This window comes from Melozone crissalis, unplaced genomic scaffold (assembly GCF_028551555.1).
Source record: "Melozone crissalis strain CALT ecotype California unplaced genomic scaffold, PUWL_Pcris_2 ptg000139l_1, whole genome shotgun sequence".
Classification (NCBI taxonomy): Eukaryota; Metazoa; Chordata; class Aves; order Passeriformes; family Passerellidae; genus Melozone; species Melozone crissalis.
Window position 1 is genome coordinate 4,596,613 of NW_026535912.1, and position 71,663 is coordinate 4,668,275.

General features: G+C 48.0%; 1 protein-coding gene across 1 annotated transcript; it reads right to left on the reverse strand.

Moving 5' to 3' along the window:
• Positions 1-15,386: 15,386 nt before the first annotated feature.
• On the reverse strand, positions 15,387-53,374 carry LOC128948604 (serine/threonine-protein kinase pim-1-like; the record flags this gene model as incomplete). Its single annotated transcript, XM_054293374.1, has 5 exons — positions 53,132-53,374; positions 16,880-16,960; positions 16,706-16,756; positions 16,142-16,508; positions 15,387-15,499 (listed from the first exon to the last, which is right to left on the reverse strand). Coding segments are annotated over exons 1-5 (855 nt in total), but the record flags the coding sequence as incomplete, so codon positions are not given.
• Positions 53,375-71,663: the final 18,289 nt, after the last annotated feature.

Here is a 71,663-nt window from a genome sequence, read left to right on the forward strand (position 1 = left end):
GGAATGTCTTCATCAGGTCTCTGTGACCCTCTGGCACCATCCAAGGTCCCCTGCTTAGTGATTGATTGACATCAAGCCCAGGTGCTAACCATTGTTCTACTGGTTTCAAGATGTTCTTATAACAGTTCACTTCCTCCACTTCCCTCTAGAAAGAAGCTCCTAATGGTAAACAATAGAACAATCAGCTCCAGCTTAAGCATCTCATAATCATTAACCTATGGTCTGCCTATCTAACCTACATCCTGATCAATGGGAATTGCTTCTAACCCTCAGCTGAAATCTGAACTCTTTAAAATCATGCTTCAGCTATGCCCAGGGAGAAGGGGGCTGAATGAGCTGGGTAAGAACTGTAGGAGAGCTAAGCAGATGTCAGCAATCTGTGCTCTGCTTTAAACTGGGAAGCCAAGAGACAAAGGGCGTTTCCAGGCACCAGTGCAGAGAGCTGCTGGATCAGCCTTTGGCAGGGGCTGGAGGGGTCTGGCTGTGCCTTCAGAGGGAGCTGGCACAGTCAACACCTTATGATGGCAAAGCTCAGGTTTGGCTGGTCCTGGAGGTCCCCTTCCACCCATGCCCTCACTTGGGATGTTCCCAACCTATGTGGGTTGAGGAGAATTCACGGAAATGGCCTCAGGGTCAAGGAATGAAGTGCAGGGCCAGTCAGGACTAGGGAGCCCAAGGTTCTGGTGGGACTCTCAGCCATGTTTTCTGTTTTGTCTGCAGAAGGGAGCTGAAGGAGCCAGCTCAAAAGCTTGAGCAGGAGGAGGCAAAAGCCTTAGAGGAGGAAGAGAGGAGGAAGGAGGAAGAGAGGCAGAAGAAGGGAAAGAAGAGTGTCTCTGTTGGCAAGCAACCTCCAATACCAGCAAAGGGGAAAACCAAGACCCGAGACAATAAGGAAACCAAAATCCCAAAAAAGGAAACCAAAATCCCAGAGAGGAAGGAAATCAAAATCCCAGAGAAGAAGGAAAGCAAAGCATCAGAGAAGAAGAACACCAAAGCATCAGAGAGGAAGGAAACCAAAATCTCAGAGAAGAAGGAAGACAAAGACCCAAAGAAGGCGGAACCCAAAGCTCCAAAGAAGGGAGAACCCAAAGCTGTCAAGAAGGGGGGAACTGAAATCCCAAAGGACTAAGCTAAGATGGAGAAGAACTCTTTATTCTTTATTCATACAACTCATTTTACACAGTTTAACAGACCTTGTGTGCACCTTTAGTTCGTTCAAAGATTTCTTATCAGTTAGTTGATTATTGGTTAATAAAATAGATTTTACTTGTGCATCAAATCTCTCTATTGTATTGTTTACCTCTTCACTGATTCTCATGGGACAAATTACTTGTTATTGCAGGTGCATTTGTTTTTCACCCTCAGAATAGAATGGTCACAAAGTCTCATTCTCAAAATAGCTTCACATGGGAACTTGTAATTGCTTAGTTGCACACAGAAGAGATAATAGGCCAGCTATTGATATGGCTGAACAAGGCTTCATTTCAAAAGGCTTTTCTTTTATCATTATTCTACCTGTCTATGACATCTCCCGTGGTGTCCTTGGACCCACATTGTCACAACTGACCCACGTTCCATGAGGTTCTCCGGTGTCACCATGGTCACTGTCAGAGGCTGGATGAGATCAATGTCCTGAGACACCCTGGGATGAGCTGTCAATCAGTCACACAGTGGGTACAGTGCTAACCCAGCCCTGATTGCCTGTGTGATCAGAAATCCCACCTGGGGGAGGCTCACAAGGGCCCGGGGGCTTAAAAACAGAGCACAAGGTGAGCCCCTGGTATGGACTCTGCCTTCTCCTGGAGTTTGTGTCGCACCCACACTGGAACCCTAGGAGCTGTTAGTCATATGTGTGTCTTTCTAAAGAGCTTCTGTCTTTCGGTCTCTCTCTCTTTCTTCTCCTTCTAATGCTCTTTATATGGAACATTTTTGGATACCCTAACAGCTTGCATGTTTTAATGTTTCCAGGATAAATGGGCTAAGTTAATGAAGTTACTGCTATGATAAGTGTTTTATGTGTAATTTGATGTTGCGTTAAATCCTCTTCCAAAGTTCTTGATTTTTTGCACTTTGCCAGTAGAATTTTGTGTCATTTTGACCTCTTACGAATATCTGCTTGGTGTTTTTCCTGTGCACCAAACTCGAGTAAAGGTGGCAGATGAATTGGTGAATTGGCACGCAAACCCCGAACGGAGCTCCGGGCGCGTGGAGGATCGGGGCAGTGTGAGTCGCGCACAATCCCTGGAGTGCGGGGACACGGGTCCCTACCAGGGTTTGGGGTGCCCCGAGTACAGCAGCAGCACTGAGTAGAGCCAAGAGGGCCCCAGTGCCCAGAGTGGAACGGCGGTGCTGGGGGTTCAGTGTGCCGCGGTTCAGGTAGAAACCATAAACCCACTGGAGGGCCCTTGGGGTCACAGGGCAGGGAAGGGCTGTGCTTACAGGGCAGGGCAAGGCTGGACCTGCCCCTTCCTCCCCCACATACACAAAATGTTTAGAGCAGACGATCTCCTCCAGTCTGTCACAACAGGCAGTGTTGGAGGTGAAATCCCAATTGTGGCCATGGGCACCTGGCTGAGAAGGACAGTTCTTTTCCATGGGAAGGAAAGCACAGAGCCTCAAGGTTTGGAAGGCAGGTGAGAGCCTCAGCAGGCCAAGGCCAGCTAGACTTGTCAGTAATTGCAGAGTTTGGATTTAGGGAATTTTGGAGGTGGAAACCCAATCTCAGCCATGGGCACCTGGAGAAGCAGGACAGTTCTTTCCTTAGGAAGGAGAGCATGGAGCCTTTCCCAATGTTTTGGGGACAGATGAGAGGTGACCCTTGTGAAACCACTGCCTGCCAGACTTGTCCTGGCAATATTCCTATTGGAAGAATCCCTGGATATAAGGACCTTTGGAGGTGAAATCCCAATTCTGGCCATGGGCGCCTGGAGCAGAAGGACAGTTCTTTTCCATTGGGAAGGAAAGCACAGAGCCTCAGTGTTTCAGCAGCAGATGAGAAGTGACCCTCAACATGCAAAGGTCACTTGGACCAGTCAGGCAGTCTATGGGAGGCCAAAGCAGCCAGACTTGTTCTGTTTTCCCTTTGTTTTGTGGGGCTCCATATTGTCACAATGGTTCCTTGGATCCATGGGGCCCCGCAGTGTCATAATGGTGACTTGATTCCATGGGTTCCAGCAGTGTCACACTGGCCCCTAGGTTCCATTGGGTCCCACAATGTCACAGTGGCCCCTAGGTGTCATAAGGTCCTGCAGTGTCACAATGGTCCCATAGATTCCATGAGCCCTTGCAGTGTCACAATGGTCTCTGTGGCTCCCCAGGCCCCACAATGTCACAGGACTCCTCTGTTCCATGAGGTCTGGAATGTCACCATGGACCTTTGGACCCTGGGGTTTTGCTGTGTCACAATGGTCTCCTTTGGCTCCACAGTGTCACTATGGACCACTGATGACAGGAGGCCACTCTGTGTCACCCTAGAGCTTTGGTTCCATGCAGCCCTGCAGTGTCACAATGGTCTCCTTTGGTTGCCCAGTGTCACAATGGACCACTGATGACATGAGACCATGCAGTGTCACAATGGACCTTTGGTTCCATGCAGCCCTGCAGTGTCACAAAGGCGTCTTGGTTTCACGCGGCCCCACAATATCACAATGCTCCTCCCACGGTCACAATGGTCTCACTGGTTCCATGAGGCTTCACAGTGTCACAATGCTTTGCTTATTCCATGGGGCCTCATAGTGTCACAATGGTCTCCATGAGTCCCCTGAGTGTCACAATGGTCTCTGTGATTCCATGGGCCCCTCAGTGTCACAATAGCCCTTTGGTTCCATGAGGCTGTAAAGTGTCTTAATTGTCTTTTCATGGTTCCACGAGGCCTTGCAATGTCACAGTGAACCTTTGGTTCCATGGAGTCCCACAGTGTCACAATGGCTGCCTGGTTCCATGACACCACAAAGTGTCATAATGGTCTCCATGGTTCCATGAGGCCCGGTGGTGTCACAATGGACCCTTGGCCCGATGCGGCCTCTCAATGTCATGATGATCCCTACATTCCATGGAGTCACACAGCGTCAGTACAGTCCCCTTGATTCCATGAGGCCCAGCAATGTCAAAGTGGTCTCCATGACACCATGAGGCCTCACATTGCCAAAATGGTCCCTTGGTCTCACAGGGCCTCACAGTGTCACAATGGTCCCTTGGTCTCACAGGGCCCCCCATTGCCAAAATGGTCCCTTGGTCTCACAGGGCCCCACAGTGTCACAATGGTCCCTTGGTCTCACAGGACCCCACAGTGTCACAATGGTCCCTTGGTTCCATGGCCCTGTGCTGCTGCGTTCCCCCCTCCACTTCTCAGGCCGCCCTGCCAGCTGAGAAATGCTCCTTGGGCCTCGGCCTTGGCCAACAGCCCCTGGGCTCAGCTCCTCTGCAGCTCATCACAAACACTGCTCCAGCCACTGCTGCTGCCCAACCAGCTCCTGGTTTCTGTAGGAGCAGCCCTGGGAACTGTTTTTGTTCCCTCCGTGGCACAACATCCCTGTTCTCACACTGCCAAAGAAAGCTGTTGATTCCAAGTGCGGCCAGAATGAACCATTGCTGGGACTGAAGCCCCTCTCTTGGGGCCCTGCGCACAGCACCCCAAAAGGAGCCCTTGGAGCTCTCCTGGGCCAGCGACTCCCTCTGGGTGGGGCCTTTCCCAGCCAGGAACTCTCCTGTTTGCTGCACTTGGGGATCCTGAACAACCACAGAGCCTGGGCCGATCCCCCCACTCCTCCAGGCTCAACCCTTTGCCCACTGGGGAGATGCCAAAGGATCCACAGTGAGCATTTCCTGCCCTCAGGGGAATTGCTCACAGGTGCCTTGCACTGACTCTTGGTGTCTGTGTGCACACACGAGTGCCTGTGCTGGGGAAATGTGGCAGTAATGCTGCTCTCTGAGGGGTTGTTGTGCCTTGGATAGCTGAGTCAGTCAGGCCTGCAGGGAAGGTTAAATCACGAGGCCTAAGTTAAATTAAATGCTGCTGAGAGTTTTTCTTTTGCTAAGTGGTTACCTTTAATATAAATTTTATGTTAAGTTCAATATTGTTAAATGTTATACCTCTGTTAAATTGCGAAGTCATAGGTTTAAGTTAGGTTACATGCTGTTACACTCTGCTCTTTTGCTAAATTGTGAGGTTGAAACTATCAGTTAAGGTTCATGTATAAGTAATGTCCGGTTAAGTTTGAGCTCTGTTAAGCTTTCAGGCCGTGTTCCTTTTATCCTTGCCCTTGCTGTCCTTGTGTCACACACACACACACAGAGGGACAGTTCTCAGTTAATTTCTGATTTGATTGCCTGGGTTCTGTTTGGTTTTGTTGTTGCTTTGTTTCCCTGGTGTGCCTGAAGAGTCCAGTCAGGAGCAGAGTGACTCTTGCCAAGGAACTTTGTGCTGCTGTTGGTTAATATTAAATCTGGTTTTTGCTGCTCCCTTGCTGGGGATTTTTTCAGCGCTCTCAAGCCCTCATTCGTAACAGGGTGAAGGAGCTCTGGCCCAGGCTCTGGCTCTGGGGGACACAGGGACCCTGCCGGGAGGTCCCTGTCCCCCTGTGCCACCCCCAGGGCTCCGACCCCCATCCCCGTGTCAGGCTCTGGGGTCGATCTCGTGGAACATCCTCTGGGGGACGCTGCGGGGCCAGGGGTGGGGGGACCCGGGAGGACAGGGGACCCCGCTGTGCACGAGCAGGGTTGGACTGCTCTGGGGGGAGCTGTGAGGAGAGCCGGGGCAGAGTGACCTTCCCAGTGACCTCACACAGCTCCCGTGATGTCACACAGCCCCCGTGATGTCACACTGCCCCTGTGATGTCACAGAGCCCCTGTTATGTCACACAGCCTTCTCTGTGATGTGACACTGCCCCTTTGATGTCACAGAGCCAACTCGATGTCACCTTGTGATGTCATACAGCAGTGCTGTGATGCCACAGAAGACTGATGTCACAAAGTCACCCTCTGATGTCACAATCTGTTCTGTGATGTCACAGCCTGCTCTATGATGTTCCACAGCCACCAGGTGATGTCACAACCCACTCTCTGATGCCACAGAGCCACCCTCTATGATGGCAGACTGTGTTCTATGGCCTCAGACCCTACTCTGTGATGTCACAGCCAGTTCTGGGATGTCACAGAACCTTCAAGAACCCTCAAGAACTCAGTTCTATTGAAACACTGAAGTTTCTTGTACTTTGAAGAGATCCCTGTAAAGGACACGACAGGGAAAGTGTCCCCAGGCCTCAGGCAGAGCAGAGAACTGCAGGCACTGATGGCAGCTGCGGACAAAGAGAAGCCAAGTCTTGGTGCCCTGGGGCACAGCAGGTTCTGTGCCACCAAGGGCTGTGAGGAGACACCTTGTCCTGAGGCCCTGGGGCCTCCTGGCACAGCCCCAGCCAGGCTGGGCACTGTCACCCCCTCGTCCTGTCCTCAGCATCTCCCCCTAGCCCACATCCCAGTGGCCTCAAGGATCTGCTGGAAGGAGTCCCTGGGGAGCCTTGCTCAGCAATGGCCCTGGGGGCTCCTGAATGCTCCCTGCAGGGACTGCAGGTTTTTCAAAGGACTTGGAGTTTTGCTTTTGCTTTGGAGTCTCTGAGAGCTTTGTGCAGTCATGGCCTCCAATTATGTGTTGTAGTTAGTTCTTAGAGAGGCTTTGTCAGTAACACCACTCAGTGGGGCTCATTAATGCTTCAAAGTACTTCAGTTCTTTCAAGGTACTTGGTGTTTCCCTTTGGATAGACTCTGGGAGATATTTGTCCAATCATGGCCCCAATTATCTGCGTTAATTAGTCCCTGGAGAGCTTTGTACTGACACTCAGTGGGGCTCATTAATGCTTTGAGACACTCAAGGTGCTGAAGGTGCTTTGGATTTTCCTTTCCACACTGAGTGTCTGAGAGGTTTTTGTGCCATCCTGGTCACCAATTCTCTCCTGCAAGGAGTGCATGAGGAGCCTGTGTTGGAGAGGGACCTCAGTGGGAGCCATGAATGCCTGGAGAAACTTGGGGTGTTTCCTCTGCCTTTGACTCCTGGCAAGGTTTGTGCAATCTCCTCCCAGGCCCTGATGTTCAAGGGCTCAGCTCCAAATGCACAGTGAGGCTCATGAGGATCAAGCAAGTCCTGACAAACCCTGGCTCTGCCTTGATTTCCCTCTGCTCCAGTGCAGTTCATTAGGACGGTTTCCTTTGACAGTTATGGAGAAATAGTTCAAAGAGCTTCCAGGAAATATGTAGTCCTATTTTAAAGGGTGTCTTTTATTGCTGTTCCTATTACACAAGAGGTGATTGCAGCATTCAGTGACTGATATTGATCCAGGGACTCTCCTAAGGAGCCCTGGCCTGCTCAGAGAAGCTGTGCCTTGAGCTCTGAGCCAGTGTAGACAACCTTGCTCCACATTCCCCAAGCCCATTGTGTCTCTCCTCACTCACCTGGAACCTGCTTTGCTTGAAGAACTGGCTGCACACAGCCAAAGAGGGATTTTCCTTCTTTGATTTTTGAAGCAATCTAAAACTCCAGAGTTTCCCCATTGCAAACAGACATCCTCCTCAAGTGTGTGCCAAGCCCAAGATGCCACCAGGAGCACTCCAGACCTGCCCTGGGCCAGCTGTGAGGGTGGATCACCATCCCAACATGCAGTGGTGCCATTGCAAGGGACTGTTGCCATGGACACTGCAATGACCCCACTGCTGGGTTTGGGTGCCATGGCAACCCCCATCAGTTCAGGTTTCCTTGGAAACCAGCCCAAGGAGCCATTTCTGCAGCCAGGTTCCATGGCCACTTGCCTGCAGAGCTGTTGCTGTCCTCAGCGGCCATGGCAACCCTGGGACAAAGCAGTGCCAGGGCTGTTCCAGGTACAATTGCAGTGACACTCGTTGGTGCCACCAGATGCCATGGCAATGGCCACTGGGACCCATTCCTTGGTTTGGTGTCATGGCAGCCAATGCCCGCAGCCCTTGTGATGGTTGGTGGCCATGGAAAGCTGCCCTGGGCCCTTGCTCAGGGCTGGTGTCAGTGCCCAGAGCCAGAGGGGATCCCTTGCTGGGGGCTGTGCCATGGCCACCTGTCCTGTGCCACACTGGCCGCTCAGGCACCGGGAACCAGCAGCCAACGGCACTGCCAGGGCCAAAGGCCAGGTCAGCCAGACAGAAAGGGGCAGGGCTGGGCACTGTTTCCATGGCAACCGGCACTGCAGGGACACCTGGGTCACCTGGCCTGGCAGTTGCCATGGAAACCCCTGGCAGGGACTGAGGGCACAGCCCCTGGCACTGAGACACTGCTGGGCCGGGTGCTGAGCACAGGGCTGAGCACGCAGAGATGGTTTTGTTCTTGCTGAGCTGCAGCACAGCCAAGGCCTGTCCTGCCCCTCGTCCAGCCATGCTGCGGAGGGGCTGGGGCTGCGGGGGAGCTGGGCAGGGACACAGCCAGGACAGGGGACCCCAACTGACCCCGGGCATACCCCAGACCAGAGCACATCATGCTCAGGGTATGAAGGGGGGAACAGGGAGGAAGGGGGGAATTTTGGAGGGAGGGCTTTTGCCTTCCCAGGGAACACTTAGGCAACAGGGGGCCCTGTTTCTCCAGTGGGCAGGGTCACTACCAAAGACACAGACACCAACTGAAGGAATTGTGTCATTTATATCATGCACAGCTGCAAAGATTTACAAAAGGATAAGCTCAGCAAAGCACATCATCATTAGCAATGAATTACAAAAGAAGCTCAGCAATCCATCATAACCCATCATTACATTTTGATGACCAATCCCTTGGTGAAACACCAGAGGTGTTTGTGGCAGACAAAGATTCTGGCTGACTATCAAGGTACACCTTACAGACATCAGCAGTACTTTAGTGACACCGTTCTTCATTCTTTTTTCTCAATCTCATTCCAATTAGGAACAAGAATTCTGTTGTGCATGGAGCTGGCACCTTTTTAATTCCAGAATAATGCCCCGAGGCCCTTTGCTGTTCAGCTTTACCATGCTGTCTGTGGCTAACAAGGCTTGGGGGGCCCTTTCCCCTCTGGCTGGAAGGGGCCAGGTCCCAGTCCCTGAGGGGCACCCAGGCTCCTGGATGGAATTGCTGTGCAAGTCCCTCAGTGTCACAGCAGCCTTCACATGGAGCCCTGTGGATCAGAGCATTTTCCAAAGGGGCCCTTGGGGCATACAGGGAGATCTGGTCTGGCAGGATGTGTAAAACCATATCCTGTCAGATCTCCTTGTTCTCACACAGAATCCTTGGATGCAGGGACACATTCCCATTGTTCCTGCCCAGGTTTCAGGACTCAGAGTTGTCTTTCCCAGGAGTTGCTCCTTCAGCTGCCTTGGGAGGGCCTTTTGGCCTTGGGACCCACACTCTGGCTCCATTATTAGGACTGCTGCACCCAAACCCTTTATTTGCACAAACAGTAGTGATTGGAGGTGGATCTCCTTTTTTCACAATCATTCCTAAAAATGCAGTATCAATAATTGTACTACCCTGTCACAGGGTTGACTAATCCAATCCTGGTCACTATTGTTTACAGAATTACTGTAATTTCTCCTTGATATTCTGCATCATTTCCTCCTGCCATGACAGGAACACTTTGCAAGGCCAAGCTCCAAGGGAGCAGTTACCAAAGCAAAGTGTCCTGGAGGAATCTGAATTCCTGTTTCAGAATTGATAGCTGTCATTGGCTTTGAATTTCTCCTAATGAATTCCAGTGCATGAAGGCCCAGCCCTGCAGCCTCTGGGCTGACCCTGCCAGGGGCCATCACAGCCAGAACAATTTCCCAGGCAGCCCAAGTCTCACTGCCCATGGCTGGATTTGCAAATTGGGGGCAGCCGTGCACAGCCTGGGGGTTCCATTTCCCCAGTGGGCCATTGTGAAGGGCATGGAGCACATCTGGGAGATGGGTTCTCCATGGACAAAGGTTCCCATTTCCTTATTTTTCCAACTGCTCTTTTAACAACCCCTTCACCCGTGCACCCAATCCTGCAGCTTGTGCATAATCTGGTACATGAAAAACCCTGCAGGCAAAATCACAGTATTTTTCACAGGAACAGACAAAGCACCCTGCACCACAGTATCAGCAACCCCTGCAAAAATAGCCAATTTTCTCCCTTTCTCCCTTTTTCATTGTATACAATCTCAAAAAGTTGACCACTGACATGAGGGTCCTGGCCAGTCCTGTTCTGTAGGGTATTTAGTGTTACATCCCTGAGCAGCCAAAGCTACCAAATTAGTATTGTCAGCACTATTTCACATTATTATATAATTTCATAGATGGATAGTGATATAGAAATATAGATAGATACAGACATAAATAAATTTATCTAAATAGATATATTGAGGTCTTATTATACTATAAATACATATATAATTATTATGTATATAGATATTTCACTTGCACAAATGCATATCAGTTCAAGATTAAAACCTTCTTCTCTTGCTCCATGTGGGAGCATTCCAACAATCATTGTTCCTTCTGAAGGTGCTGTTTCCTATGTACTCTCAACAAATTCATCTTTGTCTGCCCAAACCCACACGGTCTTTTCCTTTTCCATGTGCAATTTTTGGATGCATTTGAAGACATCCAGGGGTGCAGCTTCTTTTACCCAACTGCCCCACTGCACCCACGGGGCTCCAACCTCAGCCCACTCCAGAGCCAGGGAACTCCAGGAAAGGGCTTCCCAGCTGGGAATTTCTGATGGGCTCGATTCCTCCCATTTACCCTGAACAAGAGACATTTTGTTGGCATCTGGCCAGACTGTGCCAGTTTTGTTTTGCCAGTGGGCAGGGTCAGCACCAAAGCCACAGACTCCAGCTGAAGGAATCAGTGTCATTTCCTGCAGTTCAGAGCAGCAAAGAATCGCAACAGGAGCAGCTCAGCAATGCACCCAACCATCCCCACCAAAGATTGCAGCAGTGATTAAGAAAGATCCAGCAGCATTTACCCTCAACCTTTACCATCCCCCAGACCCACACAGCAGCTGGGGAAGCTGTCACAGCCAAGGGCTGCAGAGCCACTCCTGGGCACTGGGCATTCCTGCAGGTGCCTCCAGCCCCAGGTGAGGCTCCAACCCCGCTGGGAGAGGGCCCAGCTCTGACAGTGCTGAATGAACAAACTGACAGCACTGCTAGTGTGGCAACATCTGCTTTCATCCTCCTCTTGGGTTCCTCCCAAAGCCTGGCCAGGGCTCAAGGAGGAACCAAGGGAGCTGACTTTGACCATACAGCCCCAAACAAGGCCAGATGTCAGATTTCATGGCCTTGTCTGGCTTCTAAATACACAAAGGTCAATCCGTGTTTCCCTAATGAGTGGCTACATCTATCTCAGTGCTAATGACCATGCATATTTCATCAGGGAGCAGATACAAAGATAACCTTTGCTTGGAAGGTTCATCCAGGGGCCATCTTTGGCTCAGGGCCTGCTGTTCAGGCCTCACTCAGGGCTGGTGTCCAGACCTTGGCACTTCAGGGACGTGGTTTAGTGCTGGGCTTGGCACTGCTGGCTGAGTGGCTGCACTGGGTGAGCTCAGAGGGCTTTTCCAACAGAAAGGATTCTGTGGTTCCATGCTAATATCCACTGCATTCAGCTGGGGCTATTTTAGCAGCATTACTTTGCTCAGAAAGTCTCCTCTTGCCCAGCTCTTGTGGCCTGAGGCTTCAGCTCCTTCAGCTCCTGGTGCTGAGCTGCTCATGCTGAACGAGACGAATCGGAGAGAAGAGCACAGTCCATGCAATTCCTTCTGGGACACGGAGAGGGGAGGCTGTGCAAACAGGAGCATTGTTTGCTGTGGCCTCCTCTCTGCCCTTCACGTCTTTCAGCGCTTTGAACCAGCCAAGAGCTTTCTCCAAGAGTGCAATGGAGCAGCTGTTCCTGCTCCCAGGCCTGGCTCTCTCCAGTCTCTGCCCTTGCCTGGTTCTGTCCCTCGTGCTGTGCCCTCTGTTTCCCCAGGGCTCGCTGGCTGCTGCCCAGGACTGTGGCACTGGCACAGATCCAGTGCTCCAGAGCCTCCTTTCTGTGCCCTTGGAGCTGCCTGGGCACAGCAGCCTTTTCCATCTGGAAGCTCCCCATGGACAGGGAGTGCCCAGCTCTGTTCCTTGCACAGCCTCCAGGAGCCCAGGGCTGCCATCTCCAGTCCCTGCTGGCACTGGGGGCTCCCAGGTGCCTCAGGCTGCTGTGACACCGCTGCACACGGGAGGGAAGAGGGGCAGGGGCTGTGCTCAAAGTCAGCTCCATGTGCTGCTGTGGCTGCTGCTGCTGCTGCTACTGCTGCTACTGCTGCTGCTGCTGCCGTGGGGTCATTTGTGCAGCCCTGGCCCAGAGTCAGGGATCAGATCCTGCCAGTCTCTTCCAGCCCTGGCTGCTCAGAGTTTGGGCCTTGGAGCCTCAGGTGGCCAAAGGCAGCTGCTGCTGGTCCCTCTGTGTGCCCGTGTTCAGCAGTGCTGCTCCATCAGTCTGTGCCCAGCAACGGGGAAAAGCCTCAGCCCTGCAGGGCCAGGAGCTGCCGGGCTCTGCCAGAGCAGCTCAGCCAGCAGGAAGGGAGCTGCTCCACACGGGAACCAGGAGCAAAGGACATTTCTTCTGTAGGACATGTTTTCTATTTAGAAGGAAAAAAAGGAAAAAGGAAAAAACTAGGTAAATTGTAAAAGATAAGAATAAAATCCAAGTGTTAGTGAAAAAACATAACACAATGTTAGTGAAAAAAACAAAACATAAAGGCAAAGACACATTCTTTGCATTAAGAGGTAAATGATCTTTTTCAAAAGAGAACTCAGTTCTTTACATTGTAAATGTGCTGATGGCATGGATCCATCTTACTGACCTCAGCAGCCTCTTAAAAGATTTTGGGCTTTGTTCCCAACACTGGTATTTGAAATTGTGCTCGAAGCAAGAGGAAATTGCTTTGTGCCCTTCCAGCTCCAAGCAGGACTGGGAATGGAAACTCTGTCAAACCCCAAATCCTTTAGAAGATCACCTTCCTTCTCACCCTGCAAATGAGCTGCACATTCCTGTTGTAACTGCCAGGAGTTTCTTAGAGACACGAACTCCCACTGACAGCTTTTTGCTCTGGTTTGGCAGTGCAGAAGGGCAATTCTCCATCCATCAGCTCCAGACTGCAGTACCTCAGGAACACGGCCCACTCGCCAGCTTTGGCCCACTCGTGGCACTTCTAGAGGAGGAAGAAAGTGCAATTGCACAATTCCAGCCAATCAAGAAGGAAGAACGGGACACACAAAACACCCTGTATAGATCCAGGCATTCAGCTGGGACTGTGGAGAATTTGGGTCCTTGCCAGTTGCATGTGTGTCCCCAGCTGCAATCTCTGGGCCTGCAGCAGAGTCTCACTCACCTGCCAAAGCAGAAAGCTCAGGCACTGTGCTCGCAATGGGCTCGTCTGATGCAGAGCTGTCAGAGCAATGTGAGGGCAGAGCCAGCCCAGCTGGGCCCAGGGCTGAGCCCAGCAGAGCCCTGGCAGAGCCCAGAGCAGCCTCAGCACCCGCAGAGCCCGGCTGCAAGGAGAGAAACCAGAAAGTGCCCATCAGCTGAGGGCTCCTGTGCCCTTGTGCCAAGGCCTGCGGTGCCCAGGCCATGCTGGCTGCACCCAGAGCTGTGCCCAGAGCTGCCCATCCCTGCTGCCAAAGGCACAGAGCAGGAGGGCAGCACATGTGCCCAGCCTGCAGCCAGCCACGGCACTTCCAGCCCTCAGCAGCTGCCCGGAGCAGGATGCTCCTGTGCTCGCTGCCATCTCCCAAAAGCTCTGATCCCACCCTGCCAAGCACACAGGGAACCCACCTCACACCACCCATGGCTGGAAGAAAAGCTGCTCCCAAACCATGGCCTCAGCCTTCTCCAGGGGCACGGCCCATCCACACCACAGCTGCTCCCAAGCACTTCCCCATCCACACTGGACCACCTGGAACGCTTCCTCTGGAATAACAAACAACACATTATTGAAAAGAGTTTAGAGACAAAATGGGAAAACAAGAAAATTGGTAAAAAGTCTTATCTCTGTCAGGGTCTTGAGGAAGGCCCAACCCCTGCATGCCAGGGAAAAACCCAGCCATGGCTGTGGGAAACCCACACTTTCTCTCTTCCCCTCTGCACTGCCCCCCAAAATCACGGTGACCCCAAAGCAAACAAGGGCAGTGGAGCAGCCCAAGCCCTTCCTTGCCTGCACAGCAAAGCAGCTCTGCACAGGTTCTGGAGTCCCACCTCTGCTCCCAACATGGGGCTTTGTTTGTGTCGGGCTGGCTGCCCCAGCCCCAGCCCCAGCCCGGGGCACGGTGGGTGCTGGGGGCTGTTGGCAGGGCCAGGAGCCCAATCCCATTTCGTACCCACCCCAGCCCATGCCCCACCCTGCCAAAAGCAGCTGGGCAGCCACTGAAGAATGAGTTGCATCTGCCCCAGCAAAGGGGGAGCCTTTGGTTCCCCGCCACGCTGGGTTATGCCCAGATCTGGCAGAATTTCCCGGGTGGGACTCATCTGCAAATTCCCTGTGGAGTTTGGCTTTGAAGAAGGTGCCAGAATTAAAGTGCACCACCTTCAGCCTCCAGTGGCCAGGCTGAGGAAGAGCTTGTCATCCTTGATGTCACCCTCGCTGTCTCCAGCAGCAGCAGCAGCAGCAGCAGCAGCAGCAGCAGCAGCAGCATCCCCACCCGGTACAGCTTCTCCAGGGGCTCCTTCTCCTTCCCTGGGGGCAGACCAGCCTCTCAGGGCTCTGCCCAGGGCCCCAGCTGTCAGGGAACCAGGACAAGCAAAACCAGCTGGGATGGCGGCCACCAGTGCTGGGCAGAGCAGCTCAGCTCCAGCACAAGGGCTGCGTGCTCCCATCCCATGACCCTGGTGCAGTGACACAGGCAGCACAAAAAGCTCTCGGTTCCTTTGCTTCTCATTGCCAAGGCATATGTGGAGCAGGAACTTACCAGGGCCATGGATCAAAGTGTGCCTGTGGCTCTCTCCCTTCTTTTATGGCAGAGGAATATCCCACATCCAAGGATCACAGAACAGGTCTTCCAGTGTGGGTCTGTCCAAGGAGTTCACGGATAAACACCACCTGATCAGGTCTTTGCACTCTGGGAAGAGAAAGCAGAAACTGCCGGTCAGCCAGAGAAGGCTCCTGTCTGCTTTGCCCCCCTATTCCCACGCCCAGGCCATGCTGGATGTGCTCAGAGCTGGGCCTAAACTTTCCCATCAATTCCCTGTTTTGGAGGAGAGCAGGACATGTGCCACCTCCTCAGCAGCTGCCAGAGCAGGATGCCCACTAGCCCGCTGCTGGCTCCCAGCACTGGGATTCCCCCCATGCCCAGAGAAGAGGATCCACCTTGAGAGAGCCCTTGTGGCAGTGGGAGCTGGCCCCAGCTGAGGTTCTGGCCCCTTCTGAAAGGGTGCTCCCCGCAGACCATCTGGTGCAGTAGGATGCCCAGGGACCAGACTGTTGCTGCCTCGCCATGGTACCAGCCAAAGTCGTTCCATTCCGGGGGGCTGTAGGACAGTGTTCCTATGGAATACAGATGGAGTTCATCAGGGGGATGCTGCTGCTCCCAGAGCCTGGCCCCAGCATCCCTGGGTGTGCGGGGGCTGCATCAGGGGCACACAGCGTGACCACTGCCCTCTCGCCAGCATCTGGGACTTGTGCACAAAGTTAGGGTTGGAAAAGAAGCCTCTGGTGTTGGAAGAGGGCAGCCCTGGCTAGGCCCGACCATGACATGCAAAGGAAAAACCCACTCCATGCTGGGGAAAAAACATGCCCTTATCCTCCCTGCCTGCATTTCCCCAAAAATAATATGAAGCCAAGGGAAACAGGGCGAGTGAAGCAGCCCAAGCCCTTCCTGTCATCTGCATACCAAAGTGGCTGGGGCAAAGGTTCCGCCCTCCCTCTCTGCTACCCCAACCCACGGGGCTTTTGGTTGGGCTGGCTGCCCCGGCCCAGCCCTAGTCCTGGGCAGAGTGGCTGGCAAAGGCTGCCAGCAGGGCTGGAAGATGGCTGCCCACCCAGCCCTGCTCTAAAGCAACCCAGCTGAAGATTCAGTGTCCTGACTGGCAGCAAAAGGGAGAATCCCCGCTGCCACAGCCAGCTTGGGCTGGGAGATGTTGGGCCATGAGATGTCAGCAGCGAGAGCACAGCCCTCTGCAGGCTCACCTGCAAAGTGAGTGTAGACTGTGTCCTGCAGGTAGGTGCCACAGCCAAAGTCAATCAGTTTGGCCTGCCCGGTGTCCAGGTCAACCAGGATGTTCTCTGGTTTGATGTCGCGGTGCAGGACCCCGCAGCTGGTGCAGTGCCGCACGGCCTCCAGCACCTGGCGGAACAGCTCCCGTGCCACCTCCTCAGGCAGGAACCGCCGTGCCCGAATGAAATGATGCAGGTCCTGACACTGCTCTGGCCGCTCCAGCACCATCACGATGCAGTTGGGGAGCTCGAGCCACTCCAGCAGCTGGACCACACCGGGGAAGCCAGTGGACACCCTGGCCAGCAGAACAATCTCCAGCGGGGCACTGGTGCCGTCGGGCTGCGGGAGGAGCACGATGCCGTCAGTGGGGCCGGTGCCGTGCCAGGCCTGGGGAAGCCCTCAGCCAGCCCGGGATGCTCTGCGCCCTGCGCTGGCCCCACGCCCGCTCTCTCTGGGGGCGTCCTGGTGGCTCCCACCGTGCCGGGCGCCGGCTCATCCCCGGCCGGCAGCCCCGGCTGCTGGCCCCGCTCACTCACCAGCTCGCCCCAGTGCCGGACGCGGTTCCGTGGCACCCTTTTGATGGCCACCTGCAAGCCAAGGGCAGCAGCGGGGTGAGCTCGCCGCCCGCACTGCGAGCCCCATCCTCCGCCCTCCGCCCTCCTCCTCCTCCATCCCCTCCTCCTGCGCCCGCCGCCGGCCCCGCCGCTCACCGGGGCGCCGTCCGAGAGCCGCGTGGCCGCGAAGACTCTGCCGAAGCCGCCGCGCCCCAGCAGCGATCCCAGCCTGTACCGCTCCTGCAGGGCCTCCTGCGCCGTCCCTGCGGGCGGGACGCGGCTGTCAGCGCTCGGCCCGGGGCCAGCAACGGCCCCCGAGCGCTCCTCACCCGCCCCGGGCCGGCCATGCCCAGGCGTTCCATCTTCGGAACGCGGCACGGGAGGCTCGGGGCTGGCGGCCGCGCTGCCGAGCGGCGGAGCTCGGGCCGGGGAAGCCGCAGCGGAGGCGGCGGGAGCGGCCGCGCCGCCTGTGTCCTCCGCGGGCCGCGGGAGGAGCCGGGGCCGGGGCCGGGGCCGGGGCCGGGGCCGGGGCCGGGGCCGGGGGCGGGGCCGGGGGCGGGGGCGGGGGCGGGGCTGGGGCTGGGGCCGGGGCCGGGGTCGGGACTTGACCCTGCGTCGGGTCCGGGGCCGGGCTCGGGCCAGGCGGAGGCAAAGGGCGGCGATGCCGCCCCGGCCCCAGGCACTGATGCCCGCCCAGCAGCGCCACCGCCAGTACAGCCTGAGCCGGGCGGAGGCGAGACCGCGGCGGGACGGCCGGGGCCGGGCACGGGGCAGCCCCGCCCGGGGCCAGGGGCGGGCCGGGGCCATGGCCGAGCCCGGCAGGGGAGAGGGAGGCGGGGAGAGGAGAGGGACGCTGGGCAAGGGACCCCGAGAGTAGGGTGCCCAACAGCGGGAAAGGGAGAGAAAGAGAGAGAGAGAGAGAGAGAGAGAGAGAGAGAAAGACTATTCAAAATTATCTGTTTTGCTGCTGCTGCCGCTACTGCTGCCGCCGCTGCTGCTGCCGCCGCTGCTGCCGCTGCTGCAACTGAAGCACCGGGGCCGTTCGTCCCCGTGTCTGTTCCCCATTCGCCCCACGAGCCCCACGTTCGAGCCCCGCGCGCCCCGGGGACAGCCCCTCCGTCTGTCCAAACACGGGAACTTTGCAGCGCTGAGCCCAGATGCAGAGCCCTGACTCCTGCACACTGGCACAGCGATCCCCTCGCTTGCTGCTGAGCATTGTCCTTGCTGAGGGTCAGACACTGTCGGGGCACCTTCCCTTGGGGTAGGATTCCTACCTGACCCAAACACTGCACTTACACCTCCAGTGTTGCTTTCCTGTGTGGAAAGGAAAACTGTGTGTAGCTCATGGGATTTTAGAGTGTCTAAAACTTGCCAAGTCACAGATTTTAGAGGTGAGGTGCATTTGGAATGAATGGGATGGAGAAGCAGTGCAACATGGAAAAGAGGAGCATAGAATAAATAGAGGAAAACATCTTGGATTGTTTCTTTCATTTTCATTTCCCTTCTGGAAAGCTGTTTCAGTTTTCCAGGAATCATCTTCTGTCTGCTCTTCTCAAGAATCTCTCATGGAGAACAAGGTTGAGCCTCTGTCACAAGATTTGCCACCAGCTGCAGCTTCTCTTAGCTTTCCACAGTGCACAGTGTGTGCAGCAGGACTTTTGCAGCAAAGCAGAACAAATGTTAGGAGAACTTTACATGTCCGTTCTTTTCCTGCTGGGCTGGGGAGTTGTGCCACTGGTGAAGTTTTCATTGTGACTGTTTGTGCTGGTTTCAGGCAAATTTTGGAAGGAAACCTCCAAAAGGGGTCAGTCTAGAAAGCAAGTTCCAGTGGCCCCTCCCCCTTCTAGCTGAGGAAAAGACTTCCCTCCAGAGCGGGTTTAAACAATTCCAAGAAAAAGGAAAGTCACAGTCCGAGGAACTTCTCTGCCCCAGCTAGCTAAAACCAAATTGCTAGACCTGGGCTGTGAAGGCATCAGGAAATTTCCAAGTCTGGGCACTGGCGGTCCCAGCAAACACCAGATCTGGATGATGCTGGTGCCAGAACCTGGAAATACCCAAAGTTTGGCTTTCTGTGCCAGCAAATCCCTGGACTTGGGCTGTGCCAGCACCAGGAAGTTTTCAGATCTGGGTGCTGGCGCTGCCAGCAAACACTAGATCTGGGTGGTGTCATTGCCAGTGACAGAAATCTGCCAGATTTGGGCTCTGCTGGCACCGGGAAATTTCCAAATCTGGGCACTGGTGCAGCAAACACAAGATGTGGGTGGTGCCAGACCCAGTAGCAGGAAGCTGCCACAGGTTTTAGCTTTCTGTGCCAGCAAATTGCTGGACATGGGTGGTGCTGGAACAGGGAAATTTCCAGATCGGGGCACTGGCAGTGCCAGCAAACACCAGCGAAACCTTCTGGTCCTCGTCCGGACCGTTGACCAGTGGTTTCCCTGAGAACCAGCTCTGGCCACTTTACAGACAGAGACTGCTTTCATCTGGTTGTGTGGAAACAGAACTTTACTGAAGGCAAACACAACAAACAGGATGGCGTGCACAGTACAGAGAGCGAAGCAGAAAAAAGCCTGGGTCCAGGATCTAGCAGGGATATTTATACATTTATTTATGGGGAGGGGTTAAGGTGGGATCTGAGGGAAGGATCCAAGAGGAAGGAATGATTAAGAATATTACAATTTTGGGGCAAAAAGTAACCAATGGTAGCAAAGAGAACTCAGAACTTTCTAGTAACAATCTGCATAACTGAACAAGAGGATTATGGGCGGGAGCTCCTGCTCACCCTAAAGAGGGTTTTCCCAAAGCCTTAAGCCGAGGTCTCCTTCTTTTAAACCAACCCAAACACAGCAGATCTGGGTGCTGCCAAGTTTGGGCTTTCTTTGCCAGAAAATTGCTGCCTTTGGGTTTTGCTGGCATCAGGAAATTGCCAGATGTGGGCACTGGCAGTGCCAGTGCACACCAGATCTGGGTGGGGAATGTGCTGGCACCGGGAAATTGCCAAATGCGAACCTTCTCTGCCAGCAAATTGCTGGAATTATGCTGTGCAGGCATCTGAAAAATTCCGGATCTGGGCACTGGCGGTGTCAGCAAACATGAGATTGGGTTGCTTTAAATCCCTTTTAAATCCAGGTATTTGCTTGATTTAGGCTTTCTTTGCCAGCAATTTGCTGGAATTGGGCTGTGCCAGCACCAGGAAATTGCCATGTTTGGACACTGGCAGTGCTGGAAAACACCAGATCTGGGTGGTGCCGGCCCCAGGTATTTGCCAGCTTTTGTATTTCTGTGCCAGCAAATTGCTGCACTTGGGCTTTGCGAGCACTGGGAAATTTCTGCATCTGGGCAATGGCAGTTCCGGGCAACACCAGTTTGTGAGAGCTGAAATGAGGGATGTGGGACTCCAGGCGGCTCTTCAAAGTGCAGTTTATTGTATCCAAGGTGATACAGCAGTCCAGAGTCATGGGTGACAGAGCTGTGCTACAGCTGTCAGCTCCAGCTGCAGGCCTGGAGACCCTTAGTTTAGGTTACAAATGCATTATATACTTTTCTTTGCTGAGCATCTTCACACAATAGAACCAATCTATACATTAATTTTTACCTATAGCCAATCATAACTACTATCATTACCATATTCATGTTACTATTCTCCAATCACTAAAAGTTAGTACATTACAGTTTAAGCTAAAAGTTGTTTTCCAGTTTTCTTGCAGTGGAAAATTCTGAGACCTTTTTTCTACTTGCAAAATTTGCTGACTTGTTTGCCTGTGCTATCTTTCTGCTTGGTAAAATCTTCTTGTTTGAGGTGGGCTTATCCTTTGCTCTAAGTCAGAAAAACCCCTTCTAACTAACACTTTACCTTCTTAGCTATCCAAAAAGACTGGCTCATCAATTCTTTTCTTTTATATCAAAACTTGCTTTCATTTATATTCGTCTTCAGACATTACATTCAAAAATCTTTCAGCCAAGCATACATATCTGTGAGACTTTCTTGTCAAACTGCATCCCTGTATAGTGGTCAAGTGCTTGAGGCCAGGAGCACCTGGACAATGGGGACAGTTCTTTCCTATAGGAAGGAAATCACAGAACTCCAGGGTTTTGAAGGCACATGAGAAGCAGTCCCCAGAGGCCAAGGCAAGCCAGACCTGTCTGTCCTTGCAGCTTTTGTCTGAAAGCAACCCTTGGATATATGGGGAGTTTTGGGGTGGAATTCCATTTCAGCCATGGGTTCCTGGACAGGAATGACAGGTCTCCATAGAGGGGCAAGGGCCCCTCACAGCTGCTCATGGTCCCTCACAGCCCCACATGGCCCCTCACAGCCCCTCACGGCCCCTCACAACCCCTTGTGAGATGCAAAGCTGTGTTTCGTGTCAGGTACAAACAGGCAACGTGTGTACTTGTGAATGAGAAATGTGTGGATACCGACAATGGGATAGTTGTGAATTCTAGTAATAACTGAGGAAAATAAAGCATGGAAAAAGACTTTTGAACCTATCTTTTGTTTGCAAATTAACCCTAGTTGATTTAGGTGCATTTGAATTAAAGTGTTATAGATGTTGCTTTTTGCGTGCATTTAATCCATAAAGAGTTCTGCAATAATAACCTTTTGAAGTATAATTTTAGAATATTACTTGTATTATTGAAACTGTAGCTTTGGAATATATATAAAGGAAATATGCTTATCTCACGCCTTATTGAAGCAGAGAAAAACAGCTTGAAAAAGGAAGATGAACATCACCTCAAGGGTTTATGGTTTCGACCAAAGGGACGCTGGACATCACTGTTATGAGATTTAGAGTCTCTGCAATTAAAAGGTGGACACACATCTGGGGAGCTGGACTCCACCAGATGGAATTAGTCTTTCTTCTTTTGGAAACTGGACCGTCACCATCTGGGAATTCTCCTTTGAGATACATCCTGAGAAATTAAAATCACAATAGTTTTTAGAATTGTGATGTAATAATTTGGAATAAAAATTGCTGATGAGTAAAAGATTGGAAATAGAAACTGCTGAAAAAAACTGATGGGTACCCCTGTAAATACCTGTAACCATCAATTATCGGTGTGCAGTTGGAGGGAAAACTTCCCCCACTGTACCTGGCACTGTATTGCTCATACTTTACCATATTAAATAATAAATTGATTGCTGCTTGAATATTGGACTAGTCAAGCTTTTGATTCATAACACCCTCACGGCCCCTCACAGCCCCTCACGGCCCCTTACAGGCCCAGTCCTGGGGCTCCTCCCAGAGGAGGGGTCGGGCCCTGCTTGTTCGCCTTTCATTTCAGTCCCTTCATTACAGCAACAAGCAAAGAAAGCTGAAATGGAGCGTTTCCCCAGCATTTCCCTCGGGGTTAACTGCGGGCTGAAGCTCTGTGCTGGCGCTGGCCCCAGCGCCACCATCCCTGCAGCCGCCAGGCCTTTGCTGTCCCCCCGTGTCCGTTCCCTGTCCCCGAGTCCCGCCCGGCTCTGGCAGCAGCAGCAGCCGCAGCGCAGGGGGCGCCGGCCCGGCCCAGCCGGGGCTCCCGGCCAGGAGCAGCAGCAGCGCCGGCCCCTTCCCGCCTGCTCCTGTCTCGGCTCCCAAGGGCTTTTAACAGCTCAATTCTGGAGCAGAGCAGCCAGCACCCACACACAGCCCTGACTGCTCAGGGCCCACCTGTGCTGCCCTGAGCCAGCCCTCAGAGGAAGAAAGGATCGGGCTCCAGCGCTGTTTTCAAGGCTCTTTTACTCACCCTGAGCTGACAGCAGGAGGCTGCTGGTGCCTTTGCCTTGGGAATTCCAGATCACGGTTGCTCTTGGCCCTCTTCTGCTTGCCACCTGAATTTTATCAGTACAACTGCACTTGCCTCTTTCAATCACTGCTGCCCACTGTGCTTTTGTGATGGTGAACTCAGGGTTTTTGTCACAGGCATCATGATTAGCAGAGACTGAAATGCTCACAAGTCCTTGAGCACCAAGTCGAGGGGAATGAAAGCATCACAGACCACTTTTGCAGCACTCAAACACAGCCCTGCTGCTGGTGCTGTTGAAATAGAATCAACCTACAGAGACCATCACAGAAATTGCCTCTGGAGTGGCAAATCAAATGAAAAAATCCACCAGGAGAACGAAAATACTGAAGTTGGCTGGCTTCATTGCTTCCTCGGAGCAGCAGAAAATGGAGATGCCCAGAGGTATCTTGCACTGCTGCTGATCCCAGTTGGAGCCCTGCCCTCTGCAGAGTCCCAGCGGGAACCTGAGCCCAGCCCAGGGAGCTCCCAGAGTGTCCTGGAGATTCTTTCTGCATTCGATCAGGCTTGCATTCCCAGCAAGTCCCCAACAAAACCTCCTGTTTTCTTGGGTTAGAACAGGCACAATGAAAAACTCAGCAATGGCACAACTGTCCAGCCCACAAGGAAAAGAAAGGACAAGTTGTCAAGGAATCCAAACATTTGTCTTGCTTTGCTGCAGAAGTCGTGCTGCTCACGGTGTGGAAAGCCAAGAGAAGCTGCAGTTGGGGGCACATCTTGTGACAGAAGCTGCACCTCGTTCTCCAGGAAAGGTTCTTGAAAAGGGCAGACAGGAGCGTGGAGAAGATTCCTGGGGAAGTGAAACAGCTTTCCACAGGTGAAATGAAAATGGAAAGTGTTATGTTTGTCCAATTATCTCATCATAAAAAAACCCAATAATATTAAAAGTAATAGCAATTTTAATTGAATAGTTAAAATAAAAAAAAAATTAAAATTTGATACAATATAATTTGATAAAAATAAGAGATAATTTGGTTCCAATAATAGCGCATAAGCAAACGATAACCGCGGGGTACGGAGGGCAGAGTTCTGGGACTCTTGCTACCTCACGTACAAGCTTGCCAAGTGAAAATCACCCCTTATATGTCCTGTGTCAGTACCATCTCTTCTCATTTTCGGTTCATCATATCTCTATCTCCGCCCTCATTACCACCCTTATCACGCATGCGCCACCACTCGATTTGGTGTTCACACAAGTCTTTGGGGGTCGTTTTGAATGAAGACCTCTCCTCTTCCTCTTTGTCTTTTAATTCACCTTTGGGTTACACATGCGCATCAAGCCAGTACAATGTAAGCCAAGACTAACGTATCACTGCATCTACATATCAAGGCAATAAATCCCTTCTAATTAGCATTTTCTGGTACCCAACCAGGTTCTTGGTAATTTTTAGCAACTGTATCTTCAGCTCATTTCCTGTGGTCCTTGAGAACATCTGCTGGGGGGGAGGGGGAATGGAGCCCCTCCTCTCCCTCTCTTCTTTGGCATTTAACTATTTTATTATTCTCAAATAATAATTACTGTATCATTATTGATTACTGTTTCAATCTTTATCAGCACAAATCATACCTATTTATCACAAATCTCTCATTTCTCTTTTTGATCATTATGATTCGTGCTGCATTTAAAAAGCTGTGCCCTGATGTCTTTTATATTTTTCAGAATTTTGGTTTTCTTGTTGTCTCTTTTCAGCTTCAAACTTTTCTAGCATTTCTATTACTGCTTCTAGTCTTTCACACTTTCAAGTTTAGTTAGCATGTCCTGGTCTATTTCAATCTTTTTAAGTCCTTTTTGTCTTTAACAGGGGTCGATTTAGCTTTTAATACCATTATAGATCTTGGTTTTACTTTTTCTGCTGATTCTGAATCTAAAGACATTGTTGAAATTTGCATCTTTTGAATCACTGAGTGAATTAGCCTAATAAAATACAAAATCATACAAGGCAGAAACATAAGTCCTAGAATTGAGCATAACAACATGAATTCTAACATTTTCCTCCAAACACTTCTAAAGAGGTTACCCCACCAATCTGTTTTCAAGATTGAATTCCACTTTTGTACCGGCACATGAGCTACTCTTTTAATCTTTTTTGCAAGTTCTGTGATAGCTTCTCCATAATTATTAATTTCTACATAGCACTCAGATTCATTAAATCTCCTACAAACTCCTCCTTCTTTTGCTAACAGATAGTCTGGGGTGATCCTGTTTTGGTACACAAACACCCACATTCATGTATATTGCCTGGCCAACATTTTTAAAGCATCAGAGGTGCGATTTGACACCACCTCTACTACTGCTTGGAGCCTTATTAATCGATTCAACAGATAAACTGGGGTCCTATATCTCCATGACCCATCCTGAGCTCATGTTGCTGGGTCATAATATGCTATAATTCGTTCTGCAGGCTATTTGTCCTCCCCCCAGTTTTGATTCCCTCCTGCTGTTGGAAAATTTAAATTCAAATCTCCTTTATTCCACTGCAGGGTTTCATACAGTGGAGTTCCTAGCACATTGCTCCTAGACCTCAGTAAAACAAAGAAGGAGGGTTGTATTACTCCCAAAGTACAAGTTCCTCCCCATTTTTGAGATAACTCACTGTATGCCCGTTGCCCACAAATTTAATATATCCCATCTGGGGCTTTCCATTTCTTATCAGTTTTCTCAGGTTGTTCCCAATAAGACCTCAGGCCGTTGATGGACTGGTAGGGGTTAGCTCCAGGACTTCTGTACCAGCATACATTAATCTGTTCATCTTATTCACAATTTATTTCTTTTATTGGTCCCCAATATCCAATGGGGTTTTCAGGTCGCCAAATTTTTGAATGATTATCCATATTAACCACCAACGTGGATTGACAAGGAGTATGCCCTACTATTTTATTAAATTTCCTTCCTTCTCAAGTTATACAAATGGTTCCAATTACTTGATGGCTTAAAATCCATCCTTCAGGTCTCTTCAATGTTCCAGAAATTTGGGTGTGGTTCTACTTTCAAAATTGCTCTGGAACTAAGCTCTCACTTTTCTACGGCCATCTTTTAGCCATTTTTTAGACCTCTACAAATCTCACATTTGGATAATTCCAATTCTGTAGCAATCCTTTGCATCAATCCTACAAACCGATTCTTATTCAAGGCTGGCAAATTCCAATCTTTGTAGTACTGTTTTAGCTGTTTATATAATTTAGCTAATTCTGTTGACTCTTTTCTCTTGTTCTTTCTTCTATTCCCCTTTGTTTCTTTTTTTTTCTTTTATTTTCTTTTTCAATTTTTCTTTTAGTGCCCGGCCTCCTATTCTTATACTTGGATCATCTTTATTATGATTTCTTTCAAAACAAAAAAACCTTTCATATTGAGGGCCAATCTGATTACTAGGGGGATAAAGAGCTCGTCCATTATATCCCAATTTTTTTTCTACTCAATACATCTTTCCTTCCTTAATACAAACATCTATAACACTGCTGCGATTGTAGCAGGCAGAACTAGCATATGGGTGTGTTACAAACACAGATTCCACCTTGTCCTTAATCCACACAGGTTGATGACAATAGCCACAAATGTTGAAATTGCTGGGACTTGGTTTTTGCCTTGTTTGCTTTTTCATTGCTGAAACTCTGTCCAGTGTGGCTTTCTGGCTTTGGCCAACTGCCCAGGGTACCAGAATGATCACAGTGAAAATAATCCTCAGGAAATCTACCATTTTACCTTTCTCAAGGCCCCTTGGGTTGCAGCCAAGGGCCGAGATGCCAGTCTTCTCGGTAGCAAAGGTAATATCCCGGCATCTAGTCACCGGTGCTTTTAGTATTTTTGGTACCCATAGCCCCACAGAGTTTGCTTGTCTCTTTTTAAATGCCGTTTCCCAGTTCTAGCTGGTTAAGAAGCAATAATTAAAACAAAAAGAACAGGGAAAAGATTAGGCCGGAATACCATAAACCTGTATTTTCCAAAATTTCAGGGATGTGCCAACTACAAGAAGATTTTTATAATTATTTTGTGCTTCAGGGGCGGGGAATGCATTAAGTCACCATCTCCAATAGGCACACTCGCGGCGCCAATGTGCCCCTGGAATGCGCCTATGATGTGGTGTATAGACTTCTTCTCCGCCACAACTATCAATTTTGAGACACTGGTCTATAATATTATGAGTTGCTCGTTCTCTTATTTGTGCTATAGCAAATATAGCAAGAACCAATTGATCTAAGTTTTCTATTAATCTAATTGCTGCTGGAAGGGTCTCATCTCCCAGTCTCAAAGGTATCTCAAAAAAAATTATTAACAATACGTTCTATAGTTAGCGGGCTAAATACATAACCATAGCAAAGCAAGCAAATAAATTGTCTCTTCTTTTCTTCTCTCTTACTTTCCACCATGAGTTAAAGCAAAGTGTGCAAACAATACATATTCAGGGATGACACTTTAAACCATGTTTACTGCATTCCCAATGTTTTACTTGTCTCTGCTCTCTTTCAACAACAGCTGTTATCAATCGCAGTTTCTGGAATTGCAGTTCTGTAATCAATTCTAATAATGTTGCTGGTGCAGGACCCTGAAGGAGATCTTCAATCTTTTTAGGCCGTTCCCACTGATTCAGAAAGTCTTTTATTCTTTTTCCACCGGCGTTCTTCTGCCTCTGAGCTCAAGGGAATTGCGGTTAGCAGCCATCCAGGATGCCTAGTTCATTCTTAATAAATCAGGGTTAATATAAATCAACTTAAATCCCACCATATTATCACATTCTTGGAATTTCATGTTCCAACAATATTTTAGCTACAGTTTGAACTGTAGCCCGAGCTGCTGGAAATGCTTTAACCCACTGAGTTAATTCATCTGTTATAACTAACAAATATTTCCACCGACCCACTTTAGGCAATTCTATAAAATCAACCTAGATCTTTTCAAATAGCTTGTAGGCTCTTTTGCATCCTCCAGAGGGAGGGGTTTTTAACACTTTCTTTTTTACTTTTTGACAGGTGAGACACCCCTGGGTAATTTGCTTTCCAATTTCAAATATCCTTTTATACCCATAAAATTTTAAAAAGTGATCACAAAAGGCTCTTGTTCCCCAGTGTGTCCGTCTATGCAAGTTATCTAAGATCTAATGTGCCACTGGTTTTGGCATCATAATCCTGCCATCAAGAAAAACTCACTTTCCCTCCTTAAATGTTGCTCCTAATTTCTCTATAGTTGCCAGTTCTGCTAGCGGAAGGGAAAGTGTCTCCTGCTGAATTTCTATTTTTTGTAAGATCATTATTTCAGTATCTCTTTTTCTTAAGGTCACTCTTTTTGCTTCTTCATCAGCCAAATTATTTCTCTGACCCTAATATCCCTCCCTCTCTGGTGTTCCTTTACATGAACTACTGCTATTTTCTTTGAGCCTTTTAAAGCTTCAAGTATCTGAATTATCAATTCCCCATGTACTAACCCTTTCCCTTGAGTGCTTATAAGTCCCCTTTCTTTCCAAATTTTTCTAAAAGTATGTACTACGCTAAAAGCATATTTGGAGTCTGTATAAATAGTCCCTTCTTGCCCTTTTAGCATTAATAATGCACAGAGTAATGCATACAATTCACAGGCTTGTGCTGACCAGGAGGGACTAAGGGGACCAGACTCCTTTACCCTCAACTTTTTCCCACTACACCTGAATGCCAACCCGTGTCATTAATTTCTAGATTATCTTCTTCAGTTAAAGAATAAATTTTAAGTTTTCCTTCACAGGGTTTTATCTGTAAATTTAAGGCTATTATTAGATCTCTGCCTAACAAATTATTCTTGGCCTCTGATATCAACAGTAAATCATTTACTCCAAATTTGTCATCTCTTTTAATTTGCACTCCTTTTATTACAGGAACAGGGAAAGCTTCTCTCGTAATTCCGATTACTGAAACTCGCTCACGACTTATCTCACATCCCTGGGGTAATTTTGTCACTGTCGACTGAGAAACTCCTATATTTACTAAAAATATAACTTATCAAGGGCTCTTCTGGTGGCGTTTCTGTCCCCTTCATTAAACAGAGCCCCTGACCTCCCGGAAAAGTTTCCTCATCATGCTGTTTCTTCCCGCAACTTTTTTTGTAGGTGCTCCTTTTTATAATAGTAAAAACAGGTGGGTCCTGCACCCCTCAAGGCAGGGCAAGAATTTCGTAAGTGCCCTTTCTTGTGGGGGAAAAAACACACAGGTCCTGTGTTCTTAAAAATAGATCCTGACATCTGCAGTTTGTTTTTCCCTGCGGATTTTTTTTCTTTTTTTTCTTTTTTTCTGTATTCAAAGCTGCCTGCATTTCTCTAACTGCCACCACCAAAATTCTGTCATCTGCTTTCTGCTTTTTCTCATCTCTGTTCACACACACCCTTTGTGCTTCTCTCAGTAACTCCTGAAGTCCCCTGTCCTGCCAGTGTTCTAATTTTTCCAGCTTCTTCCTGATGCCGCCCCTCAGGACTCTAAAAGGCAGCATACTTACTCTCTTCCTGATTAACAGGGTCTTTTGAACTCACATACATATTTAGAGCCTGGCAAATCCAATCCTCAAATGATCTGAACTTGGGCCAATATAAATTATCTTTCCGGATCATTTCTTTTGTCCATTTAAACATGTAATACTTAACTATTTTCTGTTTACTTTTTCTCCTTTGGGATTCTCATTCATCCCAAAACCGTATCATCATCCCCAGTGGGCTGTCCTGAGGAATGCTCCCCCCCTGAGAACCCCCCTCATGGTTCCCAGATACCTCAAACCACTACTAATTTTTCCTACAATTCGCAGCCCCTGGGTCAAGGAACTTTTTCCCTGACCCATTTCTGGCGGCAACAAACTAAGAAATTCCCGGTACCAGGAGAGTCTTAGTTTCCCACACTCACCTCGTGGCTCAACTTCCTCACTTACTACTCTGCCACACTGACTTTTTAATCTACCTGTTCCACTCCTATCTCTCCCTCTGCAATCTACTTGTTCCACTCCTATCTCTTCCTCTTTCTCAGTCTATTAGCCCCGTCCTCTCACCATCTAATCACATACTAAATTGCCTGCTACCAACCCATCCAAAGAAATTGAACCTCTTCATTCACTCTCTCAGTCTCCCTACTGAGTCAATCCCTCCTGCCCAAGGACCTTCCCACAGGTGCCTGGACCAGGGATCCCCTCCTTCCCCCTGGGTCAAACCCTCCCGGGGTCCCCACTCATTCACTTTTCTTTCATTTCCCTCCTTTCCCGGCCGGCCTCCTCTCAGACAGCGCGAAAACGCGGTACTGGGAGGTCCCACTCGCTTCGGGGGTCCGGGACTGCCCAGCCCCCATCTCAGACACTCCACACACACTCACACATGCATACAGCCGCCCCCCAACGCAAAACCTCATGATATTCACAGCCTCCTTTTCTCACAAGGGTCTTCGTGCACAAAGCAGTTTTCTATGGGTACTCTCTCTCCTACAAGCCGGCACTCTGATGGGAGCCTCTCTTGCGCGCTCTTAAAAACTAATTTGCTTATGCATTATTGTAAAAAAGACTCTCTTTTCCCAAGGGAGAGTGGTCTAGCCTTGGGACCACTTAAAAGTCTGGTGGGGAGCTCCTTCCAAGAAGCTATCTGCCTCCCCGGATTTAAAAAAGTCCCGGGTATCGGCACAAAAATTGTTACGTTTGCGCAATTATCCCATCATAAAAAAGCCAAACAATATTAAAAGTAGTAACAATTTTAATTGAATAGTAAAATAAAAAAAAATTAAAATTTGATACAATATAATTTGATAAAAGTAAGAGATAATTTGGTTCCAATAATAGCGCATAAACAAACGATTACCGCGGGGTACGGAGGGCAGGGTTCTGGGACTCTTGCCACCTCACGTACAAGCTTGCCAAATGAAAATCACCCCTTATATGTCCTGTGTCAATACCATCTCTTCTCATTTTCGGTTCATCATATCTCTATCTCCGCCCTCATTACCACCCTTATCACGCATGCGCCACCACTCGATTTGGTGTTCACACAAGTCTTTGGGGGTCGTTTTGGATGAAGACCTCTCTTCTTCCTCTTTGTCTTTTAAATCACCTTTGGGTTACACATGCGCATCAAGCCAGTACAATGTAAGCCAAGACTAACGTATCACTGCATCTACATATCAAGGCAATAAATCCCTTCTAATTAGCATTTTCTGGTACCCAACCAGGTTCTTCGTCATTTTTAGCAACTGTATCTTCAGCTTGTTTCCTGTGGTCCTTGAGAACATCTGCTGGGAAGGGGGCGGGGGGGAGGTGTAGTAAACCCCTCAGCTTTAGCCAGGGCCCCTTGGAGAATAGAAAGCTGACACAGCGGCAAAGAAGTTTCCTGTCTCCAGGGACATCCGCCTTGTACCTTATCCCTATAGCCATGTAAGGCAATATGTTGTTAACCCTACTATTGGTCACTTATGGTCACTCTAACACCTTTGCCATTAGTCAGGATTGGATCCGGGCCAAGGGTATAAAAGTAGCATACTGTACCCCTACTAACTCGGAAGAAGAAGAGCTGAGACCCTTCACGAACCCCTCCAATAAAGCCATACACGTGGAACAGCCAACGTCTTCTCTCTCTACTGTCTGCTGGAGCCTTAGGCCAAGGGAAAAGCTACCTAGCAAGCAATGCTGAAATCACAAGAGCTGCCTAATCACTAAGAGCTGAATATTCCCTGCTTGCTAGGGCTGTCCTGCGGCCTTGGTCTGAGAGCGAGCTGGCTTCTGGCACCCAGTCCCCTTGGAGACTGAGCTCTGGAGCTGTAATAGCTTGCCTAGGATAAGACCAAGCAAGGCTCATTTTGGGGGGGGTGGAGCCCCTCCTCTCCCTCTCCTCCTTGGCATCACGACTTTTAACTATTTTATTATTCTCAAATATTAATTACTGTATCGTTATTGATTACTGTTTCAATCTTTATCAGCACAAATCATACCTATTTATCACAGTAATATATCTTGCTAATTCTGCACTTCGAGGAATTACTCAGGTCTGCAGTCTTTATTACACACCCTGTTCTAAAAGACTTTTATGCTATTTTCCCTCTCTCTGTGTTTTCACACTTGTTCAACAAGGTTTTCTTTCAAAGAATATTAATCACAATATCCCAAAGGATTAAAAAATGCTTAGGTATTTTTTCCCTAAGTATTTATTAAAGAAAACTAGTAATAAAAAAACTGTATACATGCTAGATAAAAAATACAAACATAAATAAACTTGAGAGTTCTCCCAAAAACCTTAAGAAAAAACCCCATGTACTCTATAAAACCCAGAGCATTCATCTACAGCATACAAAAATGGGCATGTTCTAGAAGAGAAAATTTGTGCAATGGTTCCGCACAGAATTCTATGCTTTCAAGCTTTTTGCCCTTCAGGGGCAGTGCCATCCTCTGAACTGTAATGCTCTGAGCATGTTCTGCTCACCAGGGCAGCTTTCTGCTCTGCCCTGGTACAGATCATCCTCCCAGCAAAGGGGGAGTGCAGCCACCACAACTCGCAGCACCTTCCCACATAGCAAGAACCTGAAGGGGAGAGATGGCTTTCACCAGCTGCTGCGGGTTCTAATAGTGCCACCTCACAGCTGCCGAAAGCCTGAATTTCTGTGTTGCAGTGTGTTATTGAGTCAAATGTTCTGTTATATAGTGACATGTTCAAGTGTTCTGCGAGTTATTACAGTTAGCTTCTCCCCTATGTTATGCTCTCCTAACCAAGTGTCCCTCGAGGAATCCCCTCCCTCCTCACCAGATTTTTCCCTGTCTGTCAAGACAACCCAGCCCCTTTGCCCCATCCATCAGCCCAAACCCTACCCTTTGCTCCAGAAAGTTCCCTGTCCCTCACCCTAAGATCCAATCCCTATGCCAACGCTCTCTCCTCCCCTTGTTCTGATTTGTTGTAGCCCTCAAAACCACACCCCAAGAGTCGCTTATTGGTTACTGTATGGTGTCCACCCCCTGTTTTGAAAGATTTTAAAAATCCGGTCACAGGAATGTTGGGGGGTTTTGCAACATTTGTTCCCTTTGGGAATTCTTGCCTGCACGACCTTCCCCCCGCCTCTCCTCATGAATTTGCTGCACTTTACACCGCAGAAGAGCCTCCTTTGCTTCCTTCACTCGGTCCTCCAGGGGTCTCTACTGCTGGCATTTGGCCTCGAGGTTCTGGCTCAGGCAAAACCCTATCCTAGCCAATTCCCCCCTCTTGCCATTGTCTCTGGAGCATCACAGAGCTAACCAGGGCTGCGGAGGGCAGTGACAGTGACCCATGGACTGGCATGTCACAGCCCCCAGAGCCACACCTGCCAGGCCACAAGCCCCAGCCCTGGTGCCCACTGCCGGCCTCAGGGGCTCCTGGGCATCCTCACCCTGAGTGCAAAGGCAGCCTCAGGAGCCCCCCAGGGCGCTCTGGATCCAGGCTGCAGACACCCTAAAGCCAGCACTGAAAGGGACATGGATGGGGACTGCAGCTGGATCTTCCAATGCTCACTGCTCCTGACTACTCTCTAAGTGAACCCAAACCTCATTGGCAGCACCTTGAGCACATTGACCCTGCTCGCCCATCCTGGAACGTGGTGTTCCCACATCCTGCACCAGCCCTTTGCAGGGAGTGACCAGCTCCCAGCTGCTCTGCTACCCTGGCCTTACTTTCTGTTTGCCAGCAATGAACTTAACGGATACACTCCTGAGAAACCTAGCACAACATTTGCTTCTCAGGAGCTCTTTGGCAAAAAGACTCCACTAATCCCTAGTTTTTGCACAGAGAAGGAGGTCCTGACAAAGCATGAGGCAGAGGCAGGGCTCTGGCATACAAATTCCTGAGCCGCAGGATTCCACCCATTGTTGTTCCTAGCTACTTTGCTGATATTTTAGAGCCAGTTCTGGACAAGGGCTGCTGCTGACAGGATAGGAAAACGTGGAGAAAAAAAGGTGCGGGAGGCAACAAAAAAAAAAACCAAGGGGGAAAACCCTTAGAAATACAGAGCACAACAGAAGTCCTTGGAGATGGTTCAATAGAAAATGCCACCAGCAGTGAGAAGAGCCCGAGGTTGCTCACTGCCACCCCAGGGGCTCCTCAGTCCCCTGCTGGTTTGTGTCTGATGCAGCCCTGCCTGGAAAGGACTCCAGGCTCTGGTGTTCCCAGCTTGCTCCAGGCTACATTCTTAGCAGCACTGAAAGAAGAGGTGAAACAAAGAGCCATTTTCTGTCCTGCCTGCAAACTCTTCTCCTTCAGTTCCACTGCCAGAGATCATCCCTCTGTCAGCTTGGCACTGTGCCTGCTGCATCCTCGTCCCTGTCCCTTGCATCAGCTTCTGCACATCATCAGCACTCGCTGTCCCACATGATGAACAGAGAGAGCTGTGTCAGAAGAGCAAGGAGTGCATTTTCTTGGCCTTTCTAACAGACACATGAAGCATGAGTCCAAATAACTTTGTTGTTTGTTCATGTCCTCCTTTTTGATAAGTCTTTTCTGCTTTAATGCAAAAGCCTCTTTTCATACGTGGATGGAATGATCTGGAATTGGCAGTTGCTTCAGGCTGTCAGGCACCATGGGAGTTTTCTCTTGTCTCTGATGAGGATTTGGTGAATTTTCCATTGGTCACTTGGTGTTGTCACCATGGGCTGAGCTCAGCGGCCGACTCTGCTGTCCCCAGGGGATGCATTGGGACGCAAAGCCCCTCAGGGCTGGAATTCGGGGTTGGGTGGGCTCGGAGCGCCCAGGGCCTGGGCCCGTGAGGAGCTGCTTCTGGTGCTGGCTGTGCTCAGCCCGCTGTGCCGAGCAGCCACGGCCATGGAGACACAGGCGGGAGCTGTGGCCGAGGCCGGCAGGTGGCCCGGGCCGGCTCGCAGCTGCGAGGACGCCGGCAGCCTGTGCCCTGAGGCCGAGGCTGTGGTGGGCGGTTTGCGGGCAGGGCTTTTCCGAGCCAGCGGTAATGTGCTGCCTCCCGTGTGAGCCCGGCTGCGGCAGAGGCAGGCGGGAGCGCGGCGGGGCCGGCAGCGGCGGGCAGAGGCCGCAGAGAGCAGCAGCCCGGCCGGGCCCGCTGCGGAGCGGGATGGAGCTGCCGGGCAGCCGTCGGCCGTGTCTGTGCGCACAGGGCAGGAGCAGAGCCCGCAGCAGAGGCAGGAGCCGCGGCAGGAGCCGGCCATAGCGGCAGCTCGCCGTGCCTGGGGCCACAGCCGCAGCTCTCCCCTGCCGGCCACAGCAGCGGCCGCTCGCCTCCGAGGCTCCGGCGCTTCCCGAAGACGAGGGGCCCGGCCCCCAGCACGCCCTGGAGCCCCGCAGCGAGAGGAGCCGCCGGCGCCGCAAAGGGCAGCGCAGAGGGCGCAGGGTGAGGAGGAGGACATGAGGCTCGCTCTGGGCCGCGCTGGGGCAGCTCTGCCCTGTCAGCCTTTGCCTTGAGCCCTTTGCTTCTTTTCCATGAGCCCTGATCCCCATCCTTGGCCAAGGGCCCCTGCAGCCCTCTGCAGGGCTGCAGGAAAAGCTGCCTCAGTCACAGAATCACAGAATCCCTGGCTTGGAAGACACTTTCAAGATGATCGAATCCAACCTATGGCCTAAAAAATACCTCAACTAAAGCACAGCACCGAGTGCCACATCCAGTCTTCTTTCAAAGGCTTGCAGGGATGGTGAGTCCACCAGCTCCCTGCAGGGGTCTGTCCCAGGAAGAACCAAGATAACACTGGGGCCTTCTACCCCCTGGCCCTTGGAGCTCTGGAAGTTTGTCTTTCTGCTTAGGCAAAGGCCATGGAAAAGGACTGGGAAAAGTAGTCACTAATCGAGTAGCCTACAGAGCTCTAAATTGATGTGCAAGGAATACAGAAAAGAGAGAAAAGAAAAAAGGCAAAACCAAAATGGCATCAGTCAAGTCTTGGGCATGAACACATAGCTGCAAAGGGTCTTCTCAGCCCTATTTCTTTGTATTTCTGGGAACCAGAGGAATCCTGCTTGAGCCTCTGGGGAGATGGGTTTGGGAGGTAAAAGTTCATGTCTTTTTTCTCCTTGGGGCAGCTCCTGTTGCTAGCATCAGCTGAGCCTCTCTCCAGCCTGATGCCTGTTCTGATTGTTGCAGCAAAAAAACTCAAGGCAGACAGAAGACACTGACACTTAGAGATGTGACTTTTTCCAGTGCCAGCTGGGAGTGGGAGTCAGAAGAAAAACTCCCAAAAGCACAACTCCATTGGAAGATTGCCTTCCTTTTCATTGCGTAAAGAAGCTCTAGATCCACTTGTGAATTGTCAGTTGTTTGTTAAGGATGGGAAGTTTTCTTTCATGATTTTTTTCATGTGGTTTGGAAGTGGATGAGGCTCTTGTTCATTCACAAACTCCAGACCAAAGTGCCTTTGGAAGATGGCCCACGTGGCAGTTTTTGCCCAGCCATGGTACTTGTGGATATAGAAAAGCAAGGGCAATGGTATTTGCAGCCAAAACCCAGCAAAGCTTGGCTCAGCCAAAACATCCTGGGGAGAGAGAGGCCTCCAGCTGTTCCTAGAAATCAGCAGAGTTCCAGCTAAATGGTTGTGTAGCACTAAGTGCAATCTCTTTGCCTGCATCAGAGCCTTGCTCAGCTGAAGAAGCAGAAGGATCAGCAAGGAGATCCCAAAGGCCCATCACATCATTTTGATTTTGTTCATCTTGTGTAAGTTTTCAACTAAACGTGTTTGCAGTTGAGCTAATGAGATAAAAAAAAAAGTAAATAGAGGCTTTACGGTGGGGCCATGATATTCCACAAGAGGAATCACCGATGTGCATTTCATTGGAGCTCTCTCAATCCTATTAAAGTATTGTAGCCCTGATTTAAAATAGGCTGATATGAACCAATTTGGAGAGACAGAGACTAAAATGGCGTATGGGGTTTTTTTTTAAGAGTGAGAAAAACTACCCAAAAGGTGTTGTTTTGTGACATTTTAAAATATACTACCTGAAAATTACCAACTGCAATAAATCAAGAGTTTAAAATGCAGTGTTTAGGTATATGAATAATTAAAACCCCAAAAATGTGAAGATATGAATGCATGTTTTCATAAAAATAATGAAATTATAGACCAAAAAATACATCCCCTGAACTACAATGCAAAGGCAGGTAGAACTGTACTTGAATGATCTCTTTTTAGATTGCTGGAGTTTTTTCCTTGTGAGGAGGAGCTAGGGTATTGCTGAAGAAAAGTGGCACCAGCAGGACGGGGCAGCATGCCGTGCTCCCTGCAGAGGCTGCCAGGGGCTGCCCGAAGAGCGCCCTGCTGCAGCCAGAGCCCTCCTGGCCTGGGGCCCGGGAGCAAAGGGCCAGGGCAGCCACCTCCTCCTCGTCCTGGCCCTGCCACCGCTCCCTGCTGCTGCTGCTGCTGCTGCTGCTGCTGCTGCTGCTGCTCTTGAGGGAAAGACACTCTCCTAAGGTCCCATGAACAAATGCACTTACACAGCCCTGGGAATGCCAGTGAAGGAAACCATGTGTCACATAATGCATGTGTGACCAGAGTCACCAAACACCACCTAAACATGGAATTGTTGCACCTCTCTAGGACAGGCAGAAATTTAAAGAATTAACTGGGGACTTGAGGGCAGAAGAGGCCGGAGGAGGAAAACAACTCTGAGGGGAAAAAAACCCACCAGATCTGGAGGAGAAAACATCTCCGCCTGCTCAGAATTGGTCGAGGGAGCATGTCTCTAATCCTCTCCTGAAAGGGATGCTTTAGGTGAGCTTTGCACCTCCAACTGCCTTGGACCAGAGCCAGGAAGATTCAATTATGTAAATGTTACGTAGATAGATAGATAGATAGATAGATAGATAGATAGATAGATAGATAGATCTCATTACTGAAATCTCTCTTTACTCTCCTCTCTGTTGCTACACACATCAGAACTTGGTAGCCAGTGCCCCACTCAACTCCAATCCTGAGATTGCTCTCCTGTTGCTTCAAAAAAGCACACTCTTGGGGAATCTGGAGCACGTGGGTCCTTATGGAATGCAACCAGACCCAGAGCATTGCACTGGGAACTGCACTCTTTGTGCATCTGCGCTCGGGCAAGTTCTTCTCTTGGACTCGACCACACTGATGGTGCTGAAGTGGCTGGAATCAGAAATGCAGCCCAGCCCCTCCCAGCTCCTGTGATCTCTGAGCACCAGCTGGAATGCAGGGGCATTGATTTCCTGCTCAGTTCCCAAACACAACACACACTGATTGCCTGGGCTGCAGAAACTCACTGGCATTGTTAAGCTCTAGATGATTTGTAAGGCCATAGGGGCTGGCCTAGAACCACAAAAGCTCCTTCCGCATCAAAGTCTCTGCACCAAATGATGGGTTCTCATGCAAAAATACTGCATTCCCCAGAAGTGACACCTTGGAATAGAAAATTGGAGCAGAACCAGTCCCAGTGCTGTATAAGGGCAGGAAATAATTGCGAAAAGAACCTTAGCTGGGAGAAAAAGAAAATGAATAAGCTTCCTCCTCCAAGTAAAGCAAAAATAACAATAAAAAAAGGAGAGGGAAAGTCAAGTCCAAAAGTGGCTAAATATTTGAATGCACTGAGGAGATTCTCAGGAGACTCCCATTGTGCAGGCTAAAGCTCCCTCAGCACCTCCTCCCTGGCCTTGTGCTGCACCCCCTTGCCCAGCTCCCCTGTCCTTCTGTGCACACGCTGCAGCCCCTCCATGACTTTCTGCTTCCCAGGGCCCACAGCTGCACACAGCACTCCAGCTGTGGCCGCAGCGCTGCCCAGCACAGGCCACGCTCACTGCCCTGCTCCTGCTGCCCCACTGCTGCTGGCACAGCCACCGTGCCCTTGGCCTTCTTGGCCCCCTGGCCCCACGCTGCCTCATCTTCAGCTGCTCACGGCCGCCAGCCCTGTGTCCTTTTGGCCCACGCAGCTCCCCAGCCACAAAGGTGCCCATTTCACTTCAGATCCAGCAGGCACCATGGCAAGATGGCCTTCCTGTTCTATAATCACATCTTCTAAGTAGACATCATAAAGTTTGATAGGAACAGAATTCTAAGGGACTCTGTTTAAATTAAAATGGCCTAATTCAACTGTACAGGAAGTCCCTCCTATGTATATATTCCGCCCTATCTGCCATCAGCAAGCAAGGTTCTCTCTGCAAAATTAGGTTTGTAGTTCTTCAAAGCTCTGATATAGAAATCAAAAAATATCCATTTCTGCCTTTGTTATTTTTCTTGCAGGCATGAAAATGGATTTTCTTTTGGCCTTCCTAGCTGGCCCTCTACAGTCTGCTGCTAGTGGCCAAGCTCACATCTTCCTCTACAATTCTTAAGCACCAGGAACATGAAATGTCCCTTTCTCACTCACCTCACGGTTCTTCAGCACTGCTGAATACACGCTTCAGGTGTCCTGTAGTGGGAAGGGAAAATGAACCAGATGCTCTCATAAAACTGCCTGGGCTGCTGAATCCCACAGAACAAGTCATCCCAAACAGAGATGATTTCCCGTTTCACAACATGCCTCCAGGAGACACATTTCATTCACACAGCCAGCAAGAGATCAGGACAATCTTCTTGCTTATGCCTACACTTTGGCCTGTTTTGCCAGTAAATGAATACAAATATGACCAAGAAAATGCAAATTCTTCTTTAACACTCAATGCTCCTGTTCTACCAAAGACATAAAACAGCTTCTGAAATCCTCTCCTTCAGGTCCTTTTTTGTTTTTTTCAGTTACATGCACTAATTCTCATTAACTTGCAGGAAACAGTTGCCCAGAAAAGCTTTCCAAAATTCCCCTGAGCAGCGGCAGTTCGATTTTGGAAGAGCACAGCAGCACCTCTAGGGTTCAGGAGCAGACACTCACTGCATTAGAGTTTGCACTTCCTTTCAAAGGGAATAACTATTTTAGCACTCAGTAAAAGGTTATTAAGTTAGACAGTCAAATTCTTTCATGACAAAATTTAAAAAGAAATAAGCTTTCTCTGAATTCTGGGAACAACTGCAGAGTTTTTAGAAGGCCTTCCAAGAAGCTCTGCCAGTCTACATTTTCAAAGGTGTCCTGCTTGACCCAGCATATTGAGGAAATGACAGACTCTGCTGCCACAGACTGTCCTGTGGAGGGAACGGAGCCCTGCAGGTTCCCCTGCAAATGCTGCCCCTGTGGCTACAGACACCCCCTTTTTAGCTGAACCTCTTGACAGGAGCTTTACCAAACCACTGGCATCCTAATGCTCTTTCTCTTTCAAAATCAGAAACTCAGCCACCAAGAAAGAGCAGGAAGACATACAAAAGCCAGGTTAGGATACACCCTAGCCTAAGTAGAATTGAAACCTGTACTTATGAAAGAAGTGTGTCACATAATACGTGGAAAAACAAACACCATAAGCAGCAAAAGCTGCCGTGGCCAGATGGTGAAACATGGTAGCAGTGTTGTGGGAGTTCGCCACAACAAAGGAAAACACAAGACTCCTGTCAGTGGGCAGCTACCCATTTACAAAGGCGCCAACCAGGAAAGTTCTCCTGATGTGAGCAAGCACTAGGGCTGCTCTGACACTCAGGCCTTCCGTGCACCAAGGCAACCTTCTGATGTCACTACGACAAGGTGGCAACCGTGCCCTGACATCACAAAGGGACAGCTCTCTGTTGGTCTGTGAGGTTATGCAAAGCAATAACCAACATTTCCTACAGCAAACACAAAAGAGCCTGGGAAATTCTTCTCTGTCACAAAGCAGCAAAAATTCCCCTCATGGGCCAAACCCTGTTGTTCAGGGGATCCAAGAGGAACTCCAAGAGTGCCCCAAGCACCTACAGCCTGTACCCCAGCTGAGCACTCAGATGGGACACAAGCAAAGGAAACCAGACCAAGACAATGGCCCACAGCATTGCACATGTGAGAAATGACTCTCACTTTTAAAATTTTAAAGATTTAGTAAACCTCAACAAAGGACTGACTAAGGAAAAATTGCAGCATTGGGAGTCTCTGTGACTAGCAGCCATGTGCTCATCTACAAAAAGGACGCTCTGCCTATTATACCCTTAGCCCCTCCAAAAGTTTTGTCAATCAACTCTTTCTCTGCTGTCCATTGGTGGAGATTACTTTCTTGCATCCTGACTGGAGGTCAGGTGTTGTTACACCCTGCCTGCTGGTCACAAGCCAGCCCTCCCCAAATGCCCTGACTACCAAGGCTGTTACAAGGGGGACGGGAAAGAGGACTATGTGAGGATATATTACAATACCATCACTACACATTTGAACATCCACATAACATCTGCTTCTTTAATTGTCAGAACCAACCATTGCATTACTTGTCTAGAACACACAGAACCAGGAGAGAAGCCACTGTTGGCATCACAGCTGAAATGCTTCCTAACAAATCTCCCCACATGTTTGCACCTTTATTGGACATGGCCAGGGCTCCGGTGCGGGTACATCTCTGCCTTTCTTCCCCTTTGGCAGCAGTCGAACTGGCAGCATCTGCCCACCAGCAGCAGCTGCTCCAAGCTGGGAACGCCACTGGTGGTGCTGATTTCCAGAGGCTTCTGTGTGCCAGGGGAAGCCAAGGCAGGAGCGGGTTCAACGGCGCTGGCGCTGCTGCTGCTCTGTGCCAGAGAGCCCCGGCTGGGCAGGGCATGGTGCCCACTGCGCTGCGGGCTCCTTCTCCTGCCACAGCTGGGCACACCTGGCAACAAGGCATGACAACTTGTGGGCAAGCCAAGGAGTTTCTGGGGCTGCACTGCTCTGCACACACCCAGGACACCTGCAGCACAGAATTTTAACCCTCAAACAGGTAAATCAAAGGGAAACAGCTGGAAAAGATTTCATTTTGACCATTCTTACCTGCTCAACATAGGTCTTCAAAATGAATGTTACCAAGCAGGGCCTGATCCCTGCTGTCAGCTCAGGGTTAGAAGAGAGGCAATCCTTGATCCCAGCACTGGGTGTGTGGGGAATCACTTCCCTAACACATGCACCCCCAGCAATCTCACTTACTGCTTTGTATCCATGGATCTAAGACATATTCAATACTTTGCTGAAACTCACAGGCTAAATATTCCCCCAAATTATTTGATTTACTCATTGATACTTATTGACTTATTGATACTTAAATCACTTCTCCGAATTTACTCTCATGAAAATAGGAGCGTCCTGTAGGTCCCTGCCGGTCTTTGACACGGGTTCAGGAGGAGACCCATGCACAAAATAACCCAGGACAAAACTGGGATTGCAAAGCAAATTCATTCTATTTGTTGCAGTAGCAAATAATACATACCAAGCCCTGGATTCCTAAAAATTTGCTGAGCAGGAGAAGGAGATGGAGCGTGGTGCTCAGCAGCAGGGGCAGGTAAGCAGTGCACATTCAGGACATCCCCTGGATCAAAACGCTGTGCATCTCATCCTTCTCACCCTTCCAGCTCAGAACCAGGCCTTACATCTCCTGCTCAAGAGTGGAATTTCCCAGTTATGGCATCGGCTCACACATGGCTGACATGTGAGATGAGGCCAATGAATCAAAGATTTAAAAGAACTGGAAGAGTTAGCATTTTAGTAAGATTTAGTTTGGGGGAAAGAGTATAGCAAGAAGAGTAGAAATAATAAGGGATGGTTAATTTTTAGCAGATAAGGTAGTTAAGGCTAGGGTGATATATCACTTGCCTGTCTTTACTATGTTTAAAGAAGCAGGATGGGATGCAGATTTCTTTGTGACAAAGAAGAGGACTGTAGCCTGCACCTGGGCCCCAAAACTTCAGCTATAGCCAAGGGGTTCGAAAGCCTGCCAACAGGTCATAAGGAAAGAGGTCAAATTGAGGAAGACATCTTGGCCTTCATCAGAAGGAGACCATTTGCCACTTTAAAAGCCACCAACCCATTTGAAGTGAAAGAATCCGCAAATGTGAAGGAACTTTGGACTCAGTTATAATACATTTGAATACAAAGGGAGCAGGTGGGGTTACCTAATGAATATGTATCAATAATTTTGGGAATTATATTAATATGTAAGACTTTTTTAGATAGTAGAGAGGCAGTGATTCTTCACACATGTCTTTAGGAGACAACTCCTCGTGTGCCTGGCGCTGTAATAAACATACCACCTTCTACCTTTAACTGTGGTGAGTTCTATTCCACACCTCATTTGGTGACCGCAGCAGGAACGCTTCTCTGCTCCAGCGAGAACAACCGAGCTCTGGATGTCTCTGGGTGCTGCCAGGACATTCCTTTCCTGGAGGCACCTCCGCTCTCGGCTGTTCCTCATGGGGGACAGACAAGACTGCTGGGACTGAGGAGAAAGGGAACGTTTAACTCTGTATAAAGTAACCTGTAAGGCATACACAGGGGAAGGGCTGTTCACAAGTCACACAGAGATGTCCTGTGCACAACGTACACCTGTACCGTTTGGGTTTGGGTCTGGCTGCTGGCAGAAAGCATTTGCTGTGTCAATAAGGACCTGCTAGCAATTCTGGGGGTGAATTGAGCAAATCCTGTTTTATTGCTGCAATTTTTCCTGTGTGTTGTAATTGTGGTTGTGTTTTCAGTGTGTGAATGTTTGAGGAAGATGATGTGGATGGATCTGTTGTGATTTATGGTGTGTGATGTGTTGAGAAAAGTGAGCACTCTGTCCCCTCGTAAAGAGATACTCCTTTTCCCGTGAGCCTGTGTGTGTGGACTTTCTAATTGCAGGGGTTGGTGCTCCCTGTGACACCTGGTGCTTGGGTATACAGGGGGGTTGAGTGGTTTTTCTCCCACACTGTGGTCATTTGGGACTGCACGGTTGTGTTTGGGGAGATTTTAGGATTTTGTTTGCAACAAGTGCAGCAATTTATGCAGAAAACTACAGTGTGGTGATTTATCATGTTGAACTATGGCAGTTCCTTTCTGCCACCCCCTTCCCCAAGGGTTTAAAGTCTTCTGCCACGAGGTGGACGCTCTGTTTCCTCCCCTGGACATCCTCTTTCCTCCCTTGGACACTCCTTTTCTCTCCTGGAGCTGTTCTCCATTAAAGCTGTGGGATTTTGGTCCCGGGAAGAGAGAGCGCCTCTCGTCTTTTGCTTTTGTCCTTGTCAGTGTCACTGGGCCCAGAGCTCACCAAACTGATCCCCCACGAGATGAAAACTGACAAATGGTCCCACATACACAGCTCAAAAATTGGCCACATTTTTGATGGACTGGGGTGTTCGCCACACTTTTGGAATTCCCTATTCCCATACAGGTCAGGAAATTGTTGAAAGGATGCACCACTCTAAAACCCATTCTAGATCAACAAAAGGGGGAATGGCCGAAGCAATACCCCAGATGAGGTTGAGCAAAGCTTTAGACGTCTTTATGTTTCGAATAGCTCATTTGCAGGACCTAATCCTCCAATTTTTAGGCACTTTTCAAACAGCACACAGGCAAAATTGAAAGAAAATCCTTCAGTTTTGATCAGAAACCTTCAGTTAGGACAAATTGAAGGACCATTTGCACTAATCGCTTGGGGCAAAGGGTATGCTTGTATTTGCACAGGTGCTGGACCTAAGTGGGTCCCCACGAAGGATGTGAAAGAGCACAGCGACAATTCCACCAGCAGGGAAATGAGCACGCAGACGTGAGCTGCACGGAGAAGCTATGGTTCATGCCAGACGTTCCCTGTTCAACCTGTGAAAGCTACAAATCTTGAGTTTGATGTTGATTTTTGGACTGTGGAAATGGTTTGTATCATAGAGCTCTTTCAGCAAAAGCGTGGTGTCCATTGTGTTCAAAAGAAGTCTAAGATATCCAAATTTGTAAAAATTGAAGGTTAGTGCCCTATAGTTGGCCAGTCCCTGAACAAGTGCTAAAAGATTTGCTTGAGAACTGAAATAGATGGGGAAGCTTTTGCCAAAAAACAGCTGAACAGGAACACCGAGTTTGATCAAATGATATACTGGTGCTTGTTGGTTTTGCTTGCTTGCTTTTGCTGTGCATACATGCCTGTAGATCAACCAAAAATGAATGTTTGCCTTGCTTTAGCCAAGTCAGCAGGCTCAGACACCATGTGTTTGACCAATTTGAGCCCAGACAAACCCTTTGCAACCTGTTTGGTCGGTGTGCCTGTGCCAGCCAAGGAGTAGCCAATACCCAATGGTGACAAATATTGGTGTGAGGCTGCCAACAAGACCAATCCCATAACCAGCTGGCATCATTGGGCCCCTGATCCTCTTAAAGCACCTTCTGAACCTCAAGAATTGGAATTCCTGGTTCATTGGTGATGGAATTTTGTGCTGAGTTTCAGTACCAGGGAGATCCACAGTTAAATGTTACTCCCCATCATCCTGAGGACAGATACTCAAGTTTGTCATGCAATTGTACTACCCTAGTGTCCCCTAAGGGTGAAACTGCTGACGAGTAGATGACCTAGATGAGTCCCCATGACAATAAGCAACAGAATATTGGCTCATTTGTGGAGATAGAGCCTGGCAGGACATTCCCTCAGAAATTAAATGTGGCCCATGTAGCATCAGACAACTCACTGTGATAGCACCTAGTGTTAAGTAAGCCATCAAGAGAAAACACAGAGAAAAAAGATGTGCCCATCATTAAAAAGAAAACTGTAATAGCAATTTCAGACCCTAGGGCCCTGCAAAATGAGGTACATCAACTTGATTTCTCCGTCAACTTGCCTCGGGCGAGGCATGAAACCACTATACCGATTGGGGTGTTGTCTGAAGAAAGAAGACAGTGCTACTTCCATTGCAATTAGTGACATGATGACTGATGTTAGTGCTGTCAGACATGCAACTTTACAGAACAGAGCAGCAATTGATTTTCTTTTACAGGCACATGGACATGGTTGTGAGGAATTTGAAGGATTGTGTTGCATGAACCTTTCTGATCAATCTGAATCCATCCACAAAAGCATACAAAAGATGAAAGATTTGACAGCTCCAATTAAGGAAGATGGTGGGTCATGGTTAGATGATTTGTTCCAAGGACAGAGCTTTGCACCTTGGCTAAGGGAACTTTGTAGAATAGGTCTCTGTAGCAGAATGAGGCCTCTGTCGGGGATGAGGCATTTGTCGGTAAGGGAAAACTCGGACACTCAATATGAGTGATAAGCAAGTTCCGTTTATTGAAGAGAGCATCAGACACTTATACAGCAAGTAATAAGCTTATGAATATTCTGTAAGCCAAGCAATCTATTGGTTAAACTATACCATCAACTCTTCCTCATTTGTTTGGGCCTACATTCCCTATTTCCCACGTCTCTCTGTCTACTTGTTATCATACCCAGCTAGGCCCAAGGACACGCTATCTTGCAGGTGCAAAACTCAAACTAGCTGTGTTCGGTACTTTCTCAGCTCCTGGTTGGCTAACAAGCAAATGTCTATGTGACCTCTGTCATGTAGCCATTTCTCCAAAATTCCCCTGTTTTCTTGTTGCACAGGCAAGGTTTGATGGGTTAACTGCGTCATACTCTTTGCAATACAAGAATAGGCAATTCTAACAACTATTACATTACAAGCAGTGTTCTCCACTAGCAAGGTTTCTCTCTTACAAGGGATCTAAGCCAGGGAGACAAACCGAAAAGGCTATCACTATTTATAGGATATGCCATAAGACAGATACAAAAAGGATTCTATGCTGCTACAAGGCTCAAACAAAACTCAGGTGTGCCAATACAACCTACAAAAATGTTGGAGATGAGGGGGAGACGACCATCCTTTAATGCATCGAACTCCAACTTTATTGATCAATCAATCACCTTATATAACAGTACTAACGAACTTCATGCATATTCTGTAATCCAATGTCATGATAGGCTAACAGAGAAATTTCTAACCACTCCTCTTGTTTTAGAATACCTACAATTGTTTATTAAAAACAGAACCAGTGTTCCCAAAACTTCTTCATCAGTTCTCAGGGTGCCAGCTTTTCCCAGAGACGGTGTTCTTCTTGTTATGGGAAGACAGCCTGAGAACTTTATTGTTTATAAAGAGAGTCTAATTGTTTATAGAAATCAGAAGGCTGAGAACTGTTAGAAACTGCTTTACTTTTCCCCTATACTTTTCTCTCAATTGTATGTCTCATGGCCTTTTCTTTAAGTCATTCTTGAAAAACTCTCCAACATTTCCCCTGTTTTTTTCTTTGAGAGAAAAGTGGTTAGGTTGCCAGGTTTTCTCTACCATCCTACCAACCATCTTTTTGAATGCAACAAGGTAAGATAATGGTGAAGTTTTTCCTCATAGAAACTCTTGTGGAGGAGGCATTACCAGATGTCGAGAGAAGTGCAGACCCCGCTCTGCCAGGGCTCAGCTGCACCAAAGGCCTGAGGATAAACAGGACACTCAGTGTCAGAAATGTGATCCTGTGGAGAAGGATCAGAACCAGTGCTCAGAGGTGGAAAAATGGTGACTTGCTTAAATAACAAGATCCACCCTGCGCTTGGGCTGGTATTCCATTCCAGGCTCTATCTCCGCAAATTAAAAATATCTTAGGTGTCATAATAGTAGAGCCTTTACACTGGTTATAAAGCTGTTTGGACACTATTTCTGGTTTTAAGGATGAATCTAGAGTAGCCCATGTCTGTTTATGCTGACTCATCCTTTGAAATTTAGAGTAATCAAAGCTGAACTGCAATTATCTAATGCTTGATTGGGATCTCTTCTTATAGGGCCTACAACAGAATGTTGTGTTAAAGGCACCAGTCTTCTACACCTTATTGAGGCTATATATGATGTACTTTGAGCTTTAACCCCTTTTCAAAATACACTACCTCCCACTGATAATAAGCTAAGATCTTTGCTCATGAGATTTATAAAGGTCTGAAGCTGAAGCAGTGTTTAGCCCTGTCTCATTCCGTAGTGCCTGCTTCCAGTTATGTTCCCAGATGTGCCTATAATTACAGGTGTGGCACCATAAATGAAAAAGTAACAACTGATCACAACCCCCACAACACAGTGCAACCCAAGCAGCACAATTTGGGCTGTGACATTCAAGACAGTCCTCTTTTGCCAGTCCTCGTATATGTAAAGATGATAATGATTCAATAATGTCAATCAGTTCTCTGGTCGTCCGGCAACGGCGTGTTAAGGCCTTATCAGGCATTGCACAACAGGTGGTAATTGGACTAAGAAAAGAAAGCTGTTAGCTGTTTTCATTCATGCAACCTGGAGAGACGTAAACAAGCCTGAAAATGATTCTTTCTGTCCTTGAAGTTATCACATCCACCTTTTTTCATGAGCTTCCCAGAAATGTTCAAAGTCAGTTTTCAGTTTGTAATCCTTTAGTCATTTGGCTCAAATGGCATCAACTGGGTGATTCTCAGTCCTTTGTTAATTTGGAGTGGTGGAAAGTAGTATGCATTTAAAGCACTTAAAATATTTAACTTAACAGACTTATTTGCAAATCATGTAAAATCACTTAAATCTACTTCAAACTTAACAGAATCTAACTTAACTTACTTAATAATACTTAACAAAATTTAATTTTCTTTAAATCTCACACAACTCAAACCTATATATAATTTAAACTTAGAAGACCTCGAACCCAACCGAAAACAAGCTCAACAAACTTAACCTTAACATTTAATGGCACTTAATTGATAACTTAACTTAAACTACTTAATAACAGATAAAACCTACTATAGAAATAATATATAACATTTACTATCACTCACTCACAGGCCTGACTCCAAAACACTCAACCAAAACAACCTTTCTCACGTCTTTGCTGCAGCATTTATACCAAAAACACACTCACAACATCTCACTCATACAATCAATCCAACACATCTTAACATTTTTAAACTTTTCAAAACACAGCTTTAAAGTCTAATGTTCCACCGGCCCAGCCATCCGGGCTTCTGATGTTCAAAGTCTCTGGTAATACAGGTGTTTCCAAGACAGCATAACCAATGCCGAGCCAAATCGGCTGAAACTTGACTCCTGCGTTCATTTACGCTGATCTGCTTTACAGTCTGTGCTGGGGAGAACAAAAGATCTCTCTAACTTAGGTGAAAAACATCCTGACAGCAACAGTCCTTGGTGTCGCTTGTTTAGTTTCACTAGTCTTTTAATTGCAATAGGAATCTTTTCTTTTGTTGACAAGAGTCACGATTATTACGGCTGTTAGATCTCAAACTGTAGCTCCTGCCGGCTACGGGGTGGAGGGAGAAGCGCTCCCGCTCGAAAAAGCACTCTGAAGTCGGAATCCACTAAGGAGTGTGTGACAACTCACTTGCCGAATCAACTAGCCCTGAAAATGGATGGCGCTGTACGCTCATCAGAGCCCAAAAAAGATGTCGGTCGATCTAAACAGCAGGACGAAAACTATCAATGCACAGCATGATTGCTCCTCCATCACCTACTCTCTGATGTCCAGTCACTGTTCCCAAGCAGCAACTGGCCGCCCGTGGACATCTGGCCCCCAGTTCACACATGAGGGCGATGCGGCTCCGGTCGCTCCCCCTGCGGCGCTCTTTGTTCACTTCCGGCGCGGCGCGGCTTGGTTTCTGCGGCGGCGGCTCCGTTCTCGGGGCGGCGCGGCCGCTCCCGCGCGGCGGCTCCTGCGGCGGCGGCTTTTGATTTTCCCGCCGCTGCCTCCGGCGCGCCCGTGCCGAGTTCGGAGTAGCACAGCACTGCAATTCTACCATAAATCACCGAATTCACACATTTCCGTTAATCCGTAAACCATATGGAAAATCCCTTTACCGTAACTATAAGTCCAAAGTCCTGTTAAATCCTTCTACTAATTCATCTCTGCTTTGCGCTGCGGGTCACTCCCTTCGCGGCGGTTCAGCTTTGCCCGCGGTGGCTCCCTGTGGTGTTGGGTTAGGGGCAGGAAAAGGTACCGATGATGCAGCGATGGCTTCTGAAGGTGCTTGGCATTCCCGGCGCAAGTGGCCCGTGCCTTCGCAGCATTTCGTGCGGCCCTCTTTATTTGATGCTGCAAACGCAGCTGACACTTGAAGAGGTGCAAGAGCGGCTAACACCTGAGTCTGAGAGGACTTTGCTTGTTCTTGTAAGCCTACTCCTAACTGTTTTATTGCGTCTACTACGAGAGCCTGTTGTCTGGTTGGTATAAGAGCCATCCTTTCTAATGCTTCCTCTACAGTCCAATTCGCACCTAAGGCATTAAGTATGTTTCTAGTAGCAGAATTACAATTTTGAAGGACACACTGCCTGAGTTGGACCTCGCGCAAATATTCTGGCACGCCTGCTCTCTTAATTGCAGCCGCAGCTCTACCAACAAAAGCATCAAATGCTTCCTCTCTGCCTTGCTTAATTCCTACAGACACTGGTATCTCTCCCGGTTCCTTCACCATGTCTATTGCGAGTCTGACTAACCGCATTGCCTCCCGGCACTTTTCTTGGCCTATTAAAGCTTGTGCCTCAGTTCGAAGGAAAGGTCCCACACCTATAAACTCATTTATAGTGATACCATGCAAGGGGTCGCCTGGCTGTCTCTGAACTGCTACGCACTCATTTACGAGCCCTTGCCAATGGGCATTAAACAGCAATTGTTGATGTTGGGTAAAGATTAATTTTACTATGCCACGACAGTCATTAACAAGGAGAATGCTAGCGTCAAAAATATAGTCGAGCATTTGCCTGGCTGGTTCGCTTTTAAATCCAGACTGACTAACAGTAGCTCGCAATTGAGATAACATTTTCCAGTCAAGAGCACTGATCGTCGCCTGGATTCCCCCCCCCCGCCTGAGGGGTAAAAACAACTGGACAAGCCAGTTCGTTAGCCATGCTCATTAGCTCCTGATCTCCCTTTTCCATGGCATCTTTGGCCAGGGCAGCCCACGCATCTCTTCTATCCCTGGCAATCGTCACCGCCAAATCGTTTTCCGACCTAGGGACCGACTGATTGCTTTTAGGGAACGGAGTATACATTTGTGGCCCCGGCTGCTGTGAGATAGCAGATACAGGAGAGTCAGAGGCGCTCCGTGTAGCCTGCGGCAACGCGGGCAATAAAGCACCCTGCGGAGCTCGGCTCGTTAAGGGCAATAAACCGTCCTGCGGAGCTTGACTCATTAGGGGGGGCTGGCTTGTTAAAGGAGGCGGCGAAACGGGTAATACAGTGCTCTGCGAAGCTTGGCCCGAAACCTGGCTCGGAGCCTGGCCCAGAGCCTGGCTCGCAGCCTGGCTCGCAGCCTGGCTGGAAGCCTGGCTTGCTAAAGGAGGCGGCGAGGCTGGTAATAAAACCGTCCTCGATGCAGGGCCAAGAGGAGTGCCCGAATCCTTATCAAACTCCCTGTCTCAATCATACTCCTTATTACGATCATGAGCTGCAGAAGCCTGGTGCGCAGCCCTTTTTTCAGCTTGAAACTGTAAGAGCTCGGTGTTAACAACCCGCCATAATTTACCCAACTTCCTGGCAGTTTTATCATCATCTAGACTAGCCTGCCACAATAAATCACCAAATTTACGCCACTCAGACAATTCGTGAACTGTGTGAGGGTTTACAAAGATTCCCCTTTCTACACCATAAGCTAAAAGACCCGGTAACTCCTTCTGTAAGTCTATTCCCTTAATTTGCCTTTTTTGTAAAAAAGGAATAAAAAGATCATATGCGGCTTGCCGGTCCATACCTATTTTAATGAGCGCGCTCTGCAGCACCTCCGGCGTCGGCCACACGTACTCAGCCAAGACTCTTCTATAAGGTCGCTTGGGGCCCGGCACGTATCGGCGGCTTCGTCCGCTTTGCTTTCGTGCTTAAAGCCGTTCCGCAGCTGCTCCTCGGAACCTGGACAAGTCCTCACCTCCCGTGGTTTTCCGTTATCCCCAAGAGCGTTCGTTCGTAGTACGGTATCACGTCGAGGGGTCGACCATTTGTTGGAGATGAGGGGGAGACGACCATCCTTTAATGCATCGAACTCCAACTTTATTGATCAATCAATCACCTTATATAACAGTACTAACGAACTTCATGCATATTCTGTAATCCAATGTCATGATAGGCTAACAGAGAAATTTCTAACCACTCCTCTTGTTTTAGAATACCTACAATTGTTTATTAAAAACAGAACCAGTGTTCCCAAAACTTCTTCATCAGTTCTCAGGGTGCCAGCTTTTCCCAGAGACGGTGTTCTTCTTGTTATGGGAAGACAGCCTGAGAACTTTATTGTTTATAAAGAGAGTCTAATTGTTTATAGAAATCAGAAGGCTGAGAACTGTTAGAAACTGCTTTACTTTTCCCCTATACTTTTCTCTCAATTGTATGTCTCATGGCCTTTTCTTTAAGTCATTCTTGAAAAACTCTCCAACACAAAAAAAAGATACAGGAGCAACATGTGCGCAGGTTTCATCTGCGTCGATTGTCTGGTACGTTTGCTTTCCATTCTAAAACAGCAGATATACTTCAAACAGGAGTGGCTCTACTCACAAATGCTTCTGATTGTCTCTTCTAACTAGAGTTTCTCTGATGTTCACGACAACACCTTGCACAAAAGTCATAAAATAAATGCCTAGCATAAAAGCATAAATCTGTATAACATCACTTAAACTTAATAGCACTTAGACTTAAAATACTTAACCCTAAAATATTTAAACTTAACAGAACTTAACATCACTTAAACTTATCTTTACTTAAACTTAACAGAAATTAATCTCAACGAACTTTAACTTACCATGACTAAAGTTTAACAGACCTTAACCTTAACAAAACTTAGCCTTAACAGAACTTAAACTTAACAGATTTTCAAATCAACAGAACTTACATGTAAAATCACTTAAATTTAACAGAACTTAATTTTAACAGAAATCAACTGACTTTAAATTCTACATAACTTAACATAATTTAAATGTAACAGAATCTAACTTCACTTAAACCTAATAACACCTAAATTTAACAGAAACTAAACTGAACAGCACTTAAACCTAACAGGACATAAACTTAACAAAACAACCTTAACAGTATTTAACATTTATTGGCACTAAATAGATAATTTAACTTAAACTATTAGCAACAGATAGAACCTACTATAGAAATAGAATAGAATGTAGAATTTACTATAACTTACTTACAGGCCTGACTCTAAAATACTAAGCTAAAACAACTTCTTTCATGTGTTTGCTACAGCATTTTTACACTTGAATGCACCTAAACATAAGGAGTTTGTCCAAGGTATAGCTGTGGAAAAATTCTTTTGAATTCAGTGCTTGCTTTTACATCTACTACATGCAAGCAAAGCTCAAAGAATATAAAAAGTACACTTATTACATCTTGCTTATACAATCGCTTTAACATGTCTTTAACATTTTTAAATTTTTCAAAATACAATTTCAGAGTTTGATATTCCACCGACTGAGTTATCTGGGCTTCTGATGTTAAAGTCTATGTAAATACAGGTGATTTTAAGGCAGCAATAATGGATGCTAAGCCAAATCGGCCGAAATTTGGCCCACGCATTCACTACTCATTCTATTTCACAGTCTCTGACAGGAAGAACAAAACTTAGGTGAGGAACGTCTTGATAGTAATGCTCCTTGGTGTCGCTTATTTATTATCACTGGTTTCTTAATTGCAGTAGGGATCTTTTCTTTTTTTGACAAGAGTCACATTTGTTACAGCTGTTAGGTCTAAAACTGAAGCTTCTGCCAGCCGCGGGGCGGAGGTGGGAAAGTAGTCACGCTTGGAAGGCTCTGGGATTGGGTCGCTGCTGCTCGTGTCACTGTGGTGCAGTGGGTTAACGGAGTTGCTGCTGGACGCAGCGCAGCATTTCGGCGGCGCGAGTCGCAGCCCCACGGCAGTGGGCCCCCCCCACCGCGCTGCGCCCTCTTTGCGCCGTCGCCGCCGTCGCTTCAGGCTGCCAGCAGGGCACGGCGGCCCCCACCACGGGCTGCCCGCCTGCCGCTGAGTTCCGCACACCCAGCCTTGCCGGTGCGTACCGCACCGCACCGCGGGCACGGCACCACCCGCCTCGCTCGGGCTCTGTGGCTGTTCGTATTGCTGCTCGCTGAGCGCCAGCTGGCTGCACCAAGTTTTGCGCCCCGGAGACACTGTCCATGGCGGCGCCAGCTGAGCTGCGCAGCTATACTTGGAGTCTGTTAAGGTACAGTTTGTTTAGGTTGCCAAGTCGAAACTAAGGCCCCTGCTGGCTGCGGGGCAGAGGGAGAAGCGCTCGCACTGGAAAAGCGCTCTGGTCTTGCGCCGCTTGTGTCGGAGCGGGTGAACCCCCTGCGCTGGGCTCCTTGTTTCGCGAGACTCGTCAGCAGGCTGACTCACTGCGTGCGCCGCACCCAGCACTGCACCCATGGCGGCGCGGGTCGCTCCCCCAGTGGCGGCTCTGCTCCCCCTGTGGCTGCTGCCGCTACCACCGCTGCAGCGCAGCATCTCAGGTGAGCTGCCCGCCGTGGCTGCTCCCCACGGCACAGCGCCCATGCTGAGTTTGGAGTGGCACAGCCCCGCAGGTGCCCCGAGCCGTGGCTGCTGCCGCCATCACAGCAGGGTCGCTGACCCACTGTGCATATACTTGCAGTGCCAGCACCATAACGCACGTTTTTGCAAGTGTATATGCAGCAATCTCTGGAATTCTCTTCCCAAGTCAACAGTCTATAGTCCCCGCTTTTCTAAAAAGCAAATCTATACCCTGTAATCCTCGTTTCTCTAAAAAGCATCTAAAAAGGTGATTAGCCTCTTACCTTTCCATTACCTTCTAACCTGATAGTCAGCGCTGCTGCAACCCTTTGCAAAACGTTGACGGCATTCAATCAGCTGGACTTTCCTGTGAGGTCGCCAGGCATTCAGTCAGCTGGACTCTCCTGTGAGGTTACCAGGGCACTGAAGCCCACCCTTTCGCCTTTTTCCAAGACTCCTCTGTATGGTCGCCTAAGGCAGGGCCCGCTTTTTGTGCCTCCCGGGCTGCGTCGGGACTGACACCCAAATACTGTACCGACCGTGGCTCGCAGGCCCAAATCTTCTGTAAAGTCCGTAGGGTCTGTAGGGTCTGTAGAGTCTGTAGGGTCCATAGGGTCACTGTTCAGGCACCATTTGTTGCAGAATGAGGCCTTTGTCGGGGATGGGCCATTTGTTGGTGAGGGGAGACTCGGACACTCAATATGAGTGATAAGCAAGTTCCGTTTATTGAAGAGAGCATCAGACACTTATACAGCAAGTAATAAGTTTATGAATATTCTGTAAGCCAAGCGATCTATTGGTTAAACTATACCATCAACTCTTCCTCATTCGTTTGGGCCTACATTCCCTATTTCCCATGTCTCTCTGTCTGCTTGTTATCATACCCAGCTAGGCCCAAGGACACGCTATCTTGCAGGTGCAAAAACTCAAACTAGCTGTGTTTGGTACTTTCCCAGCCCCTGGTCAGCTAACAAGCGAATGTCTACATGACCTCTGTCATGTAGCCATTTCTCCACACTTATCAGTGAGCATTTTCAGTTCTGTCACTCATGTTTAGAGCAAGTTTTCTGTGACTCAGTGCACCAGGTCGGTCCAAAGAAGAGCATTAGGAAGCATCCAGCTGTATCATTTCTCTTCTTCCTTCTGTGTACATGCTGCTTTTTTGAGCACTCTGGCTTTCTGAGCTCCCTCACATGTCTTGATCCTTTTCTGGATAACCAGAGGGATATCAGGATTAAATCCTGTCTCAGCTCTGAGGTCTGGCTTTTGAAGAGCCCCAGTCATCCTCTCCTACTCATCTCATCCTGGTCTTGGTGGAAATATTATGCCTTCATGGGATTGTTATTCAGCTTTGGGGCATTCTGGCACTGCTGTTCAGTGGAAGATTTTGAGACTTTGAAAGGTTTCCTGGTGTGGCAATTACAATCCTCAATCCTAATGCTTGATGGCGGTTGCAGTTCCCTCAGTTGTGAAACCTCCTGAAAAACATTGTTCTTTCTTTTCTCCTTGACTTTTCCTTGACTGTTTTCATCAACAGATTAGGAGGTTTGGGGATATCTTTTCAAAGGGAATTTCAATTAATCTCCTATCTGACATTTCAAAGGGGAACAGTGGTTTGGGTTTTTTTAACCAGCACCTGCTTACCATCCAATTAGCTAATTGCCTTTAATTAACCATAATACATTCCAGGAGAGCAAAATAACAAGGGAACAAAATCAAGTGGTGATGACTCTGTGACTGAACCTGGGCTTCCCCTTTCTCAGGTGCAGGATTCTGGGTAACCCTTTGCTGGCCACTTTGAGCTCTGCCATGCAGTGCCTTGGGTTTCTGGGGAGGGAAAAGCATCCAGTCCCTCACCTCCAGGTTCACATCTGCAAATCCAGAGGCCAGTGGATATTTCTGTCCATGGGATTTGCACACTGGATGCCCCATAGGAATCTGGTTGTGAGCTTTCCTCAAAATCATGGTGAGATGAGGTGTGCAGGACTCATTTCTTCAGAAGGGCAGGAGAGACCTCTGAAGGCCTCCTCTAAAGGGCCTCCTTACCCAGCAGTCTGACACAGATTTGCTTCTGAAGAGCTTTGTAATTTGTCCTTAATATGTTCTATGTGTGATTTAATGAAAGCCTTTTTCTCTACTGTAATTGAGCTCTTAATCTCATCTGAAAAGCAGAGCACAACCTCTTCAGAGATGGCGTTTGAGTAACAGCCTCTTTGTGTTTCCTCTGCTGTGGTGCTGCTCATGGAGCTGCTCACTCCTGATTTAAGAACAGAAAATAAACAAATTTCTTTGAGTCAAAAATACATCAGTGATGGCACATAGAGTAGGTTTGAATAAAAAACTCTTTTTTTCTATTGGGCAAGAGATCTTCCAAGCAAGATTTTCCCTGGTTCTGCAAAGAATATGAAGGAGTGAGTTTTCCTTAGTGAGCCCCTGAGGCTTCATGCAGGTGATGCTCAGAAAATGGCACATGGGCATGGCAGCTGTCAGCAAAACAATTGGCTCTGGGCAGGTAAAAGTTGGCAAGAGATAAGAGTGGAAAGTCAAAACAACAGGATGCTGAAAAACTTGTAAGAGGAATAACGACTTCAGTGAAAATCCGTCATCTTAAAGCTTCAAAACACATTTTTACAAAAATCCGCAAAGGTGTCCTGATTTTGATCAGTCTGATCTTCCTAAATAGCATTTCACAATCAGAATTAGGAGTTGAGAGACACTAAAGAAGGCTAAGCAGAGGATTTTTCATTGTGACCTTCGTATATCCTTTTTACTGTGCTGTAGTTTGGAAGGAGGCCCCAAGCTCCAGCTGCAGCCTGGGGAGATCCTGTTGACCTAAACACTCCCCAAAGCTGCTGTGGGGCTGACCCAGAACCAGAATCTGTATGGAACTGGGTAAAATACTTCCCACTAGAAAACACTTGCAGCTTGATGGTGATCCACCATTCCCAGTTCAGACCACAGGCAGTGCCAGTAGTCACCAGTTTGCTGCCTGCTCTGTGCAGAGCTGGCGGCTGTGAGTGGCAAAGCTGTGGGGTGAACAGGCTGGTGGCTTTTTGGGGCACACAGAGCCTTCCATATCTACTGCTTTGTCCCCATTAGAGAGTGGATTTTCCTAGAGAAATACCTGGAGAGTGGGAAGGATGAAGAGCAAATCATTCCCTGCCAGTGGATGCTGTGCTTGTTGCAAACACAAGTTACATCTGGTAGGAGTCCTTGCTGTCAACCCTCAGGGATTCCAGGCTGAGATCAGCTCAGCTCTGTCATTTGCCAGGGGAGTGAGGATCAGACTCCACCACACCTCCAGAGCTGGGGATGAGTGGGTTGAATCACATCCAGAGCCAGGATGAGGAATGGGCTGTGTTTTGTCTTGCCATGCACAGCAGATATCCTAATTTAAAGCTGTGCTGTCTTCCCAGATTCTGCTTCTTCCTCTGAGAAGACCCATCCATTTTGATCCTGTTCCTTTCCACCCATCCCTCTAAAGATCCCCATTACTGGAGTAATTGGCACTATTGGATCAACTTTTGATGTGATGAGCAGTGGATTTTTGTAGTCAACATGCCAATTTAAAGTGCCACAAATAAAAGATCAATTACTTCTTTCCTGGAGAAGAAATTAAGATAAAATCTTTCAATGTAATGGGCTGAGTGTACAAAGCTAAAGAGGTAGAAGATTTAAATGAGACTGTCTCCTGAGAGGATGTGTTTTTAATGTAAAAGTAACAAAGACAACCCAAACAGTGAGAGAGCGTCACTTGAGCTGCACCTCTGTCAGTAAGGGATGGATCCCTCCTGCTCTTTCTCCTGCCTGGGGCACCTGTGTGGGGCTGGTTGTCCCTGTCATTTACCTTTTGATTGCACAACCATTTCTTAGAAAACAGTTGGCTCTTCAGACTCTCCTGGGCATTCAAGTGAGTCCAGGAGATGTGGGGGTGAGCTGATAAGTGGGTTTGGATGGTCCTGGCTGTTAGGTGTTGCTGTGTTTCCTGATGCTGGTCTCCAAAGCAATCCCTGGAACGCTGCTTTTGTGGAAGGCAGAACAGCTCTGTGCTTGAAATTACCTGTTCTGGGGAAATGCAATGAATTTTCTGCTAGGAACTGCATGTAAGCAGAGATGGAGCCTGAATTAGGGATCTGCCCTTGTGGGGATCCCTTACACTGACACAAAGCTCTCTGTGCCTCTCCAGAGGGCTGCCACCCTACAGAAACATGTCACTTCAGGGCAGGGAGGGGGATTTGACATCACAAAACATCGAGGGAAAAACATCGAAGCAAATTCTCCTTTTCTGGTCAGGAAAACCAGGGTGTGTGCCTGCTGTGTTCCACGAGCAGCAAATCAATTGCTGAGGGATTTCTGCTGGGAGATTTGTGCTTTATGAAATTCCTGCTAGGGGCAGAGGACTGGGGAGCTGGAAACGATAGCGCTGTCTTCCTCCCCTCTGCTGCTTTAATTGTTTGTAATGATTTAATAAGCAGCACTATTCTTCCATGCAGCAAACACAGGTGGCATTTTATTACCTTTATTAGGGCCCCTATTTGGAATTTCTTTGCTGTATTTCCTTCCTTTCAGGCTTGGTCCAAAACTTGGAGAGGTCAGTGTAAGAACTGGACTTTGTGCTGTCAATATTCTGAGTGTTGAGCCAGCACCGAATCCATGCAATTTTATGGGAAAGAAATAATAAGGACAAATGACATGATTTAAACAAGGAAATGCTCTTGGCTTTGGCATTTTATGTGCACACCAGGAGTGAAAGAGCAAAGCAGGTACAAGCTCCCAGTACTTGCAGAAGAATAAATGGAAATAACTTCCTCTTTAGGCTGGGAATCAGGAGAAAATTTATACTCATCAGAAGGGTGTTGAAGTGGAGCAGCTGCCTAGTGACAGCAGACAGATGGAGAAGGGAAACCCCAAATTAAAGACTTTTAATGTGGAGTTTTTTGGATGTTGGGGTCTTTAGAAGCAGATTTTGTGAGTCCCATGGGCAATGGAGGTGACTTCCCAGGGGAGCATCCCTGTCCCATGCCTGGGATCTGCTGCCCTGGTCCCACAGAGTGATTTGGGTTGTACCTGATGGCTCAGCAGAGCTTGGGGAAATGCCTCAGTGTTGGTTGGATTTGAATGGCATTTGGGTCAAATCGAGTTTCTCCTCTGAGGGATGGAGTCTTGAACTCTCACAGGTTTCGCTTGAGTATTTCTTTAAAATGTCCCCCGCCCCAAAACCCCCCAGCAGATCCCCTGCTCCTGCCACTCTGTGTCTCCCACAGCTGAGATCCTCAGAGCTTTTCCCTTACACTAAAAGAACTGGAAATCGGCTGGGTTTTGTTGCCTCTTGGCAACAAAATTGTCTCCTATTGTGCAGCTCAGGGAGAAAAAAACCTCTTCCTCCCTTCAGTCTGCTGCAACAGTGTTTTGTTCCTCTTTGTGAAGAACCAGGAAGAAACACTTCTTTTTAAGATGAGGGAGCCCGATTCAATTCCCTTATCATTTTGAGCAAAATAACCCAGTTATTTATGTTGAAAGTCACTCCAAAATTTTGAAGAGATCCTTTTAGAAAATATTTCTCTTGGTGACTGATTATGAGTGGGTATGGGAAGAATCTCTTTGCATTGAACCACTCAAAGCAGTAATTTCTTCCCAAAGAGTAGATGTAATTACATTTTTTGGGTGCAAAAATAAGTAGTAGTGGACCAAAGGAGCTTCAAGCTGATCTCTGTTTGCTGCCAATGACTGAATTAAATGCACAGGGTTCCTATCAGCTCTGCCAGACAAAACGTTGTATTTGGGTTATTGGGGGTTTTGTCAGAAATCTTTGTAGCATGAATAGTTCATGGACTTATCTCTGCTGGTTTCAGCCATTCCTGCTGTCCATCATATCTTGCTATTATAAGGCAGCTCTTTTCATATGTTGTCTTAACTCAGATATCTGAGCCTTTTTCTACTTCTAGTCCCACTTTTCAGTAGGACAAACATTTTCACATTATCTGTGAGTGTATTCAGTGGTGGCCACACAAGTGAAGGCAAGGAGCTGGCAGGTGATAATTTATGAAACTTTCTATAATGGGAAAAAACTCAGCATTCAATTTCCATCTCCTTAGAAATCTCTATTTCTTTTCTTGTCTCTTGTGCTCTTTGTGGCTGGTTTGAGTTTAGTGCTTGGAAATGCAATTATATGGATTCCAATTCTTTTGAGAGAGAATAATCTTGTACACAAAGCCAAATAAATTTAACTTTTCAGTATTAAAGCAGTTTGACATCCAGGTTGGGGACCTAGCAGTGGTTAGTGCCTGGCCAGCCTCAGAACACAGAGTTTATCTGATTTAGGTGAAATTTCATTCATTGGAGACAAAGTAAAATTGCCTCTTATTTGCTCAGCACTAAAAATCCATCTGAAGCTGATTGCCAAGTGATGGGATTAACTCCTGCAATGGCACCATGAAATGAGAGACGGAGAGAGGAATAATAAAAAATGGCATTTCCAGCCATGTGCAGGCCCTGATGTCCTGCTGTTGGCTTGGTGCTGTCAAAGGGGCTGATTTTGATGGTTTTAGAGGCACTAACCTGGGCAGTGAAATGCACCTCAGGCAGCAATTGCTTCTCTGGTGTCTGCAAGTGCCTTTATCTCCCTTCGTGCTCCTCAGAACTGAAATCCTGCACAGACCGAGTGAATATGAGGCTTTGGGAAGGCCCAGTGGTGACAGATTTTGGTGAGATTTGAGTCAGGAGATGGAAGCAGCAGCTGAAGGGGCTGTAATCTTCATCCTTGGGCTCTCCTGCAGGCTGATGCGGTGTGAAGGAGGCAGGGATTCCATAAAGCAGCTTCTGTAGCTCCTGGGGGAAAAAACCCAAGTGGTAAGTTCTTTAATTTGTTAGAGTTTCAGGCTGTGCTGCACCTCAGGGCCAGGCTCTGCCCCTCTCTGCTCCAGCTGGTGCTTCCCAGCTGTCCTCTGTGGTTTTTATTTGCAAACCACCTCCCTGACCAGCTTCCACTTTGCTTTAAAAAATTCAGCACCACGTTTGTGGCTGAAGAGGTCCCAGAGTTGGGGAGAATGGTTTGAGATGCAATTTGCATCACAGAGTTGTTACAGCAGGGAAATTGTCCCATCCCTCCTGTGCCTGGAGCTGCTAATCTTGTTCTGAACATTGAAAACCTCTTCAGCTTCTCTCATTATACTTAAATTTGATTACTGCTTTGATTTCACACCTCTTTCACGCAGGCTTTTCCTTTCTCCTTGGCTGGAATTCTCTGAAAAGATAAATTTTATCAAGCCTTGGGACAGTTCCTGTCATCTATCTCTGCTCCTAATGCTGCTTTTAATTATCTTGGGAACCTGAGCATGAGGGAAACTGGGAGGAGTTTAGTGAGAAGAAAAGGAAGGCACAGAGGTCAAAGTGTAAACGCAGAGTCTGGGTCACCAGAGTCTGCGGTGTTGTGGGGATCTGGGCCATGCAAACTGCTGTTTTTCTCTGTGAATGGCTGATTCCTTCTGTATCTCCTCCTGAAATTCCTGTGCAGCAGGGCTGGTGCTGGAACTGCAGCCACACAAACTCCCCATGGAGCTGTGTGGGACACAGTGGGAATCCTTTATTTGCTGTTTTTGGTGAAAAGTTGTGACATGAACCTCAGTGTCAGGGAGGTGACACGTTAATGCTGCTGCTGTCAGACAGTGCCCACACACTGTGTCTGGAGACAGCTCAGGAGAAGATGAAGAAAAACCAGGATTAAATCCCATGTGCCACTGAATTCTATCAGAGATAAACTGCTTGGAGTGAAGTCTGTGAAGTGACTGGAGAGAGCTGGATGAAAGGGACAGCTCTGAGAAGTGTGTGGTACTTCAGTGATGTCCTAACACTCATCTTTGCACAGAGATGAAAAAGTATCAGTTTGCATGGCCTGAATGTCTTGGTGTGGAAACTGTGTGTTGCACAAGCTGTGCTGAGCTTATCTGGCTCTGAAATATCATCTCTGCACCTTAGCCAGGAACAGCAGCAGAGTTCTGAACAGATTAATAAAAACCAGTCATAACCCAGAAGCAAACCTTGGCAATACACATCTGTGGCAGGTGAGGAGACCAAAAGCTTTCATTATTGTTCAATAAAAAAATCCTCTCTCTTGGCATTAAAATGCTTTAGTTTCAGCTCTGCCCCGGACTATCAATGTCAAGTGTTTCTCTGGCTGTTGGGGGTAGGTTCTCCCCCATAGCTCTCTGCAGGTTGGTGCTAATTAAAGATGTTCTGTCAGGTTCAGATGTTTTGGTGCCTGACCAGGGAGTGCAGAAAAGGGATTACAAGTGCTGACATTTACTGTACTAGAAAGTCCAAGGGATAAATTTGTGCCAATTAACACCTTTAACTAGGAGGATCAATTCCTGTTGTGCTTGTACCAGAGTCTGGGCACAGACGGGGTTTCCAAGGGAAATCTTGGTCCATGTAGGGCTGGGGCTCCCTCCAGGCTGGTCCAGCCCCTCAGGGTGCTCAGGAACAGGGGTTCCCCACAGCCCAGTGCACCCTCCTTAGCCCTGGGGCTCCCAAGGGCAGAGCCATGGCTGAGGCTCTGCAGGAGCAGGCAGGCTCAGCCCTGCTCCAGCATGGGATCCCATGGGACAGGGCACGCTGGGATTTGCCCCTGCAGCTACCAGGTGTGTCCAGAGAAACTGCAGGGAGGGGGTGACCTCTGTCAGTGGGACCCCTCTGTGCACAGGTGCCCCCACTCCTGGGGTGGCTGTGCCAGCTCCCCCAGGGACCTCCAGCCCTGAGAACCTGGAGCAAGTGGAAACCACAACTTTGCAAATGCTGCCTGTGCCCAATGCAAATGGTAAGAGAACGGGGGTGTGAAAAAAAAAATTGTTTATTACAGAAGAACATCAACAACAATACAGAACACTTGAACAATGTAAGAACACTTGTAACAACAACAATCCTAGCTAAAATATATGAAATTCATTTGTAGAAGATAAAAAAATTCTAAAAGTCTTAAGTCCTAAATCCTATTCCTAAAGACAAAAAACTGTAGAACATATGTACAAAAGGGTGGCATCTCTGTCCGGAATGTTCATCAGTGCTGGAAGAAAAGCAGGTGCCATGGTCACTGCAGTCAGGCACAGAGGGCTCTTCCATGTGTCCCCAGGTAGGCACATGTGGGCAAAGCAGGACTCTGCTACCAGAGCTGAGCCTGGCTGGCTGTGGGATGGAGCTTGAGTGGCCCAAAGTGAGCACAGGACAGGCGGTGTGTGGCCACCAGACTCCAGTTCGCGAGGTGCCCTGTCTCTGCACAGGGACCAGCCTAGCTCCAGTCGGGCAGCAGGGGACCCACTCTGCCTGTGGGGATCACGTGCCTGTCCTGCTGCTGGCATTGGTCTTCATCCCAAAATCATATCCTCTTCCTCATCTTTTATATCAATGTTCATGTCCTCAATGTATTCTTCCATTTCCACTTCCATCTCCTCCTCTTCCTCATAAACATCCACTTCCATTTCCTCTTCCACATCCACCTCCATCTCTTCTTCCATATCCATATCCACCTCCATCCCTTCCTCTTCAGTCTCTTCTTCCTCCATTTCCACGTCCTCCACTGTAGGAGTCTGGATGTCCACCTCCATCTCTTCCTCTCTGTCCATGACAGCCTGCAGAGGTGGCAAAACCTCAGAGTGGGGTCCCTGTCCCACACCATCCCCACAGAGCTGCAGCCCACTCGGGCAGCTGGAGGTGTCCACCTCCATGGAATGGCACCGTACCTCCCTCAGTTGACAAATGAGACAAAGGATAAACGTGAGCATCCTGAAGTGATGGATGACAAAATCCAGGCACTAGGGAGCTCTCAGCACTGATGGGAGTAGCAGCGGGCAGGTGACAAGAAGGGCGGCAAGAACGGTGACGAGGGTGAGCAGGAGCGGACCGAACAGTTGGCTGACACAAGGGCCAGTGGTTGAGTTGTTCTCTTTGCTGGGGGGTGGTAGTTCCAGTTGGAACATGGGATGTGACATCACACAGATCCCAAGATTCCAGGGTCAACAGAAGTGGTCACTGGGGATCCTGAATGGTTGGGCTTGAAACGGACCCTGAAGATCATCTTGTTCCAAGCTGAGCAATCTCCTCCCAGACCTTGGGGGAGCCCTGTTCCCAAGGATGGGGCATGCACAGCCTCTGTGCCCAGCCTGGGCCAGTGCCTCACTGTCCTCAGTGTAAAACAGCAGCTTCCTTAGATCCAGCTTCAATCAATCGGCAGTTGAAAGCCATCCCCCTTGTCCCGTCACCACAGGCCCTGTTGAACTCTCTGTCCCCTTCTTTCCTGTGGGACCCTCCCAGTCCTGCACAGCCACAGTGGGGCCTCTCAGTGTCTCCTCTTTTCAGGCTGAGCATCCCCAGTCCCACTTGGACAGCAGTCAGTCAGATCAGGGGACATCAAGGAAGGGTAGCAAATAGCATCAGGAACTGAGAGATGGAAGTTTTAGACCCAGATTTGCCTCTAAATGTACAAAATTAATAACAGTGGAGGGAAAGATGGTGGGACACTTGGTCTAACTGGTGAATTTTATTTTTTTCTTCTTTTCTGTCATGCTGATGGTTTTTCTGTTTGAAAGGAAGCTTGGCATAATGTCCACTGTCTTCTCCATTTGTGAAACACCAAGCAGAGTCTGGGCAGGCTGATGATGCAGAGCAAAACCTGCAAATATACTGGTGATCCTGAGTCTAGGGATGCAGCTAAACCCAGCCAAAAGTAATTTCTGGAAAGTCAAGCCTGGTTTACATTTTCTTGAGTTTGGCTATGCCAACTTAACCAGTCATTTATAAAAAAGCAAATAAAAAGCTCAAACCAAAACAGACAAAAACCCAAATAAACAAACCCATGCAAACCAATCAAACAAATAAAAAACCCCAAATAAAACCAAAGGGAATGAGGAGTTAGTGTTAGTTGTGAGGATATCACATCAGGCAAATGGCTGCTTCCCACAGGATCACCATAAAAAGCCACATAAAACAGCTGCTCCAAAATATACCCAACAGGAGAAAAATAAAAAGTGATACATGGCAACTTTGGGGGCAGCTCCACATTAAGGTGAAGGATGAGCAGTGGTTCAGACCCAGCATTCCCCACCCTCCAGGCTGCTGTTTGCTCCTGATAAAAGACCCTTGCAGGACTGTGGCCCCTCTCAGTGCAGTGTAAATCATCCCCACAGCTCTCAGCTGAGCCACTGGCATTTCCAGAGCAAGATCCAGGCACAATCCTGAGCATCTGTGGAAGATCCTGAGCATCTTCATGCCTAGAACCACAAAACAGCTCAGGCTCTCCCTGGACTGGGTTTTCAGGGGAGGTTTCCATTTGCCTGTGAGATCTGTTCATCCCTCAACACATCTGACTTTATGTACAATGATGCATTTTTGTTCCTTCCTTGTTCCTGTGTGCCAGTGAGGAAGCATCCATGTGAATGGAGGATGTTGTGCACAGGAACATTTATTCCTGGATTGCCATTCTGCTTCACTGTCACTCAGCTGAACATGGTCCTTTTCTAAGAGGGACTTACAAGAAATGTGTAGGAATTTTGGCTCTGAGAGGAGCAGAAAGCACATTTTCTACACCCCATTCCCAGCAGATGCAGTTTCCCTGGCAGAACAGTGATTGCCATTCATCTTCCTGGGAAGATTGTGAAGACATTCAGAGATCACAGGTTCAGCTGGCCTTTGGCTTTGTGTCCCTCATTTCACATGGCCAGTTTCAAGGGCCATTGAAAGAGGCTCATGTTTGCCTTGCTACCCAGAAGTGCTGTAGTTATTTCCAGGAGAAAACAAAAAATTGATTGTCCTCTGGTGTGGTAGAAATCCCACCACAATTGTGAGTCTGTGAGCAAAGACAGCCTGTGCTTTTTGGGGCTGTAACAGCTGAGAGTGTGGCACAGCAGTTTTTATATTATTTTTAGAGTGCTGAAAACATTGTTCGCAAAACAATCTTTCTCTCCTGTCTTCTGTCATAAACTGTGGAACAGAGAAAATGGAAAGGAGCAGAGGTTTGTTTAAATTGACTGGGGTTTTTAAAGTCTTAAAACAGTGTCAGCTTGATGCATGATACTTTAGAAATTGGATTAGTAGCACCTATTTCATCCCACCAGAGAAGTGGGATTGAAGACTTCCAACAACAGAGACACTAGATGTGCAAGAGCTCAGTTTTCCACCCCTCACACAAGTGTTTTGCTGTACTATTTTAAGCAGCTCAGCCAGATATATTAAAATATTGCTCCAAACAACAGGAGAATGAAAATGTTCCACCAAATGGGGAAAAATAAGAAAAGTGGGCGGCAGCTCTTTCTGAAGAGCTTGTGTTGATTTTGCAAAGTTGGATGCAAACAAGGTTTGCCATATTTCTTTCCTAGAAAAATGTAGATATTTAATAGAAATCTGTGTCTGAGGCTGCTAAATTGGGTATGATTTTAGATCTGGGTGGAGCAGAACAGGTTCCAGAGAAGCTGTGGTTGTGTCACCCTTGGAAGTGTTCAAGGCCATGTTGGATGGGGCTTGGAGCAACCTGGTCTAGGGGAAGTGTCCTGAGTATGGTGAGTCCATGGAAAGAAACTTTTGGTTTTCCTGAGATGCTGCCCTTGCAAGGGGAGCTCACAAATACGCCATAGTCTGAAATGCTCTGAGCAGAACCCAGCTGTGCTTTCTCACAGGTGATGAGGGATTTTCACTTGTATTTTATGGGGGATTTTCAGAGGGCAGTGCAAGAGTATCTGAGTGTATTTGACAGGCAGAGAGGGCCAGTGTGGCAGCAGCTTAATGCAATGGAGCTTTTCCTTCTGTGACCCTGTATAACCTGAGGCACTCTGGGGCTCTTGGACCCGGCAGCTGGACAAGTTAATCATTGTAACAAGTGATAAATTAACCTGCTCCACTCTCCTTAGCATGGCTGTGATGAGCATTAAGTAAACCAGTGAGCCCTTGCCAAGGTGGGAGCTTGTTCTTAGCCAGGGAGCAGGGAGAAAATATTGCTTGGAGTCAATAAAGCAACTCTGCTTCCCCAGGAAGAGGAAAAGAAGTAATTAAATATGTGAGTGCTGCATGGAATAATTTGCACAAGGATATCTCTTGTCTGCTATGCAGGAATGTTCCCAATCAACTATGCTTCTCCTGACCTTTATTTTTCTGTATTTCTAAAAAATCATAAAAGAGACTCTTGATTTAAAAAAACCAAAGCACCTTGTGTGGAAGCATTTTTTCCTTTCTTCAGAGTGCCTCTTTCTTTTGGTCCCTCCAGAGCTCTCACTTCATTTCTGCTGTTCCTTGGAGCACAGGCTTACCTCTTTCCTGATCCCCTGGGCTTGTTTTGCCTCTGGGTGTCATGAACACTATTAATTGTGGGTTTTTTCTCTCCATCTTAAATCTGTCTCTTCAAGTGGTTTACCTTCATTTACCTGTTCGAGTGATGGATTTTTCTCACCTTTTATTACTTAGTGCTTTTTCTTCATTCTCTAAACCCAACTTCTCCCTTGCCCTGTGGCTGTTAGATGCCATTACAGGAGCATTCATTCTTTCTCTGCTGCTTGTCTGAGCTTTCACAGGGAGCTGAGAGCTCTTTGGGGTTAAACTTGACTCACTTCAGTGCCTTCCTTGATGCTGCCTGTGTACTTGGACACTTTAAGGGAATAAAGTCTCAGTGTGGAGATTACAGCTGTGAAATAATGGCTCTTTTGAAGAAGACAAGAATGCTGTTGTCAATCTTTTCAAGGATAAACTGAGCACCTTCTTTTTGGGGAGAACCAGGCTCAGCTCAGCACAGAGGTGGCTGATGCAGGTACCCAGGTTTGGAGGCAAGGGTGCAGCTCCTGGGGGTGTGTTTGTGGGAGGCTGTAAGGTTTGTGTGGGGTCCTTGGAGCAGTGGGAACACCCCACTGGGAGATGCACAGCAGGAAATGGGTGCACAAAGGGCCTGAAGTGTGACCAGCTTTGGTGAAGCTTTCCATAGGAAAAAATATTTTTACTGGGATTTTGGACAATTTGAGGCTCCTTCTCATATCCTTTGCCTGATGAACATTCCCCCTTTGCAAGAGTGTGGGAAATCCTGAGTTCACACTATGAAAAGCCCTGATCATTATATTTTTTTTTTATTTTTCAATGTTGTCATCCCAGCAGGAGTCAGAGAAAGAGAATACGTGTGACCTGCCTGTCTTTGACTTCGTGACAGGAACAATGCCAAGGGGAAGCTGGTCAGAGGAGCATCACTGCTCTGTCCTTAATTTTCCTGCACAACTGAGGATGATTTAAGGACCAAGGCACAGCCAAGACCTTTCCTCCTCCTGTACTCATCAAGCAATCAGTGCCTCATCACACCTCAGTTTCAAACACCTCATTTGCATCTGGCTGACCTTGACTGCCCTCCCTGGATGGGAAGATGAAGAGGTGGAAGTGTGAAAGATTGGGATTTTATGGGTGAGTTGTGAAATAGTGTCTGGTGCAGGCTGGTTCTGTGGAAACATCGTGTGCTGTGCCATGGAGGATGAGAGTAAATGGATTAAACAGGAGATAAAAAGGGCAAGGCACCTGGTTAGCTGCTGTTGAAGAAAATGGTGGGGAAAAAAATACATGTAAGAAATATGTCAGACATGGTCATTAACTGCACTGCAGGGTCAGAGCTCCTTTAGTAATTGGCCATGTAGTGAATACTAGAAATTATTTAAAAAGTTCCTAAGTGACTGAGGGCTTTTAGTGAATGGTTGGGGGAAACAAAGGAATACTGTTTCTGGCAGAACTTTTATTATAATTTAAGCATCATCCTCTTTCTGAGATAACAGCTGCTTTGAATAAACTGAAATATCTTCTCCATTAGCTCTGGCAGGAACTGGATAAAGCTCTCATTCAGGTAAACTTTAACATATGTCTGTAGAATAATAAATTTAATGAGAGTCATAAAACGTATTGTATGAGTAAGGATTGTGCTTAGGGCAAGAAGAAAGAGTAATTAGGAGTGGACAAAACATGTATTATAGTGGGGAAATTATAATTTATGGTGGTTTAACTAAGCTTAACTAAGCTAAACTCAGCTTAACTAAGCTGAGATAAAAGTCTACCTTTGTTGCAGGCTAAGCTCTATAACAGAATTCTACTAGAGCAAATCTGGTCTACAGACAGACCTTTGGATACAAGTTTACCTCTGGTTCGAGAAAGCTCAGGGCTTGAGCAGCATTTTATGGCTTTGCTCTTGACCCTTGGGCTATAAATGCTCCTGTAAAATTAATGCCTAAGTTATAGCTTCTACAAATTTCTAAGAGTTCCAATGGAGAAAGGTCCACCTGGACTTTGGGGACAGTTTCTCAGAGCAGAACATTTCAAGGTGCCATTAAACTGCATTCAAACTCTCTTTTATTGGGGCATAAATTTCACAGCCTGGTCTATCAGCCTGACACGTTCTTTGAGAAGAGACAAACTTTACAAGCCACTTTAAAAATAATTTCACTGCCAGGTTTGCAGCTCTGAGAACATTAATAAACTGCAATGGCTTTTCACCCTGCAGTAGCCACTAAGTAATTATGATTGTCTGTAGGCAGACTAATGAAACCAGCTGTTAACAACCTAATGAGAATTTTTACCAGCCCTCTGCTCCACAGGCACATCCCTTTTCTGTCCCTGATTTTCCTGCACCCAGTGCTTCCCAGAGAAGTTTGATGTTGCTTGATAGTCAGGTAAAAACTGCTTTATTCTGTAGGAGTGGTGATGCTTCACCTGGGCTGCTGCCATGCTGGGGTCACATCACAAAGTCCAGTTTCTGCAGGAGCTGGGGAGCATGGAGAGCTCTGATAGCACAGCATGGCAAAGCTGGAGTGGAGGATTCTGGTTTAGTGTGCCCCTGGTTTAGTGGCAGACAGCATTAGTGATTGATAAATCTTTAGTTCAAAGATAAGGTGTTGCTGTTTTGGCTCTAATCTTAGGTTGCTTTCAACACAGTTTTCCCTGGCACTTAAGATACTTTTCTCTTGCTGTCAGTACTCTGTCATTCCAGATGACCTTTAAAGGTCCCTTCCAACCCAAACCATTCCATAATTCTTTGGATACATGATGAATAGCAACATATATTTTACCCTTATTATGGGTGATATTACATCATGTCTGGCCTTTTGGGGCTCTTTCTTCTCCAGGTCCTTGTGACTACACTCACTCCTATATGCTCTTAATTTTTTCTGTTGCTTACCTATTGCAGAATGAGGCCTTTGTCGGGGATGAGCCATTTGTCGGTGAGGGGAGACTCGGACACTCAATATGAGTGATAAGCAAGTTCCGTTTATTGAAGAGAGCATCAGACACTTATACAGCAAGTACTAAGCTTATGAATATTCTGTAAGCCAAGCAATCTATTGGTTAAACTTTACCATCAACTCTTCCTCATTCGTTTGGGCCTACATTCCCTATTTCCCACATCTCTCTGTCTACTTGTTATCATACCCAGCTAGGCCCAAGGACACGCTATCTTGCAGGTGCAAAAACTCAAACTAGCTGTGTTTGGTACTTTCCCAGCTCCTGATCGGCTAACATGCGAATGTCTACGTGACCTCTGTCATGTAGCCATTTTTCCACAGAAGCCTGCCTTTATGCAGGCACAGGGAGAGTGAGTGTTGAACCAAATCAACTTCCAACACACTGGGCCAACCTCCAAAGAGTCCAGTTTGTTCTGCTGCTTCCTTCACGAACACTCGTTGCCTGCCAGTTTGCATTTTTCCCATTTCTGCTCAAGACTAGGGAATTTGGGATTTTAGACTGCTGTCAGTCTGGTAGCACCCATAACCTGTATTGGGCTATTGAAAACAAAGAGTTGGCATCACTGAATCTCTGGTCTGTTTCATCTCTAAGTTAGGAAATGTTTCCCTAAGCCTTGGTAGCAGTGATCTTGGTTCTAACTTGTGTTTTCAACAGGGAATTTCCTGTTTTATATTCCAAAGATTGATGGGGTTTCTCTGTGTCTTTGTAGGGGATGGAAAACCAGAAGGCTGAAGGCCCATCTGTCAAGGAGCCGGTGAAGGAGAGTAACGATGGCTCAGAAGAGCCCCAGGCCACATTGTCTGCTAGCAAACGATACTGAGCACTTTTGTCAGATGTGACAAAGCACATGACAAGCTTTACATGCCTCTTCCTCAGGAAAAACTTTCTGGCAGAGATGACCAATGCCACAGATTATTTCCTTTCCCTACAAATGCTCTAGGATAAAAAATGTCTACTTGTGCATTGTGCTGAACACAACTTCTCTGGAGGGATTTCCACAAAAATGGAGAGACAAACAGACACCCATTGGTTGCAGCTCAGACGATCCAGTGCAGTGGCAAGGGCAGTGTTGTGGAGGCTGGGAGAGGGCCAAGTTTCTGCTGCCTGATTTGGGACAAGTAAATTCAAACAGGATTTTTTTTCATCTGAGTGGAGTCTTTTTCAGATGGGTGTTTTCATGAGAAATCTCAGTCTGGAAGCAAGATGCCATTCTACAAAGATGCAGTTCTCATCCATGTGGTTTGGCCTGGCTGAATCATGGTTTTCTTATCTTCAAACAGCACCAAGTTTGAGTAGTAAGGAGCAAGGCAATTCCTGAAAAACTTCAGTCAACAGGTGTCTGAATGTGGACTTTTTGTCTTGATATTCCTGTCCTTCATGTAATTTGCTTGATGGACAGCATGTTTGGTTTATTTCCCCCTGTGCTGCAATCAGCATTTAAGACAGGAATTTGCTCCTTGCTGTCTCTTCATGGCAGTTGCAGAGCTGCTTTTACCTGTTCTCCTCTGATAGCAGAGGGGATTTATTTAGCTCTGTCCTGCTCAGCTGTGGCAGGAAAGTGACCACATGCCTCAGTAGCACAGCTGGCATCTTCCTGTGCTCATGGAAGAGACAGGTTGATCCAGGAGAATTGTTCCCAGTGGGGTTGTTAAGCTGTGCATCTGGTCTCTAGGGAAGCAAATGAAAGGTGAGTGTAGTTCTGG